The sequence below is a fragment of the Meleagris gallopavo genome, chromosome 11 (assembly GCF_905368555.1).
Source record: "Meleagris gallopavo chromosome 11, MGAL_WU_HG_1.1, whole genome shotgun sequence".
NCBI classification, from domain to species: domain Eukaryota; kingdom Metazoa; phylum Chordata; class Aves; order Galliformes; family Phasianidae; genus Meleagris; species Meleagris gallopavo.
The window spans coordinates 20,360,503-20,432,591 of NC_139414.1; the positions used below are offsets into that span (position 1 = coordinate 20,360,503).

General features: G+C 38.5%; 1 protein-coding gene across 5 annotated transcripts; it reads left to right on the forward strand.

Annotated features, from left to right (window-relative positions):
• Window positions 1–3,249: 3,249 nt before the first annotated feature.
• On the forward strand, window positions 3,250–50,730 carry BCHE (butyrylcholinesterase). 5 transcript variants are annotated; one of them, XM_085232832.1, is made up of 5 exons: window positions 21,718–21,881; window positions 24,989–26,510; window positions 44,967–45,133; window positions 46,490–46,563; window positions 50,420–50,730. In XM_085232832.1, the coding sequence occupies exons 2-4, from the start codon at window positions 24,994–24,996 to the stop codon at window positions 46,558–46,560; spliced, it is 1,755 nt and encodes a 584-aa protein (XP_085088958.1). In that variant the 5' UTR covers window positions 21,718–21,881; window positions 24,989–24,993; the 3' UTR covers window positions 46,561–46,563; window positions 50,420–50,730. The 5 variants fall into 5 exon arrangements, with proteins under 5 accessions (XP_010715269.2, XP_010715267.2, XP_085088958.1 ...); XM_085232833.1 differs by having other exon boundaries at window positions 21,720–21,881; window positions 46,486–46,563; XM_010716967.4 differs by lacking the exons at window positions 21,718–21,881; window positions 46,490–46,563 and adding an exon at window positions 3,250–3,395.
• The last annotated feature ends 21,359 nt before the right edge of the window (window positions 50,731–72,089 follow it).

Genomic DNA, 72,089 nt, shown 5'->3' on the forward strand with positions numbered 1-72,089 from the left:
ATTTAATTTCTTCAAAAACTTGTATATCAGTTCCCTTGAATTGATAGAAGTTTGAACATAAAGCATAATTTTGGTAAAAATGAAGGAAGAGACAACTTATATGTTCAATCATTTCATTTGATGCTCATTCTAGTGATTGGGAATTTGCTATTGGCTTAGACATGACTGATACATTCTGGTTCATAGAAAGCTAGCATCTCTTTAATCACAAAAAACCCAATTTGTAATGAGCACAGATCCAGAACACAATGAGTTAATGTAACCAAAACCAACCATTTCATGACGGTTGTCGGTGAATTAAGAGAGGCAACTAGATTTTAAATGATATGCAAATATTTTATTTTCCTTCTGTAGATTTAAAAGTAAAACAAACAAACAAAAATCCCAGAATTAAAATGTTTTGCATAAAGAACAACTTTTTGATATGCTTGCTTGAAGCAGTTGAAGGAATTAGCTTCAGACAGAGAGAGAGAAATGAGGTAAGACTTGACAGATGGATTTTAGTAAAACATCTGACAATGTCTCGTGAAATCCTAATTGAAAAATTAATTTTGGTCAGCTTTGCTGGAGAGAACTGTATGTGGATTTAATATTGGCCAAATGGCAGATCTAAAAAGTTATGATAAAAAAAGCTGTGTAACAAGGGGGTTGGAAATATCCAGTGGGGTAATACACCCTTTGGTAATGTGGGCTCAGTTTCTGTCTTCCATAGCAATCTAGAAAAAGGTGTAAATAGGATCTTAATAATATACGTGGTTATGTTCATTCTAGAGTCAACAAGGACAGTGAAATTAAAAGGAACTGATTAGGAACATGGATGGAATTTATCCAAAAAAAGATTCAGCAAAGGAATTAAAAAGGTTCTGCTGAAAAAGAAAAAAAATTACAAGTAAAGCGAATGCATTGCACAGGGTGAGAGATGTTTGATGTATATATCAGGAAATGCAGCATATTAAACTGCTGAATAATAGAAGAGATGGAAGTGGTACAGTTTAGGGCTCTTAAAAATCAGATTGAATGCCAGCAACTGAAATGCACGGTGTAATTATTCTTCTTTATTTCTTACATTGCTATGAAATATCAGACCTAAAAAAAGATGAGTATCTTCTTCCAGAAGTTTCCTGTGCAAGTTGCATGTGTTTTAAAGCCTAGATCAGGAGATGCAGAAATAGCATTGGTTAAATTGCTCTTAGAAATGAATACTCGTTGTATCTTTTGATCACATAATTTTCTCTTTATTTTACCACATTTTGCTTAAGATTACAGTCTTTTATCAAATCCAGTACTTATGTCAATATCTTAACAGTTTGTTGCCCAATTTAGAGGCTAATAAGGCTATAAGTTGGTAGGAAATGGGAATATTACTAGAAATAGCCCACAGATTTGGTAGCGGAGGAATTTTTTTTACCACAATTTGTCTTAAGTTACTCTATCTTCTGATAGAAAAATAATCTCCACGTGTGCTTTGTCTTCCCTGATCATAATCTTTTCTCAGTTTTTCAGTTTCTAAGGTTAGTGATAACACTGAAAATCATTAGCAGATGCAGGGCTTTTGCATATGCCCAGTCATTCACTTAGCAAAAAGGGCAACTCAAAAACATTCAGCAAAGAAAATGCGAGGAGCTGTTTTTACTCCACACCACATTTTGTGGTAGAACAGTAGCTATTTGTACTCAGCAGCTTCTGCCATTTTCCACTCTCTGTATTTTGGTCCTAATTCTAAAAAAGCTTTTTTTTCTTTCACTGTGAAAGAGGCAAATAAAAAATAAAAATAAAAATAAACAGATAAATATCTGTAACTTTAAGGAATGCAAATTCTTTTTTGATGTAAATGATCACAAGTTCAATAATTTAAAACTCAGTATGGCATTCTACACCAGTGGAGGATCAATACCATGTCATATTTCAGTATTTGTTAATGTATAGAAATTTGCTTCACTTATATTCCTTCTCATGTTGAGCAGCAGATTTAGGAAACATTAATGCACAATTTGTAGACTTTAAACACCACTATAGTTGGCCATAAAATGCAATGAAAACTGATTTTTAGTCATTTCTGACAGGAACCTGTCTTAATTTGATGAAATCATTACCAAAAAATAATGGTGGATTAAAAAGAAAATACTAGTGAAGGCTTGCCTGGAGTAAATGTAAATAAAATTGTAATATAGACAAGCTTGGTTTGTATATTGGCAGAGTTATGTACCCAAGACTAGAAAATCAGTTTATCATTCACTGCAGTCTCTGTGCTTGTAGTTTATCTTCAGGTAAATTCATATATTGCCTGAAATTAAACAGATTAAGGATTAATCTAGTCAATCTAACGATTGAAAATAAACTCAAAATGGGAGGGGAAAAAAATACATCAACACCAAACTGTGAAAAGTTCTGACACTTTTCAAAACGTAAACTCTGTATTTCTGCACACTTGTTTTATGCTTTTAAAAGGATGATGTTTTATTCCTTGCCAGATTTGTTCTTCTACTCAGAAAACATTTATTCTGGTTCTTGTAACACAGTGAATTTAGAATTAATGTAGCTGGTTGGGTTGGAAAAAAACAACCTTGACTGTAACACCCATCGTTTTATCGTACCAGAAATATCCTGTGTAAAAATGTAATGTGAACTAGGTTGACGGTACTTGGAAATTTAGTTAGTTAATGATTACTGTGCAAACAGGTCAAGGATCAAAACTGCCAGTAAAGTCTTATGGTTTGTAGGTAAATTATGTTTACAAGTTACAATACAGAAAGGCAGAGCTATCTTAATGTATATGGAATAACGAATCTAATACCCATGGGTGAAATGCCATGGTCTCAGTGAGTTATTTTCACAGGGTAATAATCAGAATGAGCAACACAAGTAGTCTATTTAAGTGAAATAATACATGGTTGCCATCAGCAAAGTGCTCCTTAGGTGCAACGATGTTTATTTACAAGTTATGTAAACCAAGCTGTGTGTTCTTACATTCTGTAGAACTAAACAGAAATACCATCTCAAGAATCCCAGCCTGCTCTCTTCATAAGTTTGTCATTCTAAGAACCATTTCTCTGCACAAGAATAAGGGGTAGCGACGAAGACCAAGCAGCACAGCATTACAATTTGAAAACAAGTTGGGAGGAGCTGGAAGACCCACACTGATATGTGCACCCCTATCTTTGAGAAGTCTTACAATCACCATTCCTCCTGCCATCTGTTAACTGTTAACCAGATTAGCTAACATAAGGCTGGTGTGGCTGTGCCTGCTTCTTCTGCAAACATACCTTTGTAGTTTGCAATGAACGATGATTATGTTTTGCTGAGTGGATTCTTGAGCATTATAGCAACCTGCTCTTTCACTGGTATGAGTGTGTGAGCCTCCCTTCGTATCAGCAGCTAAAATCTCACTGTGAGAGGTAAAGATTTTGGCAAAGTGGGAAATGCACAGATGGGTGATCAAAGTCAAGCAGCAGTGTCTTTCCTTAAGATGTTTGCCAAAGTGTTATTAATTAAGTACATTATTTACATTAAAAAAGTTGCTTATCTTGTGAGTTATGTGAAGTTCCTGGTCCTGAACCAGCTGCTTATCTGACAGCAGGCCAGGTGAAACAGCACTTGTGGATATTAGGAGCTTGGCTACTGAGCAACCCTTGATTGATCTGAGAAAGCTCTTCTGTGAAAAAAGAAAGGAGCAGCAAGGGAGGAAATCAGCTCTGGAGGTTGGTCTTTTCTGCTTCTCTTTAAAGTTAAGAAATAATGAAGTGGGAGAGGTGAAAGTTTGATTTGATCAGACAGGGAGTTTGGAGTAAAGGAAGAAATGCATGCCACTCCTCTATCCTTATTTCTTTGCCAATTGGTCAGAAACATCATCGTAGGTCTGATGTTGCTAGTGGGGGTTCGGTCCTCACCTCAAAGCCTGGGAGCTGACTGCAGTCCCTCCCACAGTGACCCCATGCATAGGTTCAGACCAGCTGAAGGGTACATGAGATGGCACCAGTCCTGCAAATACACAGTGTCACTTTGTGAAATCAACTGCCTTACACCCAAAATCAGGAAGAGCTGCGCATACCTTGTCCTATGCTTCAAGCTCTTCAAAGGCAGTGGGCAAAAGATTCTAAGTTGGAAACTGGGAATCTTCTGTTGTAGGAACAGCTAAGTAATAGCTAATGGCTTAAAGTGGTAATTTTGTGGTCCTTTCCATATATTCTCCAACAGTGGAAATGCAAAATATTCTCTAGGAGAACGAAGAGGCTGTTAATTGCATGGCATTACATCACCTGAGTAGTTTTGCAGTATTTCTGAATACAGCTGATTTTGGACAACCAAAGAGGATGTCTAGATATGTCCATGTCATACTGAGGGTACCTGTGTGACTTTGTGATGCATACAGGTATGTGGAAAGAAAGATGCCTTTCTAAAGTAGCTTGAGCCCAGATTACGTGTGGTCACCCCCACTGACTGGGGACTGAATCTGGTGTAAGAGAGAGGGATACATTTCCTAAATCTATCATGGCCCAAGAAAAAAAGATCAATCTTAAAACTGTATTGGAGTGAGAACTAGTGTTAGACCAAGTAAACCAAATGAGAGGAGAACTATTCACTAGTATGGAATGAAAATGTACGTACTCCTTTCTCTTTAAGGTGCTAGTGGGATATCAAGGCAGAATTAAAGTGGTTTAGGTGTCAGTTGCTTACATCTCTCAGTTCCCACTGGGAGTTTCCCAATCATCGAAAATCCAGCCGTAAGAAATGCACTTTCACCGCAGTTTGCAGCTATTTCTCTCTAACTGATAATGCTGTCAGGCAACCTTTGTGCAGCATAAGAAGCAGAGCAAACACTCCTCAGCTGATTTCTTGCTACTCTTATGTCGTATAACTGTTGGCAATAAGGCTGGGACTTCAGATGCGTTTTTCTTTGTGCTACAGTCACGCTATGAGATAGCAAACCCTATAACCTGAAGTTTACCAAGATAGGGCCTTTGCAAGGTGCTGTGCTAGGAAAACTCCTGTGAGAGCAGCCTGCTCAGACCTCATCCTTAGCCACAGCTCATCCAGACACTACCAATACCCCAAAGCTCTCACAGTTACAAATTATAGTGATTAATGTAACATGCCTGATACTTCACAGCTTGAAGCTGACTGCCAAGGAGTGCCTGTTCCTCCTTCTTCACCACTCACGAGCTCTGCTCTCACCTTTTCCCTTCTCCCCTCACTTTTCTCCCAGACGACTCTGATTTCGGGTGCACCTCTCCAAAAAAACAACACAAGATGAGCTCAGGTTTAGCTGTGGCAAGGTGAGGTTAATCTCCAATTAATGCAGTGCTGAGATAGGTGCCGTAGGTAATGAGGCTGATTAACACTCAGGATCCTGCAGCACTGCTTAGCTTTATCTTTGCTTTTTGCCTTCTGGGATTAATCTCGTTGTATACGTTTGGTCAGCCAGCGTTTGGATCTCAGGTACATTAGATTGGTCTGCCAGACAGCTCCAGGCTCCTCGGGCTCCCCATCTTTTAAATCTTTGCATAAACACCTCTGCAGTTGTACAGTAACAGGTGCTTTTAAACTAGCATACTTGTAGTGAGAAAAAGCTGCAAATCTCTACATATGTATGAATTCTAAGAAACAGTATTTTGGGGCTTTTTTTTTTCTTTCTTCCCCTCTGTGTACTTGTTTTTCTCTGGCAGAAGTTGGACTGCAGTTTCATTTCTGTGTTTTTCAAGTGACTGCTCCCCTGAAAATCCTTTCAGTCATTATGGAATTAAACAAAAGAGATTTCTGAACAGAAAAAGAAAGCACAGAAAACCAACTCCAAACTAAAGAAGTTTGCTCTCTACTAAGCAGAGGGGATATTTGGTACAACACTGTAGCAGGATAGAGATCAGGTGTGTGGCATAAAAGTTTGGATATCAGTTTCTACTGCCTCATTTCCATATAAAGATGGGTTATAGCAGACTGTCAAGGCGATGGTGCTGTAATGCAATATAGCACAAATTAGATTTTGGTGCTGCAGGTCCAATCCAGGTAATTCCAGCCCTACTTGGCAACACTTGTCCTGCTTTTATTTCCTTTGCTCCCTGTTCCTAGAGTTCCTCCCACGCAAGAAGTAACTTCTCATTTCTCTCACCAGAGTCATAAAACTGCAAAGAGTTATAAAGGAGCTCCAAATTTAGGTGTTAGGAGGAAATTCTTTATTCAGAGAGTGGTGAGGCACAGGCTGTCCAGAGACCTGTGGGTGCCCCATCCCTGGAGGTACTCAAGACCAGGTTAGATGGGTGGCAATCCTGCCTGCAGTGGGTGGGTGGAACTGGATGGATATGGCCCTTAACCATAAGGGAAGAAAGAGCCCTCCCAACTCAAGCCATTCTGGGATGAAAATATATGGGGCTGCTCAGCCCAGAGGAAAGACCAGTCACCAGGATCTCCGTGGGGGGGGGGGGGAAAGGAAGGAGGAATGATTTCGAGTAGTGCAGTGGCCCTACGTTTGTGTATAATGACTTTTCAAGAAGTTGGGGGTGGATTTTGTGTTTTGTTTGTGTGTGTGTTTTGGTCATTTTATGTGTGATTTCTTTGTAGTTTCTATGAGTAGTTTGTTGTTGTGTTTTTTTTTTTCTATTGGTAACATCTTGGCTCCATTGCTCTTGATGCGTTGCTATCAGCTTGGCTTCATTGAAGCTAGGTAGAGTTTTAGGATGGTGATAGACTGTAGCTGAAATTAAAATCCATACTTTTTCTTCCAAGAAAGTTATTCTGTAATGCCAGAAGCACCGTGGATTCACTTTCTTTTCAAATAGGAATATAGTAACACTGCAATACACAGCTGACTGTTGCTGGTGGCTTTGAGAGCTGCAATACTAAGCTATGATACTGAGCAGCCAAGGGAATGTGGTAGAGAAGTTAGAAAGCAAAACTTATATCTCAGAGAACTTGCCAGTATTTTTACATCCGTGTTCATCTCAAACTATTCTGTGAGTTTGTTTTGTAATGTCAAATCAAAGCAAGTCATGCATTCAAGGACGAACAGTAACATTCAATAGTTCTAGCCAGTTCAGCATAGGTTTGATGGAATAGTTGTGCAGAAAGAGGACTTGTAATATGAAAGACTACATGAATGAATTTTCTTTGTCAAGAAAGGTGCTGTTCAGTAGGGTCATAGTAGATAATTGTAGTGGAAATGCCAAGTCACGGCTTGAAGTAGTGATTGAACACCTGGCAGGAAGGCAGGGCCAACACATTGGAGCTCAGGTGTGTGCAGTGCAATACACCTGAGTGACCAGAAGGACTGGAGACAGGGTCCACCCCTTTCCAGACCTCATTTAAGGGTTGGCAGTGGAAACAAGGGTATCCTTCTGGAGATCCCTGCATACCTGAGGCCTTTCAAAGGTAAGCAGCTTGTTTCCTTTGTTCTCACAGCTATTGTCTTTGAGCAAATCCCCACTTGCTGCAGCCTAGGATCTAGGGCTGCTCTGCTGTCATTGCCACGTTTTCCATTGTGTTACAACAATCCTTGCTTGGGTCATGATGATAAAGTAAATGCTTACTATCTCCCCGAAAACAGATAGGTTAAATTAGGTTGGCTTACCTAGAAAAATAATGTGTCTTAAGCAGGTGTTTGTCTCTGAAATTTTATAGTAAATGTCCAGGAGTTGAAAGAGTAATATTAATGTAGAAGCCAATGATAACGCATGTAAGTAAACTTATAAATATATACATATAGTCTGGAATTGGAAGCAAGAGATCTAATGACAAATGACTGAGACTGTCAAATGCTCTTCCATTAGAAGCAGAATGGGCAAGAAATAACAAGATTGTACTTATTCAGGTAATTAGTAAGATAATACGTAATGATTTCTGATAACTTCAGATGCCTGGACATGGTGAGTGGGAAGTTCTGAGGATTCTAAGGATTTAAAAAAAAAAAAAAAACAGGTTCAGAAGAAGAAAAAAAGAAAAAAGGTAGAAGATATCAGCCTGCTCCAGCACATATGTGCTTTTGGGTTATTGTGCTTAGTAGGCCTTGTAGCTTGACTAAACAGTGTTCTTAACAGATGAGTAACACTGAAGAATCTAAGGCAATGGTGTTGTCAAATTTCTAACAAAATAAACCAGTGTTTTCAGTATTGCCTTCATCAATTTATTTATATATTTATTATAGATAGAAAAGTAAAAGGAGACACTGAAAAATATAGCCTTTTTTGTCAATGTAGATATGATAAAAATTTTAGACGTGCCAATCAATACCAATTAAGATCATAGATATCCTCTGAATTTCTGTCCAGGTGGAAATCAAATATTGACTTCCACCAGTTCCTCTGTGGGGAAGTGTCAAGGCTTCACAACTGCTATCTCACGTTGTGAATTAAAGGCAAATGCTTTATACTTTGAATGTGCTATGCACAACTTGAAGTAAAATGCAATGATTTACTATATTCTCAAAAGAGCAAATGTTCTGTGTGAGCTGGGAAACCTTCCAATCACATTTTTGGAACAAGAAGATATTTTTAGGTGGCCTACAACAGGCAGCATAAGGTACATGACAATATTACATATTCATATTAATTAATACACATTGGCATAAAAGAATTGATTTTTTTTTTTTATATCATTGCTTCATCAACCGACAACAGAACTGAAATGTTCGACTTTTTCTGCCAGTTCCTTCTTCTGTGATGCCTAAATATGAAATGCATCATAAAGCCAACTATTTTTGCAGAACTGAAGTTATCCAATTTATATTGTATATTGTAAGTGTTCCTTGTTTTTAGTCTGTTAGTCTTGATAGATGTGCTTTGGATAATTGAGTCAGATTTCTCTAATGGGTGGGACCGTATCAGTTCTTCAGCTTTTGAGATGCTGTAGAGTTGCAAGGCCCGTGCTGTTTGGCTGGTCAGAAATGAAGCAGTATTGGGAGTAAAACTGTTTTTAAGTTTTTAAAACACATTTTAAAGCTCCTGTTGTCTAGAAGACATTCCTGCTATGTTACTTCTGAATGTTTTTCTTGTTTTCTATGGCGTGGGTGAAAATTCAAAATTGAGGGAACGTGAAACAACAGCAAAATTTTGTATTGGATTTATCCTCTTAATAGCAGCCACCTGCAACATGCTAGCTATTTCTGGCTGCTTTTGAGGAATAGGCAAACATTTTTATTGAGTTGTTTAGACTTCTGTTTTGGGAGTGAAGCAGCCGTCACTGAGTTAATATCTGTGGTTATAGGTTCATGAGTCTTCATCTACCATTTTTCCTAATTGGTTATATTTACTGGAAAATGAACTGTATCCCATTTGTTTGCAGATTGAAAGTCTGCCTAAATCTGTAGTATGACTCTAATCTCTCAGAGTTTATTTGCAGTTTAAAGGTGGTTGTTGTGGTTTCTTTTTCATGCTAAATACCATTCATTCCGATGAAGTAGCAATGCATTATCCTCAGCTGCAGCATGGACTACATTTTTTTCAGTATAGAAGGGAAAAATATAAGTTGTATCTCCTTAACATTGGTTCAGACTCACTGAATGGTTTAAAAGAAAATTGTCTTTGTTCTAATTTATGAGCAATCAAAAATCACACTGAATCTTGCATTGGGACATCTCTACCAAAGAGCAACCACATTGAGATTAAGCATTGTTTTTGTGTGATGTGATAGCCTTGCAGGTGCTATTACCACCACTTAATGCATACAGGCTCATGGGCGTGATGTAAAGCAAGAGAGTACAAGTACTTCTTGCCTTAGAGGAGCTCAGAATATTTGCTGAGTAGGCTGGTACCACTTTTTACATTACTCCTGGGATTGAAACTGACAAAAATTAGTCCCAGCAGCAAGCTTTGGGGCACTTGATATATTAACCTCTCTGCATGTCAAGAATTAGCACTTCTTTCTTCTCCTTTGTCTTCTCTATCTCGCGAGCAGTTTTTAATCCATGACAGAAATTTACTTTTTGCCCTCTAGTTATCAAATTTCCATAGTTGGCCGTGGCCATGGGTTGTGTCATAAGCCGCCTACAAGTACCACTGAATGATCTTCTTCAGTCTTTTTATTCTCTATTAACATTTTCTTTTTATCAGCTTTATATGTCAAGACAGTTAACCTTTCAAATCTTTGGGGACTTTTACCTGCTACTTAATTTTCTGAATATTCTGTAGTTTTATACTGATGTTTATCAGTCCATCTAAAATACTGACGTCAGTGAAGTTGCTTCTCAGGTAACTTAGGAAATTTGATAACCTCTACAGTTGTCCAGCTGTACAGCATCTGCTCTTTCTGAGCAAATCCACATCAATACCAAATGGATGGAGAGAAGCAGGCTATAGCAGTGTTGCTATGATTACAACAGAAATTGTGTTGGGTTCGTTGGAAAAGTTTTAGAAGAGAAAGCAACCTCATCTGCAAATAACTTGTGATCCAAAAGCCAAGATGGTATCAATTCCTGGAGGGGAATTGAATAATGGAGTTATATCTTGTGTGAGAGCAATGCCTGCCCTGGTGTGCTACCACCATTCATTGAGAATGAAAGAAGAGGTGGTGGTGTTGCATAGGAAACACTGATACAGCCTCTTCCACATAATCAATTAGATTAGTGATATAAGCATGAAACTTAATGCTTTTTCCGTAGGGGAAAAGAGAAAACCAAAAACAAACAAACAAAAAAAAACATTTATGTGGGATATTCTTTTCTATTGTAGCCCCTGTTGCTGGTTTTTTTGAAATAACTTTGAGACACAGAAAAGGTCTGTGGATGTAGGGGGGAGTGCAATACTGGAAGTAAGCCACAGCGATGAACGTGAGGGGATGGTTTGTTGGAAGCTGCACTGAGCATAACATCAATTCACAGCTCAGCTTTGCAGTGTTTGCATCCTAAGCCTGTGCAGATGGGTTATTTATTTTCATACCTGAATTTCATGGCCAGCGAACACTGCCAGTGGTTTACAAAGCGAACCGAAGTCCTATGAAAAAAAGCTGAGCTGTAAAATCAAGAGGAAAATGAGTCTGAGGGACGAGTTTATTTCTGGTTTTTGAGGATTTGAGGGTCTTTCCAGGCAAATAACAGCTCTTGGGTGAGCGCATCAGCAGAGCTGTGGTGATGCACAGTGCTTAAGGGCAACAGCACAACCTGGTGGTTTATGGTTATCCTGATTCATCAAATCAGGCATCTGGTAGGAAAATCCAGGACTTTCCCTTCCCTGGAAGCCACCCTTGGTGTCTGTTCAGAATTGAAGCTGTTTCTCATTAATTCATTTGTAAGATGCTGTTTTACCTGAGGTTATCAGAATAAATAGACAGAACGATACTGCAAGAGGAAATACAAAAAGATAAATGAATAGATCTCTTCCTTTCCAACATCTATGAATCTGAAACTGCAAAGCACAGTCCTGGCCAGCTACTTTGTGTGATTTTTGTGCTGGATATGCCTGAATTTTTGTTCCAAGATAATAGCTAAATGCTTATTGCTAGAAAGAAAAAGCTTGCAATATGCACTCTGCAAAACAATATGACAAGAATAGTGCATGTGCAGGAAAAATAAAAGTTTGGCTTATTGGCTTTTTCTGCTACAATGGAATTAAAATAAATGATATGTTAACATAATCAGTATATTCAAACACAATAATACATATCATCTTTTCGTTATATCTCCACGATGTGTGATGTTGGTCAGGGTGTTCTGATGCACAGTGAAATGGGATGGGTAGCAAAGGTGCACAGAAAATTTTCGAGTACTGCTGGTTCCATTAGCTATTTTGCTTGATTTTGAAGAGCAGCTGTGTTGTGTCAGGAGTGCAGCTGACACTGGTTTAGTTGTTGAACAAAATTCCTGAATCTAGAAAGGCAGTGCCAGTCCAATGCTGGGGCTGAACCTGAGAGCAAATTTTTCTTTGGACACCTCAGCTTTTCTAAACTTGATAGAAAAAAAAAAATCCTGTTTCTTTCTTTTCTTTTTTTTTTTTTTTTCCTGAGAGGCTTACTGAGGCATTGAAAAGCTGAAATGCTTTTGGCTAAGAAGTAATGTTATGAGGATTCCTACAGGGTGGTCATCACTAATAAATGCTTGTGTTTCTCATTGCTCTGTCTTTGTACTGGAGTTCTGAATAGAGCTGAGTTATAGTCTTGGTCTGAGTAAGAGCTCTAGTCTGCATGGTAACATGGTTAATGCAATTAAACTTGCATTTGAGCTCATGTTTAAGTTTTATTTATTTCAGTGCAATTAAAAGTACATGAAATGTGAAGTGTGCTGGAATTTATGAAAATACTTATTGTTCTGTTTTAGTTTATTGTAGAGGTAAATGTTGAAGGATGCAGAAGAGAGGGTCTGTATTACTTTCATAGAGCCACTTGTGACACTGAACTGAATGCTGTATCAGCATTTACGATGCTTAGGGGTTGAACTGTCTTTTACTTGTTGTTGTAGCAATTTCATAGAAAGAATCCAGTGTGCTGCCATATGTGTCCACCACATTCTGTTCTTATTGCTCCAAAATTGGTATCAAATGACTTATGTCAGCTTAAATTTGGAAGGCAACTGCATAAGCACAAATTTTGGCTGATTTACATGTCTGTGATGATTGTAGAAGTGTTTGCTTCCTAAATTGCAGCAATGCAAGCGGTCTGCCAAGAAAATGAGCTATAATATTTTCTGTTACGTTTTTGAAAAGCTGGTTGTAATGCTTAGTCACTAACCTGAGGATAGATGGGTGCCTGCATTCAGATTTTTTTCACATGCAGTGGTTCTGCAGAGTCTCAGGTTTGGGATTTCAGGTTTTTTTTTTTCCTTTGAGGTAAATAGAATCACAGAATGGCCAGGGTTGGAAAGGACCTCAAGGATCATGAATCTCCAACCCCATTGCCACATGCAGGGTCATCAACCTCCACATTTAATACCAGTCCAGGCTGCCCGGGGCCCCATCCAACCTGGCCTTGAACACCTCCAGAGATGGACGGGGCATCCACAGCCTCTCTGGGCAGCTGTTCCAGCATCTCACCTCTCTCTCTGTAAAGAACTTCCCTCTGACATTCAACCTGAATCTTCCCTCCCTCAACTTAAAAATCATTTCTCCTTGTCCTGCTGTTAAATAGCATTGTGTGCGTTGGCCTACTAACTGTACAGAGCACTGTTGCAAATGTGAGTAACACCTGTTGGCATCATACCTCTATGGAGTTGTCAGTGTGGTGTATCTATACCCATGACTCAGTGATTCAGGAGCACCTAAAGCATGCATTGTCAAGATGCAGTGCATCCCATTGAAAGTCATTAATAGCTACACTCTGTGCAATGGCATGATGCAATGTAACAGCTGGCCCACAGAGAAACTCGAGGCATCCTGTCCAAGTCAGATATGCTGATAGCTGTGGTAGGTACTGGCACGCGGCGTGGGGACGTTGCCAATGTCCTGCCCACCAGTGACACTGCAGTAATGCCAGAAATATAGAATGGAGTGCTCACAATCCACACTGACATTCTCTCCTGTGTGTCCTGCCAAAGATTTATATTAAATGAGTGAAGGTGCGCCCTGATCAGGCCTGTTTCACGTGCCTTTGAGGCACTGTGGGGGCAACAGGAGCTGGCAGTCAGACACTTGAGTTCCAAATACAAGCCACTTGTCCTCAGCCTATTTCTTGTGGGTGCTGCTATTGTGATGCCACCTCCTGCCAAAAACTCCTGACTTCATTCTCTTGTGAAAAAAGGTTGAGGGAACTGGGCTTGTTTAGCTTGGAGAAGAGAGGGCTCCAGGGAGATCTCATTGTGGCCTTTCAGTACTTGAGTGGAGCGCATAAACAGGAAGGGGAATGGCTGTTTATAGTGGACAGTGATAGGACAAGGGGAAATGGTTTTAAACTGAAACAGGGGAGGTTTAGGTTAGATATTAGGAGGAAGTTTTTCACTCAGAGGCTGGTGACACATTGAAACAGGTTGCCCAAGGAAGTTGTGGATGCCTCATCCTTGGAGGCATTTAAGGCCAGGCTGGATGTGTCTCTGAGCAGCCTGGTCTGATGGGTGGCGACCCTGCACATAGCAGGGGGTTGGAACTAGATGATCATTGTGGTCCTTTTCAACCCAGGCCATTCTATGATTTTGTCATTTGTTTCTCACTGACCCTATCTCAAGCAAACACCTCTTCGTTTTTCAGTGGATGGGAAAGAGCTTCCTATAAATACTTAGCAAAACTTTGTTGCCTTACCTGTAGTTTTAGGCTGTGTATACTGACAGATGTTACTCTGTGCATGCCTCGTCTTTCTGCTTCCACCAGATGCCACTTTTATTAGATCTAAAGCTTTTTTTTTTTCACTTGGACCACTCTCACTTGATGTTTACTCATCCCACTACAATCACAATCAAAATTACAACCATGATGTGAAAGCCTAGCACTGCTTTCTGACAGAAGGATTTGTTCTGTATACATTAACAATAAAATTCCCTGTAGTTAATTTGAAGAGGCCGGGCTAAAGGTCTGCATCTTGCACAATTTTTGACAACATTGAGAACGGCTCACTTAAAAAATGGGGATGTGAATAAAAGAAGAGACAAGGCAGCAAAGGAGAGTTAGCAAATTGCCCTTCACTTTTCATGTGGTTAAATCCTAATCACCAGCAAATGCCCTTTCATTGGAGAGGACAGCTCATGTTTGATTTAAGGACAAGAGTCCTTAATCAGGAAACACCACAGGCTTCTGCATTTCTTTGTGTGACATTCCGAATGTTAGGTTGTTTTCATCAGCTGCTGACAGGATATTTTGCATGAACATGAAAGTTAAAATCACTCAAGTGCTTCCACTGAGCAACTCTCAGCCACTGTGCTTTGTTCCTCTAGTGGCTCTGGGAAATGCGCTGATGTTCTATTAAAGTCTGTCCCTGCAGGATAGGTAATGCTGGAGGCGCTGAAAGGCAAACCTTGTTAAACCTGAGCAGTGGTGATGCCTGCCTGTAGGTTGTGGGTTTTGTTTTTCTTCAACACGTGGGTTGCTGCTTTGGCAAAAATGCGGGCTTGTGGTTTGGTGCCACAGTACTCCATCTGTGCCTTATGAATCTTATTCCAGACCGAATCCTCACTACAACCCTTATTATGATTAATTACTGTGCACAGAGATTCCCAGCTGTGGTTGTAACTGCAACAACACGCTCTGGCAGCTCCTGGGCAGACTGCTCTAAGGACTGTCCTTCCTCATGGGACATCCACCAGCTGAGGAGCTGGCAGGGAATTCTTTTGATCATTGCTTTTGGCAACTCTTAGAAAATGCAGCCTTTAAATCCCGAGGGAGGATTTCTATTTACCGTGGGAAAAATGAATGGAGATGTTGTTTTCATTCAAGATTGCCATCAAAAATATCCTTGAGTTTCACTAATATATTGAATATCTCTCGAAAACTGAAGTCTTTAAACAAAACTGGGAAGGATGATGTTTTAATGCCCTGTGTGTCTTGATGCAATTCAACCTTCCTTACGATTTGGGCACATCTTTTAATTTCCTGGTATCTCTGGTCTGGTAAGGAAAATAGAAAGTCCTTCAGGTTGCAGGCTCTCTCTGTGTGGTTTGTACTGAACCTGCCTTCAGGCAGAAATGAGAGAATGAGCAGAGCATCATAATGTTCCTGTTGCTGCTCAATGTCTCTGAGCTGAGTCTGCCTGCAGTGCCGCGTTCTGCCTGTGCGTGCTGAGCTCTTCATTTTCTGTTCAGCCTGCTGCAGCCCGAGCTGAGGGAAATTACATGAACAGATTAGTTCTGATGTTAAAATCCTACTGCGTGATACGTAGGAATGGTCTGGGGAAAAAGTCAGTGTTGCTCTGGCTTTGTTGGTGCAAGCAAATGTGAGAGAGGGTAAAGAGAAGTTTATTGGTTCATCCATCAGGAAACTGTGGTAATCATGAGCGGAATATAGGTAAGGAACTAATGAAGTTGGCTAATGAATGAGTAGCTCATGCAAAATAATGTTTTGTAATAGTTGAATGTGATTAGTGTTTCAAGAACTCTGTTGGATTCAAAATTTTCCTGCAAGCATGTATTCAGCATCACACAGTATTGCATTTAAGTTAATGTTGCCTACTTAACATATAGACGTATAGCAGAAGCTGTGGGAGCGTACTGTACTTTGCCACGATGCCACCTGCTCTGATGACTGTTTTTCAAGCAGATGGCACTGTGATGAATTACCCGATATTCACAAATCATAGCATCTTCCTGAAAAATTTGCACAGATGTTTATAATGAGTTTCATGATTACAAAGCGCTTGCACATCCACAGAGCGAAGGGGCCTTCTGTTCAAAAGTCACTCAGCCTGAGAAGTTTGCTTTTCTGACAGGACTATAGCAGCACTCAACGGTGCCTGGGTTCCCATAAGAGTAATAATCTTTGGGCACTGCCCTGTGGCAAGAGGTCAGTGTGCGCCTATGCGCTTTGGGCCATGGAGTACCAAAATAAGTGCAACCTCTTCTAGGGTCATTGTTTTTCATGGGATGGTATTTCTTTCACGAATCACGTAGGCAAAGAGATCAAATCCTCTGTGAATTACAGAAAGTAAGGAAAAATAACTGGAAGATTTTAGAGTTTTGCTCTGATCGTAGCAAGGAAAAATATAACACGAGGGCTGACGCCAGCGACCATTAGCAACACCTTCCTCCTCCTTGAGCAGAACTGTTGGATAGGTATAACCTGACTGCCAGTGTCATGGGCTGCAGAAATCTCCTCTCCAATGCACTTTGGACGCATGGAGAGCAGCAACAGGGCATTGGTGAATTTGAAGTTTTATCTCGCCTAAACTATTTCTACTGCAGTCTGTAGCTGTGATACATCCAGGTGCCGTGAGCCACTTATTGAAAAGTGGACAAGGGCACACTGAACTTGTTTCCATTGTAATTTCCCACCAGCGGGTCCCACCGGGTCTTGGTGTGAGCCTCAATTCTTTCAATGTGTTGGATGAAATTGAATCTGAAATCAGCAATGACTTAAGCTAAGCCTTTGAACACCTCTATGGTTTTTTCATTAGAGAAACACATCTCTGACACCAAAACTGAAAGATGGAAAATCATATTAGTGATGAGGTCTAAAACAAAGTGTGAGGATTGGGAATTGGGAAGTTTCCACCTTCCCCATTCAAGATTAGATTGAAACTTTTTAGATATTACAGATAAAGGATGGGTTGTTACTGACTAAACTTTGTACCATCCGTGGTAGGCAATTTTGTTTTTTTCAGAACTGTCCAGGTATTAATTGGGCATTTCTGCTTTTGGTGCATTGGATAGCTAATGACTTTAGCTGACGAGTATATTCTCACAAGACAACAAATAAGATTTTTTTGTGTGTATCAGATTACCTTATTATGCTCCCACAAAAGATTTCAGCTCTTTGCTGACACTCCAGCCTGGCCTGTTTACTTGCATGCTAAACAGTGAGGCTATAATACTGTCATGCAAGACATGTTGTGCATACATTAATCATTCTTTACTTTCTTTATTGAATCTAATCCTTATATGAGACAAAATAATGGGTTATGTAAGAATACCATAGGAGATTAAGAGTAAATGAACATTCAAAAGAAATAATAACAGTAATGCCTCTGTTTTTCAACTGGATGTATTTCCTCATTGGCTCAGATTTCTCCAAGAGTTTTATAAAAATGCAGGCCATAATTGTGCTAATAAAGAGGAAATTATACCAACCTATAATTAGAGTAATAAGAATAAAGCTGAAGTAGATTATAATTGAACCAATAAGAGGAAAATATAATCATGTTTAATGGCTTATATGGATGTTATTGTCTTCTGTATATTTAATAAATTGGTATCCATTTTCATGATATGTACCCAAGACATCTTTCCTGATGTTATCAAATTTCCTTTCAGATCAGTTAGCTCTCATGACTGTTTGTTAATAGAAATATTGTTGGGAAATTCTGCTGGTCACAAACAACATCTGAGGTTGCCTGGGCAGAGCAGACCTATTCTGTGTTTGTTGTCACGGTCCAGAAAGGCTCATCATGGGTTAGGGCGATGGCAATCAGAACGTTAGAAATCAGTAGAATAGCAGTTGTCTCTGCAAATGAATTGTATAGGAGATCAACATAGGGAGGGTCCTTATCTCCCCAGCAAAAGCCTCATGTTGAGACAATCCCCTGCTCCTCACAGAAGACCAGCTGTAACACTTAGATGGCAATTACTCATCACGGATGTCCCAAGCTCTGCTTCATTACTCTTTTGGTTCTGGCAAACACCTATTCCTCCATCTGTGTGTTGCCATGTTGTTGGTTTACCCATCTTCACTCTGTAAGCTCCTCTGGAATGAGGCTTCTTCAGATAACCAGCACAAAGGCAGAACTTCATGTAGGTTTGGAGACAGCTGCATTCACCCCTAGTAACACTCAATCTCAACAGGCTTCTTTAGCGTGTCAGTGTTTCACATCAACATATACATAGAGTTGTGCAGCACCAAAACAGGTAATGGTCCTTCTCAGAGTCATTCTGTATGGACAACTACTGTACAGAGATGCTTTGCAAGAACGATAAACTCAGTTTGAAAACAAAGGTTTATATCTTCACGTGCGCAGTCACACAGTGTGAATAGAAGCTTTAAAGCTGAGCAGTAGTGGGTCCTTGCTGCCACTGAGCACCTATCTTCTGTTTTTTCACCTGAAGGTTTCATAGCTTTTGGCTTCTGTCTTTTCCCCCTTGAGTTTTTGAGCTGCTAACTGTTCAAATCTGCAGTTTCACCTTTCTTATCTTGTACAGTTTGAGTGTTTTCTCCACAGCTTTTTCTGAGGCCGTAACAGTTTTCTCAGAAGTGCAAGTCAAGGTCATCCAGCTTGCTCTGTGGGAAAACCCAGCTTGGGACTGGAGATAGCTGAGGCCCTAAGGGAGCTTACCAATGCTGGAATTTAAATAAAAACCCCTATCTCTCTCTTTTTTTTTTTTTTTTTTTTAATGTGGCATTTAATCTAGGATAGCCATATATATTTTTTTTCTTTCGACTTTCTTCTTAGCAATTAAGAAAATAAGAATGTTCCCTACTTCATGCACTATCACGTACTTCACATGCGATTGCCTTTATTTTGAAGTGATGTTTGCAAAGCATTTCAGCCCAGCTGTTCCCGTGAGAGCCCAGGTGTTCTTTCTGAGGCTGCAGATGGCTCAGAAGGGTCAAATATAGAGAAGGGGACCAAGGGGACCCTTCTCACCTGAACAGACCTTGAAAGCCCAGAGGTCATCCTGGGAGAGAGGTGTGCTTTCCATTGGGAGTATCTGAAATAAATCTCTTTCCAAATGGGACCTCTCCTGCCAAAATTCCTGCATCAGTGGGAGGTCTATATCATAGGTACGTGTTGAGTTCTTATATTTGGTGGAGATTTTGTTGAGAACCTTGCCTTAAATAAGGGTTTGCATGACCTCAGAATATAGTCTGATGGATAGATAGGTAGACTGATAGATGTAGATATTTGAAATTACTGGTGTATATCCATATCTATATATTTATGTGTGTGTTATTTTTATTTTATATATATATATTTAAATATATATGCCTCTCTCTCTATATAGAACACTGGCCATTTATCTGTCTTTCTCTCCATATATGTCTTTGGTTGTGTACTTCTTTTTATTTCATGCTCCCAAAGGAAAACTGAGAGAAATGTCCAAAGAATTACCAAAGGTGTTAAGTACATTTAATCTCTAATTCTCAGTCAGGTATTTTTAGTAAGCTAAGTAATAACTAAAATAAGTGTTTCCTCTCACTCTCACGGTGGTGGAACTTTAATTTATATGTTAATTTTTCTAATTAGAGGAGAAATCATAAAAGAGGGCTTACTTTTCTTAAGTATGGTCTCACATTGGTCTAAAGTATAGTAGTCAAGAATTATAATGATGTGCACAGTCTGCCTTGGTTAATGGCAGCCGGGTAATACCAAGGTGGAACTGACAGCATTTGCTACTGCCCCAAAACCAGCCTGAATACTCGTTTGCCATGAGGTCACCATCTCAGGGGTGCGTTTCAGTCTCCTGCTGCTGTTCTGCCACTAAGAATAGAACGGCTTGTCTTAAGCATTAGAAATAACTCATTTAAGTGGTCTCTAGCACGATTTGGGGCTTTTGATTCATTCTTCTGTGTGTCACCTGGCAGTGTTCCTGAAAGAGGTGTTAGAGAAAGTCTGTGCATGTCAGAGAACATGTGGAACTGCCTTAATTCAGATGGCAAAACATATTGCTTCATGCAGGAAACTGCCCTTAACATATTTTAATCACCTGGGGTTGCGTCTGGAATTGGTTCCAAATTAATCCCAGTTTGTTATTTATGTAACTGCGACCAAGATCCTGACCAAGAGTTCTGAATTTCAAGCTAGCAATTGTATTGGATGCTTCCACACTAAAAATTTGGGGGTTTATAATCTGAATTAGGTTTAGACTGGGACACATTCTCTCCCACAAACATGTCCCTGCAATTTACCTATTAGATATCTGATCCTGAAAGTAGACTGTAAAACTATCAGAATAAACCACATGACAGTGCTTTCTTGAGCTTTCCTGTATTAAAACACTATTTCATGTGCTAGCTTCTAAAAAAAAGAAATCATTTACAGTCTCCATGTCAAGGTCTATAAACTTCATACATTTTATTTCTGCTTTATTTCTGTTCTATGCATTGCCAAATATTGCTTTTGTGTAATTGAAACAGAGCTGTAGTTTGATTATTAAGCAGAGGGAAAGTAATTGTTTTGAGCTCTAACTGGAAGCAAACCTGGAAAAATGGGTATTTTTCTTTTTATTTTAGTGACACATTAGAGAGTACATCTGCTCAGGGCCAGGAGCCTCAAAACCAAGGGGTGGTTTCATGTGGTAGCTCAGGGGCGTGAGTTTGAGAAGACGTCTTGTTAAGTTGTATAATCTACCTTCACTTCTCCTTTCCTCTTCTCTATTCTGCCTTCTCCAGTACTTCAAAACATCTGCTATTGACATTATCTCTCTGGAATCAACTCCATTGCAGGCAGCACCCCGGGTCCTGCTCCCAGCTGGGGACAGAGCAGGCAGGGTCACAAGCACCATGGGTCCCTGCCACCTGGCCTGGGCTGTGCAGCAACCCTGACATCTCTGGCACTTACACTGGCTTGGCACCCCCAGCCATGCATTCTGATGGAAACAATACTCAACAGGCTCAGGTGAAAGGAGGGCATTACATTGAGTAAGCAGAGGATGATTTCTAATTTTAACCCTAAGAGGAGTGTGAAGGCACCGTGTGATGCCATCTGGGTGCAGTTCTTCATCGTGAAGCCAAGACCGAGCAGAGCAAATTTCAGCAGTACCCCTCAGATGGCCGTGAGTCAAGTAATGCCAGTGATGCTTGCCAGCTGTTGACATGTCTGCACAGCAGACACTCCTCTTTTGTCTGCCAACAGTTGCTTATGACCAAAAATAGTGACTTACGCTACAGCGAATACAAAAACTTAAGTACTTTCACATTGTGCTAACATTGATGTATACAACAGCAAAAAAAAAAATATATATATATATATATATATCTCGAGAGATATGGGCAGCATTCTATGCACGATGAAGAAAAGAAAGGCAGGATTCTATCGTATTCATAAATCTGTTGATCTTCCCGGATTATCAAAGCGTTGCTCTGTGCTAAAAGCAAATCGTTGCCTCTTCCCTTTCCTATAGAAGTACAGGATGGCTGATTTTCCCCAGAAGGAGTTTCCCTTTGTAGCGTTTCTCCAGCGGTACCATGTGCCTTGGAGCAGATGTCGGCTAACAGGGAATGCTGCCTGTAGATCAAGTTGCTGCTGCCAACTCTCGCGAGCTTTGTGTCAGAAACAGTTGATTATAATGTCAGTACTGTCCAATTTACGGGCTTAGAGCAGCAGCTGCACACTGCGTTTTCCCTGAAGTATTCAAAGACCCCGAATCTTTAAAACTTTGTAGTGCTTGTAATAGAAGTGAGGTAAGTGATTCTCTGTTTCCACGTCTCTGTCTGCCAGGGCTAATTTACGGTTCCGCTTGATTTGCACGGGAATTGTGATCTTTTAAACCGCTCCGCTCTGCCCATTTGTTGCTCTCTTGGGAAAACTCACTTTGCTCTGCAAATGGAACGAGTAAGCAGGCGTGTGGATCAGACCTCGGTGTTATTTAAGGGATTCTGGGCTGAGTAAATTAAAATGAGCCAGAAATCACTTATTAATTCAGCCATCTTTTCTATTTAAATAGTGACTTTATGATTTTATATAGGTTTTTTTTTGTTTTTTTTTTTTTTTTGTGGCTGGATAAAGATTTGTGGGGAGAAGAAACAATTATTGAAATAAATTTTATTCCCCTGTGGAATGAGAATATAAAAGCATGTTCTGTTTAACTTCTGCTGGAGAAAACTACCACAAAACTGGCTTTTTACTGTATGCAAATGCATTACGTGATATATCTCTGCTCGGCTGAGGTTGATGAGCTGAAGCACTCTGCTGCTGTTTTACTTTCATAGTAGTAAGTGATGTTTGTTTTTCTCATGTAACGTTTCTCGGCGTAAACTCAACTTTACTGTGTTGGGTTTGTTTTAATGCAGCGTGAGAAACGTTACTAAATGTAATATTAGTCATACATTGAAGGTGTCATAATAAGCTGCCCTTGTTACTTCTGTCAGTATAGAGAAACGTGAGAGCAGGCAAACTCTTTAATTCAGTAGTACAAAACTCCTGCATTTTTTTTAAGCTTGATCTGTTTCATACTTTTCGTTTTCTACCTATGCTATTGCAGAGATCATTGGGAAGGTGGTGCAGAACTGAATCTTTAATTCTTTTTTCTTCTAAAATTCCTGCCTTTGGGATCGAAAGTTACACTTATGTGTTTTGCAGTGCTACTACAGTGTTATATTCCTGTCCCATTCTTTTTTTAATTTACTGGAGAGGGCAGAGGAGAGTTAACTTTAATTACATTTAGATATTAAAAGCCTCGGGACCTTTAACATCTCTATTTTTTCTTATTGCCATTTGTTTTCTTGGTAATGACTTTTACTTTTTCTATTAATAACCTTTTATTATTTCCAGTTTGCTGCTATCTCTTAGTCCTGGGTTCATGCATTAGAAGTGAATACATGATGAGGAAAAAGTGTCAATGGAATGATAGACTTAATTACTTTTCCCTCCTCACAGTGCTCTGTAGTTGACTACAGTTCCTACTACCATTTCTGAGTTGACTGTGAGGTGGGGGGCAAAGAGCTTAGCCCTACCCTAATCCTTACGTAGCTTTTCTAATCCATCTCTTAGATTTTGTGATGGGAATGAATGGATGAGAAAGGACTAACACTAGTGAGGGGAGCTGTGCAGGGACTACAGGCTGTTGGAGTGCTGTAGGAGCTGCTGCAACACATGGGTCCTGATTGAGGTTCGGCATACAAAAGGAGAGATTCCTCCACACCAAACTTAAAGATGGGTGGAGTGTTAGACCAAAGCTTAAAGTTTATTATCCCTTTTCACCACCTTTTTTTTTCTTTTTTCTTACAAATAAAAAGACAAAAACATGCATGTTTATTTTTCTCAAGTTTACCTAATGCTTATCTGTCTTGATTAATAGTAAAAGTATTGACCCTGAGGGTTCTCGTCTATACATTTGATGCTATCTCAAAGTCAGGAACCTTGTACAAATTGTTCCTTCTTTATTTTATTTTCTTAGTTTATTTCTAGCAATATGCAAAGGGAGAGGAGCTCGTCTTAAGCACAAAGCTGTACTTTCCACAGAAATTAGCCACATTCCTTTTAAGGACACAAGTGCTTCTCATTAACAAAGAATGGCCTGTTTAAACTGGCTGGAGTGCGTAGGCTATGTACAATGGGGCAATAAGGAAAAAAATAGAGAAAAGCTTTGTTGAGTGTTTTCAAATATGGAAGACATAGAAATTGGTTTATATAAATACTATTTTTCTGACTTTGAGAGGATGATGCTGGGTGTTTTAAAAACAGTGTTTGAACTACTGGTAAATAGAACTACTAATGTGCTTAAATGGGATGCATAATATCTATACCCTTTGCTTTAATATGTTAGCTACTACTTGGTTCTTAGGGAGAAAAGACCAGGCTGTACTTAAACTGTGAAGCCCCACCAGTGTAAATAAAAAAACAAAACAAAAAAAAACAAAACAAAACTTGGTTTTATTAATGTTAATTTTAACTCAAAAATACACTACTTGTCATGATTATGATGGTTATGAACCTGGTTAAGTTGCTTTAGGGAAATAAGGTCTTGCAATATTTCATTAAGATCTTAGTGTACCCCTCTGTGCAGTCATCCAGATGAGTTCATGAGCTGGCACTCAGTTCAGAGGCCCTTTGCACACTTCACTTGCTTCAGCTCTGAAGATATATGGGTAAGGCAGTGAGACCACCCAGGGCTGCTTGGGGTTCACAGCAATGCCGTCCTGATGGTTTGCTTCAGCTCAGGCATGTGCTGTGATGTGGATATGGCTCAAAGCTTAGATAGACTTGGAAATTTTTGGATTGAAACTTGCTTTCTAGCTTTTTTCTTTTTCTTTTTTTTTTTTTTTCCCCTCCCCAGTGTTCATAGAATGCATGTTTATGTGTGGGAAAAGTCTGTGGCTAGTGATGTCTATTATCTGCCCTTATTGATTTGAGCATTCAACTTGATAAAGAAACTCCTAGCAGAGGAACGGTTCATCGGGCACAGCTTTCTGTGTCACAGACTGTAAGATGTTCCACTAGTTGTGCTGGTGGAAATGCAAGTAGTGAAGTCACCTGTTGCAGACAGTGTGAGTTTGCTGGTGACTTGTAAACATATGATCTATGACTACTTGATTCTCTGGTCCAACTTTCTTTCTTCTTTGTATTTTTAGCAACAAAGTTTTCTGTAGCACTATACTGAGCATTAAATCCTAACTATTGCTTTTATGAGACTGACAACAAGGTATGGCTTGCTTGATCTTTGTGCAGGAGCACCATCTTAATTTAAGCGCCCTTGGGATGATCTGCATCCTTTTTGAATGAGCAGCTTTGACTCTGGTGTTAATACATGGAAATAATAATCCTGAATTTATTTTTTCCTGTCTTTCAGGCATCATGGTTTTGACAAATGGGATGAGCACCTGTGCCAGATTTCTTATGTGGCTTCTTCTCCTGTATATATTCATCAGGAAGGTAGTGCCTGAAGACAATATAATTACAACTAAGAAAGGCAGAGTAAGAGGAACAAACCTGCAGGTACTGGGAGGGACTGTGACAGCCTTCCTTGGGATACCTTATGGAAAACCACCTGTTGGTAGACTGAGATTTCAAAAACCACAGCCTTTCGAGTCATGGTCAGGTATCTGGAATGCCACTAAACATGCAAACTCCTGTTACCAGCTTATAGATACAACTTACCCTGGGTTTCCTGGAACAGAGATGTGGAATCCGAAAACTAACTTAAGTGAAGACTGCTTATACCTTAATGTATGGATTCCTTCTCCAAAGCCCAAGAATGCAACTGTCATGGTTTGGATATATGGGGGTGCCTTTGAGACTGGGTCAACTTCCCTACCTGTCTACGATGGCAAGTTTCTAGCCAGAGTAGAAAGAGTCATTGTAGTTTCCATGAACTACAGAACTGGTGCGTTAGGATTTTTGGCTTTGCCAGGAAACAAGGAAGTTCCTGGAAATGCAGGTTTATTCGATCAAAGATTGGCACTTCAGTGGGTTCAGGAGAACATAGCATCTTTTGGAGGCAACCCAAAAAGTGTGACTATATTCGGAGAGAGCGCTGGCTCGGCTTCTGTCAGCTACCATATCCTTTCTCCTAAAAGCCATCCTTTATTCACAAGAGCCATCATGCAAAGTGGATCTGCAAATGCCCCCTGGGCTGCAATTACAGCATCTGAAGCCAGAAGGAGAACAGTGGCTTTAGCTAAACAACTCCAGTGTCCCACCAGCGATGAGACAGAACTAATTCTTTGCCTCCAAGATAAGGACCCCAAGGACATATTGGAGAATGAAGTTTATGTAGTAAATTATTTCTCTCTTTTACACATATATTTTTGTCCAACTGTGGATGGTGATTTTTTAATGGACATGCCAGAAACATTGATTGAGAATGGCATTTTCAAGCAAACACAGATTTTGGTTGGTGTTAATAAAGACGAAGGAACGAGTTTTCTAGTATATGGAGTCCCTGGCTTCAGCAAGGACAGTGATAGTTTGATTAATAAGACACAATTTGAAGTAGCTTTAACTCTGTCCTTTCCACAAGCAAGCCAACTTGCTATAGAATCTATCATTTTTCAGTACACGGATTGGGAAAATGAGCAAAAACCAGAATATTACCGTGATGCCATGGATGACGTTATTGGGGACTACCATATAATATGTCCTGTGATGGAGTTTGCCAAAAAAATTGCAGAAATAGGGAACAACTTGTTCTTTTACTTCTTTGAACATCGATCCTCAAAGCTCCCTTGGCCGGAGTGGATGGGAGTAATGCACGGTTATGAGATTGAATTTGTGTTTGGATTGCCTTTAGAAAGAAGAGTTAATTACACCAAAGCTGAAGAAATCTTGAGCCGGTCCATGTTAAGATATTGGGCAAGTTTTGCAAAAACTGGGTAAGTTTGCTGTAGAAGTCTGTTTGGTCAGATGGTTGTTATTGCATGGGCGGAAGAACTTGAACCGTGTTAATGGTGGTTTGATTCCTGATGGAATGCTGAGGCAGGATTAACTGTTCAGCTAGCCAGAATTCCTGTCTTAGTGCTTTTATCGGAGCTATCTTAGTAAAATAAACTGTTACGTAGTTCACGGTGGTGAGTGAGCTTAAGAGAATAATGTGCGTTCACCTATGAAAGCAAACGCAAAACATTTTTTACCATGGTAGCAGCCATTACAAAGGAAGTTAATGGTCTCAAGTTTTAGAAATGAAATACTTAATATTTTGAAGACCTTAAACAGTAGAAATAAGAGCAAAGCCCAAGTAGCTGTGAGATGTAATTTGTTCAGAATGCGCACGTGTAAATGTGGAGGTCTATTATGTTCACAAGATGAAATGATTCAGTTTGCTGGATGTTCTTCTCAGAAAGCTTTATGTTCCCATCTGCACTGTAAGTATAATCCTGACTTTCACTGAAGACGGTAACAAATCACTTGCTATTTCCATTAGGCTCATCCTTAAATGAAATACGTACTAGCCTGCATAAGAAGCAAATAAACATATTTCATTTGGATGTTTGAAATGGATTAAATATAGCCCCTCATTCAGTCTATTTATCTGGTGTCCAAGAGAAGAGAGAGACAACTCTTGCTCTGCACGGTGGCATCCTGGGACTCTCTCAATGTACTATTAAGTTTGGAATGAAAACATTTCAGAGCAGTAAGAAAACCAGCTGCTACCAGAGCCGCGTACAATTGGTCTCGAGGCTGCAAGCCTCGTGCAGTGGGGGAGCTATCTTGCCTACTCAGAAGTTTGATTTGCACTCTCTCCTAATTATACATGTAGAAAACTGTGCTTGTGAAAATATAGGATCAAATGCTTAATTTGTGCTTTTAAAATATCTTATTTTTCAAGTCCTGTATTGTAGTTCTTTACTGTGAGAGTGCTGAGGTGCTGGAACAGGCTGCCCAGAGGGGTTATGGGTGCCCCATCCCTGGAGGTGTTCACAGCCAGGTTGGATGGAGCCTTGGGCAGCCTGGTCTAATATTAACTGTGGAGGCTGGTGGCTCTGCCTGTGGCAGGGCAGTTGGAGATTCATGATCCTTGAGGTCTTTTCCAACCCGGGCCATTCTGTGATTCTGTATGTCATGGTGGACCTTTCTTTTTATTCATGAAGGGCGTGTAGATTTGGAAAGAGAGAATGAATTTTGGGACAGTATCTAATTATTTTTCTTATTTGACATCAGAAGAGACTGTAGTGCTCATTCAGTCCATGCAACCTTGTACGTAAAACAAAACATAGGTAGGATTTGGGCATTTCCAGTGATGGAAAATTCAGCACAAACATTGGCAGGTTCTTCTAACTTAATACAGTTACAGCTATAAAGAGAACTTGTGTGTCTGATTGGAATGTGCCTATTCCAGTTCTTCACTTCCCAGATTCTAAATTTTGTTTGGCAGTTTCTGATATTTGCATTACAGTTTGTGTTCCAAGCAGAGAGAATTCTAGGCTCTATTCAAATAACCCTTAATCCTTTTTTCTTGTTGAACAAAACAGGTTATACTCTCGTGTTTTTCATTGTTATACATTTTTTCCAAGTCTTGAATAATAACTGTGCCTCTCCTCCGGAACTGTGATTCATCAACACCTTGTTGGAACTTTCCGTGTTAGAATTAAACACTGTCATCCCCAACGAGTCCTCATTACAGGTGTCATCTGTCTTCTATTTCAACCTGATATTCCCCTGTTTACTCATCCAAGGAAAGTGTTATTTGCATTGACCATGCTGTTATGCTAGGAGCTGCTGTGTGCCTCTGCGTGATGGTTAATTGATCTGCCCCAACCCCACAGTCCTCATTTCTGTGCTGGCTCTGATTCAGCTCCAAAACCACTGCATTTCTTATCTGGCACCAGCCTGAGGGCAGCCCAGCTGCTGCAGCCCCTTGTAGCCCCTTTAGGTTACACTCTGAGGGGAACTTTTTTTACATACAAACCTTGTTTAAACAGATTCACTTATGCCATGGTGGTTTATTTGTTTTTCAGAAGACATAATTTTATGTAGAAGTATTAATTATATTAACAAGCTCTATCTCATTTCTGTATTGGATCTTGAAATATACATATATATTTAGTGTAAGTGATGAGCTTTTTAACTCAGATTAATGACTGTACAGTTAAATATACTCATCAAAAGCATAATTTTTTGACATTGATTTTGTTCTACCAAAATTAAATGAAAAATTTATCTTAGAGCTCTTCCTGCTTCCCTCTCCTTTTGGAGCCTGAAGGCACCACTCCCTGTGAATTCTGAGTGAAAGGCTAATGCAGAGAAATGCATTCAGCAGGAGCACACGTTTTGGAAATGAGCTGTGTGCTTGATTTATCAATACCAGAATGCATGTGATAGATTCCCAAGATGAAGTCTGCATGATGAGGTCAGGCAAAACTTGGTAACAACTCCCTCATCCTGGAGACATGCTATGACAGCATTGCTTTGATGCTGGTGTCACTTAGGCTCTCATTGAAGGGCAAAGACTCCTTATTATATGCTGCAACCAGGATCTGATATCAGCCATCCAGAGACCCTAGATCTTTCCATTTACCAGAATCATTTATTAGCAGAAGAGAAATTTAGTTCTGTGCAAGATATTGCAGAAGAATGTTTACATCTCTGTCAAGATCAGGCTGGGGGGGTTCTGAGTACCTGATTGAACTGTGCTTGTCTCTGTTCACTGCAACAGAATTGGATTTGGATGACCTTTAAGGGGTCCCTTCCAACTCAAATGATTCTGTGATATATGTTCGTATGTATATAAAATTCAATTGCCTGCCTACCAATAACCTGCAAAATAGAGTATACAATCCTTGTTGCTGTAGCTGGCTAAAATTGAGTTCGCTGAGGTTTAAGTTCACAGCAGGCTTTAGCCATCAGTCCAGACATCTCATCTGATTATCATTAGCGCTGTAACTAAATTAGCCTACAGGTCAAATTTCAAATGGTTTCCACAGCAAATAGCAAATAATCCCTCTCTCTGCTTCCAACGCAAGTATAAAAAACCATCAGTATTAGGGTCAACAATACACTCATGGAATTTATGTACCAGGAAGTGATCTGGTCACTTAACCTTTTATGTGCTATTTTTCCTCATCATCGAGACTGCAGATGTATTAAGCTTAATATTCCTAACGTAAAAAAGGGGATAAAAACTGTTAGTGACTCCAACAGTAATAGCTGATTGTTGTTTTCCCAGCACCTCTGAACACACAGTAAACATTTATATAGAACTGGGGAAGCCCAATTTGGCATAATGTTTATAGTCAACTCTGGCATGATCAAAGGACAAACATCTGGGGAAAAAATTACTATTCATGGCTCCAGTAGATGAGGAGAAGTTGAGCAAAAAAGATGAAAATCAGAAATATCGCATAGCACAAGTCTTAATGAGGGCGGTTGACCTAATATGCTAATACGCAGAAGTTCAAACGCATAAGCAAGGGAAGAACAGCCTGTAGAAGAAAGGAGATAAGACAAAGTTAACATGAACTCATCAAAGTCAGTTTTATCCTGGTGCTTTCTGGCTGGGAGGGCCCAGCTCAGCTCACCTCTAGCTCAGCAGCTCGCTATGGGTTGCCCCTGGCTCTGTGTTTCTCGTGAGGGGTCTACAAGCCCCCGCTTTCACCCAAATGATATCTGTTTTTCTTTCTCACTTGAACCACTTTTATTGGCTGTACTTTCAGTATCAAGCAAGTTCAGCTGATTATCCCAGCTTTTCCTTAGTGTTGTTACCATGATATCATCCAACGTTTTTTCTTGGCATATGTTTGAGCCTTGAGAGAACAACGCTGTCATTGCTCCCTTGGAAATCTCACACACAGAGAGAAGAGGGTTATTACTGGTGCTTTCTAAAAAAACCATCAAGTCTAATATATTTATATTATGGGAAAGAATGGATTCCAAAATCGATTGCTGTTATTTAAATTTGGGTTTAAGAACATTCCGTTTTCCTTCACCTAGGATCTTCTCATCTGAGTCTTGTGTTTAAGACTATCGGCAGATGAACGTCACTTAATAGCCTTAATAACATTAGATAGAAATCCAAACATCATCAAATTTGGATAGGCAAAGGAACGTGGCCAAATTGTATTCGAATGAAAACCTAAGTGTGATATTGATGCAATATGGAAAGAGGAGACTCAGGCTCGGTATAATCATGTTTTTGTATATAGGTGAAGTTCATTGTAACAGTTGGTTAGTTTATCATAGTTGGCCTTCTGAATGCTTCCCAGCATAACTGATTTTAAGTGAATTTCACAGTGATAGAAATAAATTTAAATTTTTATTTTGAGATACTTCTCAAATTCTATTCTCTGCTGCACTTTTGATGTTCTGGAGAAAGCTTTTGAAAGCAAGCAAGTGACTCTAACAGGTACTATCAATCATGACCAGCAGAATGCTCCGCTAACTCCAGTTAGAAGTAGTTTTATTTATCGTGGAAAAATATATGGCATCCCAAATCAGTGGTTGCTAGGTTATGCTTTTTGCATTATTTTATTTATTAGATTTGGTAACTGTATTTTTTAGATAGAAGTGACGTAAGCTGACAAGGAGATAGACAAATCAGATGAGCTGAGAACTCAAGACTGTAGTGGAATGTACAGAGATAATATTTTTTAAGGCTTTGTGAAAAATGTTTTGGATAAAAGGAAACTGGCAAAACTTGTCCCGCTGCCAGTTTTACAACTGCTGAAACAAATCTTTGCAGCTTTTTCTATAAAGTGAAGCCTTTGAAATATTTCCTCCTATGTTTTAAGGGAATTTGTGAGGCTTTGATTGTCCCACAAAAGCTCTGAAGCACTTTGCCCAGTTATTATTGCCTTTCCCTGATGTTCCACTGGTAGACATATAATAAATTTCAGTGCTTTTGTTACTAACTTATCACAGCATGTTTATAGATAGTAGTTTCAGAGCAGTGAGAACCAAAACAACAGCCTCATATAGAGTCCAGAAAAGAGACTGAACTGGGGATCTATATCGTCTCTGTATGGTAAGGGAAGAGTATACTGGGAAAAGAAAAGAGATAAAATAAACCTTCCAGCCACTTGAAGTTATTTCGGTAACTAAGAAAGTTTACATACCACTGAGCTATTTGGTGATAGGAAAATATTCCGTTCCTTATGTTGGTGGAAAAGCAAAGTTTTAATTTTGACCCAAAAGAGCAAGCGCATTCTCACGTTCTGTGTCATGGGAATCATGTGTGAGCCATGAAAAAATACTGTGGGAATCATGTACGTGCGTAAAAATGGTCTAATTTTCGGAAACCTATTGTCCACTATACCTATTTCTCCACATTTCATTTCTGGAGCACTGGCTCATCATCTTTCCATGGTCCATATGTATTCTTGTATTCAGAAGCTGCAATGGAAATGAGTGAAGCAATTCATTTGAAAATAGTGCATCATGAAAAAAATCAGTAACTAGAGACTCTTGGCAGTTGTCTCTGTTTCTGGCTTGCAAGCTGACAAGCTGTCATTGAATTTCAAAACTGAAAACGGGAATGTTTGACTCAGTCATCTTCTGAAAAGAGGCCTGGGATACAAGTTGTTTAGATTGGCTTAATATTGCAAATACTGCAAAATTACAAGAAGATGCCTTGTTGCTTTTCATATGTGCAGCAAATGCAATTCTATCCGTACAGATTTTGTTCTCTGCAAAAGATGAGTCAAATCATTATTTCCAAACATGAGATGAGAACATCTATTGAAGAAATGTCCAAATATTGTAGGAGTAATTGAACGAGATGTAAAACTAAAATCTAAAACTATAATGCAAAGCTTTGCCTTGAGTATAGCACTGGCAATGCTTTACAGAAGAGAGTGAGCTCTAATGCAATTGCCAGGAAAGGGACAGTGGGTAAAGAATCTCTTCCTGATGACGGAAGAACTAAAAAGCTTCATGATTAAATCAGTGGATTTAAATTAGAAAGAAAAAAAAAAAAAAAAAAAGAAAAGAGTTCTGCTATAACCTTTATCTGCTTTGCACAGAAAGCTGTATTAGTCTGGGTTTTTCTAAGCTGACTTCTTTTGGAATTAAGCACCTGAATACTTTTATCCATCTGATACTCTGTTCTTTCCTCCTAAAATGATTTCTAACTTAGCTCTCTGATTCCACGTTAAATTGTGGGGGCAATAAATCAGTTTTGGCACGTGCTCTGTTACTGCAGTGACAATCACAGCTTGAAAAGATTGCGAATATCTTTGAAATACCGTCAAAGTCTGCAGGATCAAATCCACCAGTGATAATCCACCATGCTGGAAGTGAAGAAGGTGAACTCCCTGCATCTGGAGATGTAGGCAGAGACGTGCAAACATGTATACATAGGCAGAAGAGAAGAAATAACATAGAGGATCTCTTTGAAGTGGGTTTTGTAGAGCTATGCTGCTTTTGGCTGACCATGTGTAAGAAGAGAGGGAAATGTCTTGGATGCAATTCTTTTTTACTCTCTTGACTAAGAGATATGTAGAGAAACCCTTACCAGATATGCCTACTCGTTGTACTCAAACCCTGCAGGAAGCCTACTGAGGTATGTTTTGGGAAAGAGAGAAAGGCAAAGAGATGCAACTGTTCCAAGAGTTAAGATAAAATCATGGTATGCTTTCTATCCTGAACTTGGGGATGAGAATAAGAAGCCTGGATGGCAATCATTTAGCATTTGATGTAGCACAAATAAATATAAAAGATGGGAAGACAAGAGATGGAGATGCCAACAGATGCAAGAGGCTAGGTGAACGAGATAAGATATAAAGAAGAGAGAAAGAACAAAAAACAGATGGAAAGATAAAAGAAAAAATATCTCAGATGCTTGCCATGAAATATTTTTAGGTGAAAGTATCTGTGAACAGCGAAACGCATGCATTAACCTGGTATGAATTATGTGTAAAGAGGGTTCGCATATAAGAACAATATACTTCAGAGATAATCTAGAATTAAGGATAATTTTCCCTGAATCTTAAGAACAGACATGTAAAGACACAGTAGCAAAAGTCACCTTGAAGTTCTAGTTAGTGTTTGGATGCAGTTTAATTGTCTTTTTAGGGATACTCTTCTTCCATGCAGTGTTTCTGCAGCGTAGTCCTTGTTTCATCATCAAAAGACAGAAATTGGAGTTTAAGAGGTCTGCAAACCCCATTTTTCCAGTTGATTTTGGAACATTAATCTGAAGTCCTACAGAGGAATGGAAACCATGTGGTACAAATTTTAATTTACTACCCAAGACTGGAGATTGGCTTGTTTCAGGGAAGTGGCAAAGGGGAGAAAAGAGGAAATGAGGAGCAACAGAGGTTACCTAACTGTATTTTCAAAGGTAGTTCAATATGATGTTTAATTTTTTTTTTCAATCAACTGCAAGAGAAGTCAGTTGTGAGTAAATGTAGTTAGCAATTTAGTCACAGGATTTGTGAGATTCTGTCCTCACAAGTCTAGGAGCCACATAAGTAGAAATCGGACATTTCATGCTTACATTGAGTGATGTTAAAAAATTATACTCTACTGCAGATATAAAATTAAAAGCTGCTGCTATCATCTTCTTTCCCAGACACCCAGGGTCTTGACCTGTTATCTACCTTTCCTTGAGGGAAAATAAGACAACTTCCTAATTTCACAGAGCACAAACTCTGTGGAGTGTTGCTTCAAACTTACACCAGGGAGGTCTTATATTCTATTGGAGCTGCTGTTCAAATACTGTGATTTTTATTTTAACTAATGAATTTAGAATATCTGTCTCTCATGAATGGTATTTATTCATGATGGTGCTCTCAAACAGTAGCCTCCAAGTGAATTTTCTACATAACTGGAAATGCTTAGAGATTTAAATGATTGTTTTTTCCAAGATGTGAAGTAGTGCGTGTGGTATAATTTTCACAAACGCCCTCTTAATTTTGTCAAAGAAGGACTTCAAACAGGCTCAGATATCCTCCCCTCTACACATACTCTTTCTTCTTGAGATCATGATTTTCTTGATTCTAAGTTTAAAAGTTTCTATTTAGAGATCCCTTTCTTGGTTCCAGGATTGAATTTAAATCAGATTCAGAGGACTTTGTAACGCTGGGACATCATTTTAATCTGTTTAATGTAAAAAATATATATGATTTCTACTTACAGATGTCAGACCCACAGAGAATTTATAACAGTGATAAATGGATAATTACAATTGTGGCAGTTTGGAAGTTTGTAACTTTTGATCTTCCTACCAACAGAAATAAAACTGTGGTAGTAGGAGAAAACATCAAGAAAAATGCTACTGTTATCAAGTCCATCATGACACAATGCATCTAGATGATTTTATTTGGTTCAGAGCTATGTGGAGTATCCGTCTTGAAAAGAAATCATGATTAGGGCAATTACAATTGAAAGCAAATCTCAAATATTACATCATAGTGTTGCATCCATTACTCAGCCAGTCTTGAAAATTTGGTCTTTAGAGATAAGGAAAGCATTGCATCCATTTATCTAACAATTTCCAAGTGTCTGTGAATGAACTCTATTAATGGCTGAGAAAGTGAGAATTTCAAACAGCAATCATATACATATGAGTAAAATATTTACTCTTTCTCACAACCAACAGCGTTGATAATTTTTACTAAAGCCACCGGGAATGTAAAACATTAATAGTTGCATGGAAATAAAACATTTTTCTCTCCTGTTACACACTCCCTTTAGATGTTTCCAGGGAGCAATTCTGGTTAAAATACTACGAAAGTTCAGATTTTCCCAGGCCATGAGAAAAAGTGTGGTTGTAAAGGAGATAAGCGAGTTTCAGTGGATGACTGGAAGGGAAAATGCTATGTCAGTTCCTGTCTACTTATTCTTTTACTTACATTATGTGGAAATGACTTCCTCCATCAAAGTTAAAATAGGATTCAGCACCTTGTTTCATTTCCAAATAGCCCTCCTCTTCAGCTACTACAAGACTAAAAGCTATCATTCCTTTTGATTTTCTGCTGAGTATCAAAAAATAGTATCTTTGAACAGTAGTCCTTGAAAGCTAAAATTGGTATCATATGTAAGGTCATGAGGGTCTTACAAAACACTTCGCAGGAACAATCAACAAAAAAAAAGTTTAACTCCTTTGGAATGAAAAAGTCTTAAGCCATAGTTTGACTCTCTTTTGTCTGTTCAAAAATGACTTAAATAGGAACTGTGAATGTTTGCAGTAGACCCTCGAGTCCTGGAGAAGGTGTGAAATCATCCAAGTGAATTCTGTCCAGAAGGAGAGAAGAAAGAAAAAATTCTATAAATAGCTGCAGGTATTTCTCCAGCTGGGACCTGATCCAAAGCTTTCTGAAGTCAAATAACCTGCCCCCTTTGTTTGGATTTGGATTAGCCTCTAACTTACTGATTCGCTTCAGAAAGTGTTGGACTGCTCTTCAAACATGAACCAAAATAACAAATCAGATGCAAGGTATGTTAAACAAAAAGAATAAAATACTTGTGGATATAGCACCGAGCTTTGCTGGAACATTTTCACAGTGCAGGAAACCTAAGTACAAGGGTTCTTGTACTTTGTCCAGCATGGACAAAGGAGGTTCAAAATACACTGTTGGGGTCTGAAGGGCTAATTAACTTTGGCTTGGCTGACCTGGCTCATTATTAGTCCTGATAGCAGAGTAGACTCCAACCCTGGAGCCAGAGATCTGAGGCACTGAGCTCTTAAATGCATTACAAGCATGCCCAAGTTGCTAAGACAGAACATCCTGCATCTAAATTTCTCAAACGCTGTATTAACAGCCAATACCTTAAGACCTTGCTTGTTAATCCTTTATATATAGCAGGAATTAATGAATGAGTACCAAGACGTGCACAAGCAAGAATCGTTTCAACTTGATAAACTCCTCATGAATCAGTTTACAGCAGAAAACAGACCAAAAAAGAAGCAACAGCTTGTTACTTCATTTCCTGAAGCTGATATTGTTTGCAATAACACATACCATGTTAAATTATAGTCTAAGACACTTAAACACACCACGGCTGTCACCAAGCTGGAATCTGGAAGGAATATCCTGAGCTTTATTTAGCTTGTGAAGATTTAAGAAAACCTAGTTGCAAGGTCCTTCTCCAGTTTCTGTCAGTTAAAAAGTATGCCAGCTGGATCCTCCACGTTTCTTCAAGGATCAGCACAAGAAATAATGTTTATCTTCAATATAACGTGCAAAGCAGTTTCCTTTAGCAGGGACTCAGAGGCACTTTATGGTCATTAGGTAATGAACTCATGTTTGTAATGTGAGCGAGAACAACAAAAAATAATGAACTTTCCATCAACAACTGTTTAAGAAAAGTAATTTGGAGGATTCAACTCTGCAATCTCTCTCATACTTGTAGCACTTAATCGCATGAGCCCCTCTCATTCGGTACAATGGAAATCTGAGTAAGGCTCAATGATCACAGGATCACAACCAATGATTTTTATGTCCCATTAAGGAAATAGCAAACAATTTTCTTGCAAGAATTACATTCTAATTAAAAAAATAATAATAAAAATCAGTGTTTTTAAACATGCTCAGTATTTATTTTCTAAACTCCACTATTCTTCTTAGTGCCAGAGGAGTACAGGCCAGATATCTTGAGAATGCCAGTTCCATAAGGCTTCAGAGAAGCTTAGTATATAAATCACAGATAATTGTGAATGCTTTCAAATCACTCAGTAAACTGCAGGCTGACAATATCCCTGTCTGAGTTGTCACCTTTCAGTATGGAAGTTTTTAGAGCTTGGTTATTATAAACGACACCACTCAGACTTTTCAGTTGATAGCTTGGATAGTTGTTGTCTTTTCCACTAGTCTGAGAGGATAAAGACCTTAAGAGGATATTTAAAAATAAAATATTAAGCATGTCAGGACATTTGCACAGAGAATCCATCAGGATAGATAGGATGGTTAGTGATTAACTCTTATCAAGGAATACCCTGAAGAGCTGTCTCAATTAAATAAAAAACAGCAAGGTAACTTGTTATGTGGTATTATGTACCAAGAGTACCAAGTGACATCAAAGCTAATATATGTATTTGTGAATGTCAGCTTTCCAACTCGCTTACTTAGGAGTGGCACTTCCCCTTGTCTTTGTTATTCTAAATGAGCCAATCCACAAACCTTAGGTAATGTACAGGAAAACGTCTCTGTCATCTTGTCTTTGCTTTTACAGTTTTTAACAACAGAAAGCCTCAAAGAGTATATTTCAGTGTGAAATATTTTGGCATATTATAGAGATTTTGCACAGGGAGTCCTTCTGATCCTTTCAGCATATAGTAGATGATAAGCTGACTTGGGAAAGTGTTCTGAAAGTTAACAATTTTTCTTATAGGTGGTACACGTGCTTGTTGAAATTTTCCCTTACTGAGTTCTCTAAGGATAGGCTCCAGAACAGGTTTGTGGTCTCTTGTGGTTACAAGAACATGAGGTCTGACCTCAGATAAAGGATTTTGAGTCTTCCACACCATGGCCTTCTCCAGTGTCTAGTTGAGCTAGAAACTCAACTTAGACTCTGAAACTAACAGCAAGGTAGGAAGACTCCAGAACAAATCCAAATTGTCTGGGAGCTGGAGAAGATTCAACAAGTACTTGATCTTCTTTTTGGTAGGATTTGTCTGGGAAATGTCTGTTAAACTCCCAGTCGTACCTTGGGAGCAAAGCTGTACACAGGCCCACACCGTCCCTGCAGAGACCACCAGAGCTGTGGTTAGCCTGGCAGGGGTTGCTTTGTGACAAGAAGATGAATACAAGTGTAAATATTATGGCCTTTGGAAATTACATGAGATATCTGGAGATGTTTGCCTGACTAATGCTGGAAATACTTCTGGCTCCTTGGTTGCACAGGCAGCCTGGTATATGGGGTGCTCCTTACCAGCAAACCACTGCTCCATGCCCAGATGGAGAAGAGAAAACGTGTTCTCTTCCAGGCTGGGGAAAAAAAAAAAAAAAAGAAAAGATTCATCCATTTGGCTCAAATGCTAAGTGAAGTACTTAAAGATATTTGTTTGGCTGTTTTATTTAGTACCATCATGATTAATGGAAATGTCCTACACAACAGAGCAATTACTAAGTCAGTTAGAAAACTGAGATCTATTTTTAGGCTACAGATCTCATGGCCTTTCCTCAAAATGTACGATACCCTCAGTGGGATTGCTTACTGATTGAGGCATGGACAGGAGGGAGTCAGGCTTTGTACTGCAGAAAGAGTAAAGCACTGTCATAACCTGCCCCTCTGAGGAGCAATGAGTTGGAGGCCAGAGCTTTGGTGGGGACCTGTCGCATGACACTATTATTCATTAGCTCTTATCATCCTATAATTTTTCATTTGTCTACATACTGCTTTAATAAAGTAAGTGGCTATGTTTACTCATGGCAGCATTACAATTTAGTCCGTGGTATCACTTGTGAGTTTGGCATTTCTTTTTCTGCCAGCATGACTCTGCTTCCCGCCTCTTATAGATATCAACAGTTGATCCTATAGCCCAGGTGATGTTTTCTCATCCTCTTATTCTTTTGTATGCCCTGTGCTCCTAGTCTCTTTTACCCTTCTGAAAACACATTAGAAGAAAACACAACCAAAGTTTATAACATAGAAAAAATATTTTTGTTCTGCATTTCTACAAGTGCAAACTCAAACTACACTATTAATTGCATTCATTAGGTTTCACATTTTAACAGTTAGGTATTGTTAGGTTTCCCATCTGCACTGAGTTGCTGTATGAGAAACCGTAGGGGTGGAACCTGTGCTGCTGCCCTGGTTGTGCTGCTGGGATGTACCTTGGGTACATCTGTGCAGGCTTCAGCAGCTCCTGCAATGACAGTGTAGTTCTTATTTGATGCTGAAATTACCATTTCCATAATTCTTAAATGCTTTGTTAGGCAGCTGCAGAAAACATGCAAGAGGCAGCATTATTGCTGCTGTTGCATTCCCAGGTAGCTGGGAGGCACTTCCCCCTCCCTGTTACCCTGTGCCCATGGTAACACGGAGTAAAATGGCATCCCATGAAAAACAGCTGATTGCCAGCACTGCCTGATAGCTGCAAGGAATCATGGAAGCTAATAAAAATGATTCGCATTCATTCTCTCCTCCCTCTAAACCAACTGTTTAAAAGAAAAGGGGGCAAAATTGAGAGTGAGCATCAACAGATACAACTCTGGTGAAGTCAATAAAGTTGCACCTAGCAGGAGCAGGTCCCCATTTAATTTCAATTCTTACTGCACAGGGGAAGAAGAGGGTGCAGCAGCATTATCATAACCTTTCATTAATCTCAGCAGGCACCTCGTTCAGCTAACGAGACACATGCCAGCAGAATGCCAGTGTGGTGATAACCTGCAGAAGGCAGCGAGAAACAAATTGCCTTTCTGTGCATTGTGTTGTTGACTGGTGCTGCTCTGATGAGAGCAGCAGAGGTAAGCTGTGCACAGAGGGGCCACCTTTCTACTGCTCTGCAGATCAGAGAGGAATGGGATATCCTCTTCAGGGTGAGCTGCAGGCAGTGAGCTTGCTGAGCTGCTTTCAGAGAGGGTCAAAGGAAAGCCAGCAGCTACTGAAGAGACAATTAAGAGCAATAACATGCTGCTCAGGGGAAATTAGTATGTGCTTCTTCTCAGGGAGTATATCTCTACGAGCAGCTGTAGCTAGGCAGAAGCAAGTGTGTGTTTGTGGCCTTCCAGGCAGGTCTGGCTGGAGCAAGGGGCTGCCAGGTGCTGGAGGCAGAGTTCTTTCAGCCTCTGAATCTCTTAGCAAGTTTGGATTTGTATAATTAATCTGTGTTAGACGGATGAAATAATGGATGAACATTGTTGCAGTTTCCTCTACAGAAGCGCGTGAGGTGCTGACTAGATCCTGTTATAAACAGAGCAGCTAAATAGGAATAGAATGAAGGTATGGGACAATCTAAACCAGCATGTGGTACAGTGTTTGCAATACTCTTTACAAAGGTAAATTATGTCTAAACTGTTTTCCAAGAGAACTATCACAAAAGATTTTTCTTTGTGGTTGACAAAGTAGAACGTAAGAGTACAAAAGAAGCTCTCTGTTAAATGGAGGCACCACAGCAAAGTGAAAACTGTTAAAAGTTCACTCACAAAAATAAAGTGAAATAGAAAACTAAAGAAAAAAAATCGATGATTAATTAAATTTTTGTGAATTTGTTTGATAAACCATCAAATTAATGCTATAAATATTAATAAATATGCAGCGAGCTAGTGTTGTTTTCCAGGTTATATTGATCATATTAAGAATGGTAACGTTGGCATTTTGATTATGATAAACAGAACTGTGTTCAGGTAGTTGCATTTTCCATCTGAAACAAATTAGCTTTCTTTTTTTTCTGAAGCTTTGGAAGAAGAACACTAAATATGCAGAAATGATCATAGAATCACAGAGTGGCTTTGGTTGGTTGGAAGGGATCTTAAAGCCCACCCAGCCCCAACCCCTGCTGTGGTCTGACTGCCCAGAGCTCATCCAGCACGGCCTTGGGTACCTCCTGTGAATTATCTCCTCTGAAGCCCTATTCTCTCCTGCTGTCAAATCTGGAATTCTTCCTATGAATGAGCCCTGAAGATAAAATTCTATTGACAATTACAGTTATGCAACATCCAAAAAGGGAAAGTTTGACCTGTGGAACAGTAAATTTAAAAGTAAAATAAAATAAAATTCCACAGATCAAAGGATTACAGTACAGCTTATGAACTTTAGTGGTAGCATATATACGTAAAGGTGGTGCATGAGAGCAGCTTTAGTAGAGATGAACTGCTAAAAACTCTTTTTCAAATTATTGAGAAAATGTTTGGCTGCCTTAAACACTTATCTTTATAAACTAAATGAGAAAATATCAGTGAGCTGCTGCCAATATTGAAGAGCCCAGCCTGAAACCTCATGGCATATGAAAAGCAAAAAATAGGAGAAATATAGAAATAACTTCTGTGCATTCCAAAGTGTAAGCACAAGTTCGGGTTCTTTTCTTCTTCTCTTACATTTCTTCTCTGGGAGCAATTCAAATAATTGCACTTCTTAATTGCCCTAAGACTCCTGCACACATTAAAAAGTGTATAGAAAATAAGCGTATAGAAAATACACTCAAATTATTCAGTGAAGAACCTTGCATTTTCAGTGAACAAAAGGAAGATATTTCCTGGCTAGAGCTTAAGGATAAGGACAGAGATCTAAGGAATGTTTTTAGAATTCAGCAAAGTTGATGCACAATAGAAATGTGGTCCAAGCTCTAACGGGTATCCTTTCAAGTCCTACTGACAGCACAGAGGTAGCTACAAGTGAAATGTAATGAAGAAGACATGAATGAATGGTATCAGAAGATGAAATAGCCTCAAAATGTTAAGAGGTCTGAGAAGCTGATAAAGCCCACAAGATGGAGGTTTCCATAGAAATTCTGAGCATTGTTTCAGTAGCTTCAAGTTCTAATCTGTCAGCCAAGATCACCCATCCAACCACAGACGGATGCAGGTAGGCCTGTACAGTGTTGTATGGGAACTGTTGAGTCATGGCCTGAACCACTAATTGAACACCTGGGAAAAGGACCCAGGCAGCCCTGGGAGCACAGGTGAAGGCAATTCACCTGTGTGACTGGAAGGGGTGGAGCCTGGCTGCAGCTCTCTTAGACCTCATTGAAGGGCTAACAGACAGTGTGGAAGGATCTCTTTTTGAAGACCTCTTCTTGCTGAAGCTTTCCCTTTTGAACTTTGAATTTTCTGATGTGGGTGAGCAATCTTTTTCCCTTCCTTTATATCACCCTTCTATCATGGTAGTTTTTCTGTCATTGCACCTTTGTTGCAATGCCTTTCTCATCATATTGATCTGTTCAATTGTTACAAGTGTATCAAGTTCCTCTTTGGTTGGTAAGGATATTGTCACAAAACTTTTAATTTTTTATGTAAATATTATTAGACTTGGAGTTTGGTCTGGACACTATGTGATTTTGTAGCTTTTTCTGTGCACTGCAATTCTCGTCATGAAGTTATTAGTGAGGAGGAATGAAATGTAATTGTAATAGGACAGTGAGGTCATAGTCATAACTTGTTCTTACCAGTTAAACATTGCACTCTTGTGATCTCTGTATTTTGCTTTAACTTGGAACTCCTTTTTAACTTCAGAAATTTTCAGTAGTGAAGCTAAGGTGGGAATTACTGGACATGTCTTTGAACAGTAAGCATTCTGGAAATTAGAGAGAATGTAATGATCAGCATGCTCACGTATTTCAAAGTGCTGCACTCTTCTGACAGTTCTTTCAATAATTTTTAGTAAAATACATCTGTAGCCATTCTATAATCCCCCCTACACCTGCAAATTATAATGTGGAGTGTCATGATTTATTTCACAGGATAAAAGCTGTTAAATGAATACTGACAGCACTATTAGTGTTCTGATCTTGAAATGAAGTGCAAGTCAGCTCTGCTTAAGTTGTTGTTCTCTCGAGTCACAAATAAATGTGCAGTTAAAAGGGTGCCATAAGTTAATCAGAGCAAAATTAGTAGAGAAATATCAGTAAGGAAGTGAGCCAACGAGGAAATGGCACGTTGAATCTCTTACTCTGTAAGAGTTTCTGTAAGTGAATGATACCCAGTGCTATGAACTCTAGAATGAAGCAGAATGGGGCAAACGTTTCACTCTTTCTGCATGAACTAAGAGATGTCAGTACTATTTCAGTGGCTGAATCTTGTGCTCCGATTGCTCCCACCTGTGCCCAATGCCTTGTTCTCACTTGTGGCAAGCAACACTCAAGCAGGCTCCATATGTGATGAACTCCTCTCTGACCGCTGCCTTCTGGGAAGTCTTGGTGAAAAGTGAAGTGGAGAAAAGCAAATTAACTAAGCTTCTAGTGCTCCTTAATTTATCCTGCCAAGGATCATCAGCTACCATCATTCTGCCCTAAAAACTATTCCTTGATGTCGTCTTCTAGCAAAGAAAATGAGTCCTCTTGCTTGCACAGAAATAAGATATTTAATTTGTCTTCTAACCTCTTCAGAACTAATTCAAATTTGTATTTTAAACAGTCACAGATCATCCACTGTTTTTCTAAAATATCATATTCTGTCTCATTTGTTCCCTAATGCAATGTTTCACATTTTGTTCTTTTTAAACACCCTCAAATTTATGTTTTCTCTAATCATAGAGATCCATCCAATAGATACTATGTGTTGTCCTTTTTGGAGGGGAAAGCTGGATCTGTCTGTCCTTTTGAATGTTAATGTTTGTCAGTAGAGCCCTATGAATACCATTGTATTATAAATATTTATTACAACTATTTTAATACTAGCAGCTGTGATCCTTTAATGTGCAGAGTCTGTGTTGTAAAGATCCAAATGCTCTGTAGCTCTTCCAATTTCCAGAAGATTTGAAATTGTTCATATTTGGCACTCCTCTAGTGAAGCTCAGCATAGCCCAAGGAGGAACTTTTCCTCGTTCATGAGAAATAATTCTTTTCTCTCCTGCTATAGCTCCAATGCAAAATTTAGACAATTTTGAACCTTTCCTTGCATTTTTTCAGAGCCATTTCATCCAGTCAGTTTGTCTATCTGAAATGGTCTACAATGTTAAAACTAAAACATGAATCATGAAACCTTCCAAACTAGTTTATTTGTTCTTTTAAGGCACTGGTAATAATATACAGCTTCTGTGAGAATCTCCATATTCAACACATGTATCTTATGCATAGCAGTTAATCAAGTATTTTTATCATAAAGTATCTGTACAAAGACTGCTCTGAAAGTAATGCCTCCTATTTTGTTATATTGGCCCAGACAGTCAGTTGTTGGTGGAATGGCAGTAATGGCTGAACCTTTCCACCAATCATAGGATCTTAGAATGGTTTTGGGTTGGAAGGAACATTTAAGATGATCTAGTTCCAACACCCTGCTATAGGTAGGGACACCTCCCTCTAGACCAGGTTGCTCAAAGTCCCATCCAGCCTGGCCTGGCTGATCTGTTACATTTTGTTGCCTTATGACAGATGGCAGCAGAGGGGCAATCTGACAAAATGGCAGCAGACATAGAAGTGCATATGAAGCAAAGGTGTGGGGGGGAAAAAATGACACCCGCTGACGTTCATTGACATCTGCTGACCAACCAGTGGATATGAGCACAGTGAGGTGATGAGTGGTACATTTCAGCAGTGGTGACAGCAATAGTGGTCACAGATTGTGACCATTGGTGCAGATGTGCGCACGTGCTGCAGGCACTTGTTTATCACTGGCAGAAGTGCATTGGTAAAGGAGGTCTCTGTGTTGGAAAACAGTGTTTTGTAGCTGAGAATTTGCTCTATCAAATAGTCTTATTTTGCTCTTTACTGTTGAGTAAAAACAACCGAGCAGAAAAGCTTATGTGATATGATGAAATGAATCCTCATTCAAAATGAAATATTTCTCTTGATCTTTTAGAAATCCAAATGGGACCGTGATTAATGGAACAAGATGGCCAGTCTTCACCAGTACTGAACAAAAATATTTAACATTAAATACTGATGCTTCGGAGGTACTTACAAAACTACGTGCTCAGCAGTGTCGGTTCTGGAATATTTTTTTCCCTAAAGTACTGGAAATGACAGGTAAAAATGCTTTTTAGATACTTTTATCTAAATTGTTTCATGCAAGGCTTGTTTGCTTGGTATTAATGCGATAATTCAATTTAAGCTTTTATGTTTCCATTTGTAACTCTATTTCCATGAGATGTTCAGATGTTGGATAAAATTTCCCATGCTGTGATGATGGGCATCATACTCTATGGAAAGGAAAAAGAAAGAATCGTTGTTCCTGGATCCTAATCTAGCAGTGAGACAAGAATGTTGTGCTGCTTTGTCATGTATCTACATCTATCAGTCCCTGAAATGCTGTAACAGAAATACTGCTTTTGTATTTATGTTCCCTACACAATCTTGCACAGTTCTGACAAAGAAACATTTAAGTTTCTACTTACAACCATGGCATAATACTTTGTATTTTAACAATTCTCTTTGCTGAATTTGCATTTCCTATCTCCATTCATGCCCAGAAGAACTCATGGGACGGTACATTCCATATATATATATAAATATATATATATATATATATATATATAAAAGTATTTCTTCATCAATCAATGCCTCTTCCATCATTTCTTCTACTGAAATAGCCAAGGAGGGTTACTTTAATATGATATAAGATGATAGAAAACAAAGTATAAGGAAATGTTATGTCATTGTTGCTGTAAGTTGTAGTTCAAGCTTAGTTCAGATAGAAAAGTAGGATTGCGTCAGTTAGGACAAGAAAACAATCAAGCTGAATTATTTTCCAGACATTGCGCTCCAAATGGTCAGTTTGACATGGAAGTGCTTGTCAATGAACCACACAGTGATCACTGCATAAGCTGTGCTACACATTTGACATCTTCTCCATATCTTCTCCCAGCCATTGCTGGGTCCGTGTGTGTTCCAGCACCTGAGCAAGCAGGTTTCCATGGCAGATCGAGGCAGGCTCTCTGAGGCAGTTCTAGTCCCTGCTATCTTTGTGCATCTTTGCTCAGGCAAAAAGATCTGATATGTTCAAAAATATGTATAAATAAATCTTGTGGTTTAGGGTTGAGAAAACTAAGAAGAAAAAATAATAATAACTCGCTAATGTAACACCCCCATAGATAATTCTGACCTTTCTATCTCTAGAGTATTTTGTATGATTTTTGGAAGATTTCTTAAGGTCTCCCCCTTCAATTTCGATATGTAAGATTATAACTGAAGAAGTGAGTTTAAGTTGGTAGGTAGATACACCAGACTTAGATATGTGGGCTCTCGATCCCAACTTGACACAATTACTACACATGTACATAGGTAGCTCTATTGCAAAGGGCTAACTGCACCCAGAGTACTCTCCCTTCACAGTCACCCAAAGATAAAGCAGGAGCATTCATTTAATGTTTCATTCGAAGACAGAAGCACCAGGACTACCACCAGAACATTTTCTGATGACGGCTTCTAAAAGAAACACACTGGAGGGACAATAAACAGTAAGTGACTCTTAAGAAGCTTTTAGAGCAATCATATGTTAATTATAAAAGCATCTCTGTACGACTCTACCTCCTCAATACAATCTTTAACGCATCCTGAGCCCTAGCTATTTACATCTCTGTTTCCTCTAGATGATAGAAAGCTCCAGGTAGCCAAGATTTCCATTTATGTCTCATTACTATTTTAGTGTCCAGTATATATAGTGCATACATTTCTGTTTCACTTGATATTATTGCATCATACATCATCTATAAGGAAATCAAACTTCAAAGTGGCCACTGTAAATATATTGTATTAAAAAGTAAATATATAAGCTCTGAAAAGATATTAACTACAGAGACAGAGGGGAGTTCAAACTCTTGAGTAGTAATAACCAAAATCACTGTGTTTGCTATGAACCTCTCAAAAGCATCTGGACTTCATAAAACAATACTGAAAGTACTCAGACTATTAAAAATGTGATGACTTAGAAAAGTCACCATCAGAATTAGTTGCCTATTTCCATAGAGCTGTGTACTGCAGTCCTTATGCATGCAAAAAGGTGGATTAGCCAAAACTAACCTAACTTGCAGATGACAAAGAAAATTCTACTCTGTACCTATGACAGCCATCTGTGGACCTTTATAATCTTAATTCTTCCCAGCTCCAGCATTTTGCATACTGGATGGTAAGAGGGAGAATAGTTCTTAAAATTATTCACCCCCAAGATAGGGCAATTTCCATTTGAAAGGTGATAATAATAACCTGAAGTCCTGAAAAATATATTAAAAAAAACCTACACTGTTTGATTTTTTTATTTTTTTTTATTTTTTTAAAGCATTGATATTCAAAGCATGTGATTAAAAAGCACTGAATACAGAGATACTGAAGTAGATATTCTCCTTTCTGGAATATTGTGTGGAAACTATCACCGTGAGAGAAACAGCAGCATAAAGCTGTAGTGTTTGTGATACTGATGAACCAAGAAGTTTTGCTGGTACCATCATTTATGAGCTGTTGAGGAGGACAGGAAAAAAAAAATAATTCCAACTTGTCATCCCTTATTAATTATACTGTGTCATAACAGCTACTTGGCCTTTGTCTCAATCTTAATGTTAATATTACAAAAATAAATTCAAGATTAGCACTTTATTGGCACATGTAGCAGAGCAACAAATGATGTTATGGAGATAAATATAACTTTGCTATAATGCCAGTGAATTGAGGGCTGTATGCCTATGTGGAAAGAAAAGAAAGTGCCAGCTGTCTGTGCTGACACTGCTGAAGAATCAAAACAACCTTTTTTTTTTTTTTTTTTCTCTCTGTTAAACTGGGACCTTTCTGAGCGTTAAGGTATGATTCACCACCTCCTGAAATTTCCCCCCTTCTCCTTGTAAACTTCTCTGTGCTTTGCATTGGACTAATTAGTATCTTTATAGAGTCGGACTATCTAGAAGATGGCATATAGCAAAATAACCTCACTGTATTATCAGCTCACTACCAGAGAATTGCAGCAACCAGTAATCTGAGCTGTAATTATCAGTCAGGTCGAATTCTCTAATCTTTTATCCTTTTTTTTTTTATCTTTTTTTTTCCTGCTTTCTAGCTGTCAGCTCATCCAAGTCATAGGTGGTTGTTTCAAAGAGATTGATGATGTTGGTGATAATGGGATGCATTGACTTGTGACTTCAAGTTGAATCTTATCTCTGAAAAAGCAAACAAACAGGAATCCAAGTTCTTACTTCAGTGTTTTCCTTTCTCCCTCTTGTCTTTTAGATTCATAATGGTGGCAAGTCTGAATTTCTCATTGTCTGTTTTCTCCAACTGAACTGTCTCACAATTTATACTCTCAACCACTGACTTTTAATTGAAGCTGTGTGTATTATAAAGCTATTTCACTTTCCAATGTCTTTGAGCACAAATGTTTTCTGCGCATTAAGACTTCAAACACATCTAAACCTGAATAATTAAAGTAAGAACAGTTTTTTGAATTCATAAATGGAATCTGTGCCTGGATAAACAAAACTGAAAACTAGAATAAGATAAGAAATGAGGTTTAAGTTTTCTTTCTTTTAATAATGCCAGTGATGGTTCACGTCAAATGACCAATCCATCTGACACATGTGGAAAATCTGGCTCTGAAATCCTGAATAATTCCTTAAATTAGAAATGTGCAGAGATGAGTTCCTAGGGTCGGGAAAGTCAAACAATGTGTGTGTCTTCTCCCTCTAGTTCTGTGTATTATATCAGCACAGCTTAGTAATCAAAACATGCTGTTATTGTTATCAGCATTTACAAATGTTCTCAGGGTTAATCACAGCAATGGCCAGCAGGAGAAAAAAAAAAAATATTAAAATTATCTGAACTTTTCTTTGAACTCTGATGTAACCAAGCTTATTTACTTATTTTAACTGAGAGCAATTTGGTTAACTTTTTAATATTTCTTCCTATATTTGTACACAATTTCACTTTTGATTACAAGAAGCACAGAACCTCCCCAAGAAAAAGTATCTTGGTTTTATTTCTGGTCTCACTGGAACAAAGTAATGTAAATCTCATTTCAAAGTCTCATTAAATTGCCATCTGGATTTCCAGACCAAAGAGGTTTGGATGTGTTGAGCTGAACTGCAGATAAGCAACCAAATTACTGGATGCTTCTCCAAACTAAATCTCTGAATCTGTTAACTCTCTTTCCAGAATATTTTCCCTACTGATGTGTAAAACACAAAAGTATTTCATTTTCACATAACCAGTTAAACTTGCAGTGCTGGCAGATCATAAAAAATGGGGAGAAAAGAGTGTTTTTATAGAGGGAAAGGGCCTATGCTCTATTGCAGCAGAAGAACATAAAGTCAGAACAGCATAAAGAACTCATGGAGCTGTTATCTAGTGAACACAATTACTGCATTTTTTGGAAGCAAGCTACATCAATATGGGACGCTGAGATAATTAGGTGCAAAATGAGTAAAGACATTCATAGATCATCAATGGTTTCTGAACTTTAACAGAAATTCTGAAGCTGACCCACAGTATGCAATGAGCCCTGTATGCTTTATCTTTCATTTTGTGGTTGTATGTGTTGTTCCTGCAAGGTCACTGCATCCCTCTCTAGGGTTAATTATCTTTTGGGACTGGAGGAAGTGATCCCTGTCCTTAAGATACTCCGGGAACCTTGTAAAGTGATATATTTTTATTACTCTTCTCATCTTCACCCTCTGCTCTGATGCCTACAACGAATTTGGCAATAAATATTACCTTGGGATACAGGATTAGTCAGCAAATGCTTTATAGGCTAGAAAGAAAGAGAAAAAAGAAATTGATTTTACGTTGACATTATGCACATTTTACGGTATCCTTCTCCAAACTTGTGTCACTTATACATTAAGCATGCAGATTTATTTTGAAGCAGGGTGAAATCCTGGTCATCCATTGTAATCTATTGAAACTATAGGCAGGACTGTTGTGGCCTTCAACAAAGCTGTGATTTCATTGTAACTTTACAAGTTATCTATCTCAGAGTGCGTATCATATTCTTTGGGGTATGTAGGCTTTGCTGTGGAATATACTGAACTAATATTTCAAGGGTTTCACAAAAAGATGGCTCTAAAATGGCATGTTTGATGGACGGAATATTATGCAAAGCAACAGTCCCATACATAAACATCTTTATTTCCCTGAAGTGTGCCTGAATGTTATCTTTGCAGTTGTTCCTGATCTGTCACTGAATTTCCAGTCATTCCAAGTTTGAGAAAAAGATACAAAAGAACATGCTAAAATGTATTTAGAGCAAATGACGTTGATAATCAGAATTATTTTTCAATTAGCATGTAAAGAGATTCAAATTTAGATTAATGTAACCCATTTCATGTTTTACAGGAAATATTGATGAAGCAGAACGAGAGTGGAAAGCAGGATTCCATCGCTGGAACAATTACATGTCAGACTGGAAAAATCAATTTAATGATTACACCAGCAAGAAGGAAAGATGTGCAGGCACTAATTAATATGTTTACCCTATCCAGTATGTTTGTATTACTGATCATCAAAGCAAGTATAGTGGTAGTTATCTGACGTGGCTAGCATTGAATACGTTAAGCAGATTAAAAAAATATTATGGATATAATTTTGATTCCCCAGATCTTTCATTTATATTTTACCTCATATCTCAATAAACAATATAAAACATCCGTACTCTTTGAAGCTTCACTGCTTCATTGTGTTAAATAGGACTACAGAGATTAAAGTCTGAAGATTAATGGTGTACATATTATAAACACTAGCTGCTTAAATTCTCACTTCAAAGATACAGTGTAATCTGTTATAGAAAAAAATGGATTTTTTTTAGCAGAAATGGCAGTGTTTTATAGTATTGCTTTGCAAAACACAATTGTTTTTAACTGCGATGCCACAGCACTTAGGCTTTGCTTCAGACATAATTTAATTGACATAAATATAAAGAGATTACAACTTTGCTGGACACGCCAAACGATATTTGCTTGTTAGACCAAAAAGTTATAAGACAGACATTAAAGCCCGAATCGTTGCTTTTTGTATGGCAAAATCTGTAGTACAAGGCCATAGTAGGAGAATATTCAGACTATCTGCTAAAAGCTTAAATCACTCTGTGCAAGTCCAATGGTGAAAGCAGCCAGATAATCTGAGGTCTGTGCTTCTTCTAGCCTCATTTTTTCAAGGAGTAAGAAAGGTCTAGTTTCTTTAAGTCACAGCTTTTGTCGTTCAGGTGCCCAATGTCTTTGTCCTGTACAAGTCTCTGCAATTAAGGTGAGCTCTATGAAAATCTAGCTATGAAAATCTTGTACACTGAGTTATCTTGCAGTTGAAGGAGTGGCCCACATGTACTGGATCACAGTGGACACATTTTTAAACCTGTAGAACACTGATCTATGTATTTTCAAGCTCATCAGATGTCAGCCACTGAAGGTCTACTAAGGAAGGCCAGGAAGGACCTCACTGCAGAAGGACATGGGGATGTGGTGGGAAAGACCCAGTTCTTTGGCATGGTCAAATGAGCTCCATTTGTCATGCACGTAGGCATCTCCTCAACTGCTTTCTACCCACTCGAGATGAATCTATTAGATGGGACTAAAAATACCCCTTGGATTGCTCTTCCTCCTACTTTTCTGCTTCTGGGTGAGTTGGAAGTTCTATGCCTCAATAACACCTTAAATAGCTGCCTTTTACTGGTCCATCTGGGAAGAATAAATGTCAAAAATTTGATAAACATGAAGAGTATGTAAAATCAACAGCCCATCTCGTAAATAAATTATTCTGAAGCTTTCTGTAGAAGTAATAGCTTTTCAGTGCATCTATTTTCTGTTCTAGTGATTATGAGCTCTTGGAAAATTCCTTCTCAAATTTAATATACTGAAGAGATCTAGATAAGTAACAGAGGCTAGTCTCTTTGTGGCTGTCAGTCTGACCATATGGGATCCCCATTACATGAATAAAAAAAAGTGCAGAAAATCCATCCTCTGCTACTGAAGATGGCTTGCCTTTTCACACTTATTTCTAGGCTATTTTATAGAAAACTATCTTTAATGCAGGATTTCAAAAGGCTTCATCCTAAACAGTCAAAAAACTGGTCATTTTTGGGCAGGCTGATTAAAATTTGCTTCTATCTAGGATTAAAAAACCTTCTTCACACAGCACGTTACCTTTGTACCACAAGTAATTAGCTCACTACATACATTAGGATAGCTACTGCCATGAATAGTAGCATGGAGAGCTATATCACTTTGTGGCTATTTACTGGATATTCTTTATACCATTGAAATGCTCTTAAGGGTAAACTTTCTTTCATCGCTGCGGTGGCACTGGATCTCCCCATTTTACTTACACTATATGCTTCATAAATATGCTGGATGCTAATCTGCCACAAAGAGCCTTGAAATAGCACACAAGCATATTTAGAAGCATCATTTGTCTGTCTTGATATCCTGTTTTTGATTGTGTTTCACTATCTGTCTAATCACTCGTCTTTTGGGGATAAAAGAAAGCTAATTAAAATGCTTAAATAACCTTTGGGAAGGGCAGTCTATAAAATATTTTGCTGTGAAGGTGTCCTCTGTATGTGCTGTGAGTGAGTCTGGATAAGGTCTCCTTGAAGACTAATACTCTTTCTGGAGTATTTCTACCATGTCTGTGACATGTTCTTAAATAAAGGGAGGGAAGAAAGAAAAACAGAGTAAAATAAATCTTAAATCACTTTGAAGAGTTGTTTTATGAGTTGCTTTACTGTTTTTCTTTGCGTGAATGTATCGCTAGCTTTGTGTTTTTCATATGCTGGGAAATGATTAATATCTCCACTTGTCATTCATGTGAAATCAATGTATTTAGCCCTATGCTTATATCCCACACTTTGGCAAATAAAGCCTTAAGCACTTGTACAAAAGTGGCTAAGGGAACAAAGGCTTCAGACAAACATTGTGGATGGCTTTAAACTAAAGGTCAAATGAACTTTTATTTTGAGGAAATTGAGGATACTGTGTCATTGCTTTGGAAAATTATATATTAGACATCTTAATCTGACCTCACTGAAGATGCAGAGTTAATTTATGTTTATCCTTGGATTAAATGAGACAAGAAATCAAGGTTTTCATGTGAAACTAGAAAATGTGTTGATCCTTTCTTCCTGTTCCTGATATCTGAAGAAATGATTCCGAATTTAGTCCCAGAGTTGCTGAAAAATTATAAGAAAATGAAAAGCAGTGCCAACAAAAATGTTGGCGTTAAATCAGTTGTCATTGGATTTATAAGCGAACAGCATGCTGATTGAATTACAGACATTTCACACCTGTTTTGCAGATAGTCATAAGAGGTCTGAACTGAAAAAATTTCCCACAAAAAAATCTCTTTAATTAAAACCACTATCTTTTGCATTTAAAATGTTTTGTCTGGAGGAATTTGGGTTACATAAGCTTTCGGTGAAGTTAAGTGTTATCTGAGTGAAATTGCATAAGAGCTGCCCCTGGAATATCAAATCCAAAGGATTTGGGGTGCTCAGATTACGTGGCAGGGGCTCTGCAGAGCAGAACCAGGCAACATTAAAGCTTTCTGGCTTCAGACAGTGGTCCTTAGACATGGATGGCTTTCTCTAGCAGAATTAAGACCCTCACAAAGTTTCCAGGCTTCCTAACACAGATTTTACACTTATGAACTGGATTTTTGGGTGGACGTTCAGGTCTCGGTGTCCTAAGACCTGGTCATTGCTTTAGGTTTATCTACTGATAAGGCCAAATTTCCATTTAAGCAGAAGCTTGGATTTTGGGCCCATTTTGATCCATCTATATATAGAGTAGAGTTTACTGCTCTGTAAATGCATGCAAATAGACAACTCAAATGTGTCTGCTAATAGCAAGGGAAATCTCGATCAGCTCAGAAGTATCTTTGCAACATAAGGGATTTAAGCCCATTCTTTATTTCAAGGAGGGTGCTGGGGAGAAAATTATCTCAGATTATGGAAAACTGATGGAACTGTCAGAAAAATGTAGATGTATTTCATGATACACAAGCTTAAGATGACCTCTGGCCTCTCTAATGTTCTTATCACAATGGATCGTCAGCAAGAAATACAGCTCGTTGCCAGATACCACATAGATTAGTCTGAAAGGAACACTAACCTTGCAGATAAATATATTTGTCTCTGTCAACATCATAATGCTGTCTTCTTCTCAGACGCGATTATGGCTCATGTGTTTCTACTGGCTCAGCACCAGTTCTGCAACATCAGCGGCAGCTATTTAGAGGGACATAATAAACATCACCGTGCTTCAGCTACACCTGCAGCGTGTCTGGCTAGCAAAGAACAACCACTGCTAAGTGCCAACCTGTATGCATAGGGCTGCTGCCCTTCTATTCCCACACAGTGGAAAAAACACGAGTGTTTTTTGCACCAGAATGATCAATAATGGAAGGGCTTTGCAGTGAACTTCACAGCGGTACTATGTATCGCAACATCTCTGTTCTGATAACTCCAGCCAAAAAAAGCCTTCCCCTGGAGTGCAAAATGGGTATAGGAATTTGACAGTGATTCAGAATATGGGGTGAAGAATGAGAGTGCAGCTTTGGCTCCGGCCCGGGGGCTGATCTGGAAAGTGCTATTGCCAGCTGACTACTTTCTCACTAGCTTTTCCAGTCAGTGGAACCATGGGCATTTGCCAAAAATTTTGACTGCTCTTGGGCAGCCAGCAAGTCTAAAACCAAGCACCTGTGTAACAGATATGTGCATCTATATAAGTTTACTATGGCCGAGCCGTCTGTAGTACACACACTGCGTGCCAGTTGAGTTACTTCGGGTGGACTGGGAAGAAGAGTGCATTAGAAAAAGCTCCTGGTAGAATTACAAGTACTACTTAAAGCTTTGTTTTTATTTACCCTCAACTATCTAAGGTTCTGGGTGGGTTTTCTATTGCTAGCTGCCCACAGCTGTATGAAGGTGAAGAAACTTTTTTTTTTTTTTAATCTCTAGCAAAATGTAAAATTCTAGATTATTTCAAGACTGTATTTTAGGGGTCTACAAGAGGTATTTGGAAATGGTATGTGAACACAGTTTATATTTAACAACCTTGACTCTGTGTGGTGAACTGAGAAGACCATTCCTATGAAACCATATGAATGGAAACTGTTGAATCATAGCCTGAACCGCTCACTGATTGAGCACCTGGGGAAAGGACCCAGGCAGCCCTGGGAGCACAGGTGAAGGCAGTTCATCTGTGTGACTGGAAGCCGTGGAGCCTGGCTGCGCCTCTCTTAGACCTCATTGAAGGGGATGGCTGCCACTGGGGAAGGATCTCAGTTTGGAGATTCTTTTCTCGTGGAGTCTTCCATGCTAGCCCAGATCTTCAGAGACAGGTGAGCACCTTTCTATCACACTAGTCCCTTTGTCATTACATCTCCTGTATTGCCATTCCACTGCATGGATCTTTCTGGTTGTTACAGCATGTGTCGCAGTTTTCAGGTTCTATTCATTTGTGAACACACGGCGTACTGATATAAATCCACTAGAAATTGCCTCTTAGCAGTGCGTTTCCAATCTTTGAGAGAAAAGTAGGCTGGAAGATGAAGGCTTATGTATTATGGGGTTTGTATTTCTGAAATGTACCTTTTTTAGTCTTTACTGAAGAATAAAACAATCACAGGACTTTTTGCTATAAATTAACACCTCAGCCAAATTAAGTATTCACCTTTGAAAGTTTAAAAGCTTTTATTCTGATTTCAGTTGCTTCAGGACTAAATTTTATGAACAAACATAATTAGCCATTTTTAAATGCTTCATAAGACAAGATAATTCCTTCCTGATCCCTGCTGAAATCTTTAAGCATGAATACTGATTATCTTGTTTTAGCATGTAAACGTTCTGGCATTTTGTTGATAAACTACATTAGTTGCACTCATAGAAACTTTAACTCATAGACTTAATGACTACAAAGCAGTGATGTGAATCTACAATTAGCACAGGTGTGAATTTGAGAGGCTTTTAATTGGATTGCAGGTGAGATTAAGTAAGGTTTCCAGGCACATTGCAAGCAGGGGTGCTGGGATGGGAAGCTGGGTGAGTTGTATAATGATTTTTGGTTAGTTTGGGACAGGAGGAGAGGAAGAAGGGCTTAATTAGAGTACACTGACTTTTGCGTAACAGGTTCTGATGAGAAGTTTCCATCTTGATAGCATCACAGAAGTATGAGGATCCTTATGCTGGCTCTGGGGCTTTGTCTTCTGGGTTTTATTGACCTAAATCATTACGTTCATTGCTTTCTTTTTTAAAATGCTATGATTCTGGGCAGAGATCTGGGAATTACTGTTGTTTGAAAGGTCTGTAGTCTCTGCAAAGTCATGTATGTACCTGGAGAAGAGTATCAGCTTTTGATCTTTTCAATTCTGTTTCATTTTAATGTATGCTATGACTGTAGGAGCGAATGTTTTAGCCACTATTAATAGAACAATGTACAAACGGTGTAGGTGGTTCTTGCAGTTTGGGAATGCTGTGGTTAATTTCTTTAATTTATAAAGTATTTATAAGTCTTCAGTTATACTGAGTAGTGGTAGAAGTGTGTAGGCAGAAAGTAGTTATCTCCATACCTCTCAATCTTCCAAATTAAATTCGCTCCTGCAGCATGTCTAATCACTTCAGGGTACCTCATCATCCTCTCTCTGTTACAGGCTAGGCAGCACCATTTCTTCCAAAATAGACACGTTGCAATGGAGTTTTCAGATTGATATTATTATCTCATATGTGAGACAATTAGGGTTTTTTTAACCCAGAGAAAACGGGGAGATGTGACCAGCTGTTTATCGAGGACTGTTTAGAAAGTAATTTGTATGGACTTGATTTAGGATTGTGAAAGTCAGCCAGAATTGTGCATCTGAAGTGATACTTCTGAAATACTGAGCTTTTCCTGCTCACAAATTACAAAGCTGCAAATTTTATAGGTGCTGCTAACTCAAGTTCCATCGGTCATTAAATAACGTGTTTAAAAATATTTGTTTTACACCAGGATAAATGAAGCATAGTTTAAAAAAAAAATAATTCAGAATTAGAATTGCAGAGTAATATTGCTATGTTGCTTTTCAACATGTATACATATTTAATCCGAGCATTCATCCCATTTCATGTCTATTTTCAATACAGTGGTCATTTGGATTCTTCTGGTTTTCCTCTTTTTGGCTCTATAGAAGGGTTTTGTTCTTGCAGCTCTTGCTGCAGGTGTAATTTTAGTTTCAAGAATGATTGTTAGAAATCAAAACTGCAACATATGCTTGTATACAGCTGGCTGCCTCAGTTCAGTGGTACTTCCATTTTGTAGTTCTCTTCAGGAATGACCTCAACGTTCTTATTAGTTTTGGACTATTGAGTGACTTTCAGTTAATTTAAGTTTTGTTGTTGCCTTCAGCAGAAGTGCCTTTGACTGACACTTTCAATCTTCTTTATCACTTAATAATCTGGGAGATGCTTGCTATTTAAGAGGAAAAAATCCAAAGCTCAAAAACTACTTTTTCAGAGTTGTCTTAATGACACACTAAATGGGAGAGTGAAGCTATAGACAGACTGTACTTGTGCTCATCTTTGCAGAGGAAGTTTCATTGGATATTAACTAAAAACTCCAATGATTAATTTGCTTAACATTTTGTGCATGTTCTTCAGCTAAGCATCCTCTGTTGCCCCCAGCAGACTATTTCAGTTGTACTATAGATCTGATACCTTTTAGCAGTTCCTATCTTTGTCCGTGCTCAAATACAGTGTCTGATTATTAAAAATATCAAGATCAGTATATCCAAGAACACCTTTCTAGGGAGGGACGCTGCCAAACAGCTGCTGCAGGAGCTCTAAGGATGTCACAATTGCTTCTGGGTCCACAGCTGCAGAGTGATCTTGGTAAAAAGTCAGCCTACAAGGTTCTACTTTTGCTCCAAGAAGCATTTTGACTGGGTCTGACCAGTGTTATTTGACAGCACTTCAAAGTGAAGGAAACAATGAAAGTGGCTTCATTGTGTTATTCTCCGTTAACTCTGGGCACAAAACACTGGATTATCTGGACTTTAGCTACCTGAAACCGTGGTAAGACAGCAACTGGGTGAGATTCTGAAAGCGTTTGCGCTGAAGTCAGTCAGTATCAAGTACAAGGAGGACATGAGGACCATAGTCCTCTGGACCAAAGGAAACAAGGCTGAAATCCCCTCTTGTGCATAATGATCCTTTGGCAAGATGTGACATCTGAGAGCTCTTGGAAGCCTCTGGACCTCCGTTAGCTTTTCACTTGTTTAATCTTGCCCTTGTTACCGGTGAGCCAGGTGTGCTGTAGCATAGAAAAGGAGGTTTTGTTGTTGCAGACATTTTAACTCTTTGAATAACAGGGGGAATAAAACCCATTCAGCAATGGAAAGGATTCAGGGAGGATATAGTCCAGGCTGTCACCAACTCCAGAATAAGCTCTGCAACTTCTGTTGATGTAACAACAGTTCTTATGTCAAATCCTTGAAAATAACACACGTCTTGTTTTTGTGTTCATAGAAATCTGCCTTAAGCATGTAATCCTTCTGCATCTCTTTAGTGTTGGAGTTAGTACCCTAGTTTTTAGGGGTTTCTGTGGCTGTATCATGAATTCACTGCATTTAACGTTCATAACACCACATCTATAAAAGTAGATTAGTCCATTAAAGATCTTGTTAATAATGGTTCTAGCAAAGCATACATTGCCTCCAGCAATACAATTATTGGTCAATAATTCCTCTTTAGCTCTCTGTATTACTACTGCTTTATTTCAGCACTTGGCTTCTTACCCTTTGATCTGCTCATTATCTTTATACCCTCTGATCCTCTTTGTAATTCTTTGGCAGTTTGATCTGTTAGTATCCATTTTCCCTAATTTCAGTAGAACGTGCATTTCTTCTGACCCTCCTCACGTTTCCTTGTATGAAGACTTACTGTCTTTCTGTAGGCTCTATCTTCTCTAAGTATGCATTGACATAAAACATTATAAAGTATCTTCAGACTTTCATTGCAATCCTTTGGACTTCATGAAAATATCTCAATATTTTGGCTTTGACGAACTTTAATGGATGTGGGCACTCAACCCTCGTAAATTCTTTGGCACTGTGTCTATTGTAAGATTTTCTTCGATATAAATCTACAATTGTTGGTTGCATTTGCATCTTAGAGACTATTACAAACACAGTTTCTGCTGTGTTTTGAGTATGTAATATCAGAAAATACATTTTTTTTTTTAATATAAGTGTTTTCCTGTTTTATGAGCACACAGCTCATGAATAACTGAATTTTCCGCATTGCCAGATTCCCAGTTCCTTCTAAGACAGATGTAGACTTTGAGTGTAACCTAAGCATGTTTTGGAGCATTAGAGGTTTAGTTAGTTAAGCTCAAGTTTTATCTTTATGGAACAGAAATGATGGTACTAGTGAATGGGAAGGCTTCTGGGACTGGGAATTGACAACTGGGATGTCACCTCAGCATTTGAAAGCCAGATTTTATTTCTTTGCTGTGGTTAAAGATATCCTATAAGAGTAAAAAAACAGTCACTCTTGCAGGCTTTCTGATGTTGCTCCTAAGGTGGGGATGGATAATGGATGGTTTCCTGTTGGGCAGGTTGGGTGATGGGGCAGATTGTGGGTCTGGGAACAGAAAGAATCAGGCTCATGTTGGGGTCCTTTCTCCTCCTGGATGACCCAGGCATGCTCTTCCTATGGGGACACATCTGTCCAAAAGCCATATTACATGTGCCTCATCCAGTGCTGTCATTCTCCTGTGAAGGTGGTTGTTTGTTGTTTTCCTATTCTCAGTTAAATCATCCATTTTGGAGCTTTGCAAAATAAAAGCCCACTCAAAAGTCATGCGAAAGAAGGACAGGCTTCTTTTAAACTTCCTTGCTTTGCCCATCTGTGCTCTGGGAGTTCAATTGTTAATATTTCCCTACCGTTTTCCCCTCTGAGGGGGCAGACTTAGTTCAGCACTGAGACTTTGAGAAATATTTATCAATAAAATGCTGCAAAACACAGTCAGTTCATTCTCCATGTGGTGCATGCAAATGCTTGCTTAGTCCATCAGCCGAAGCTAGCAGCTATTCAAAGGAATGGTTTTATGGTGTATCCTTGCAAATGAACTCAAACTGCTCTTTCCAAAGAAAGCTCTATGGGGCTGCCAAATGACAATCATTTATGCAACATTTTTCTTTTGCCTCATTTCTGCTGTAAAAAAGATGGATTGAATGTTTCTTTTTTATATAATCTGTGAATTTTTAATACAGAGGATTCATTTTTTTTACTTCTCCAGTGTAAAATAAATGAAAAAACATTTCATTTTGTGTGCATCCAAATCTTTTTGATCAGATTACTCTTATGAACTGTGGAGAGTGCAAGGGCAAAATGTGTGTTACAGAGATATCTCCCTCTAAAATCCTAAGAGACATCTCCCAAGAAATAACAATATTCCTCCATAATTTTCAAGCAAACATGCATATTAAGTCCAAAAAAAAAAAAAAAATCTAGTAGATTTTTCTTCCTTTTTACCTTTTAGACTTCCCTTGATATTGCGTAATTTGCCATTTTTTCACATTAGTTCTCAAGTAGTTCACACTTTGTTGCATCACAAGGCATTTAACAGCTTTTCAGTAATGTGATTGTTCAATTGTCTGCATGTTCCTTGACATGGAAAAGCAAAGCATAAAATCAGCCTGAAATATCTTAAAATACGGTAGTCCATTTCACCGTAACTGGAGCAAATAATGGAGAATTGGTAAAATAAAATTTGAGGAAATGAATTGTGGTTTGCAATAAATACACGTGCTGCTCCAAGGGTATTTCTATTTGAATTATGGCATTTCTCATTTATTGTTTGGGAACCAGGGCTTATCTGCTTGACTTCACTTTATAGTCCCTTAGCCAGGTATCTTAGCTGCTTCTGAGACACACTATAATTCAGTACTCTGTAGAGAAGCTCAGTTCATTGGCTGTAGGTCTCAGGTTTGCCAAACATAACCAGAAAGGTGGTCAGAAGTGCTGATGCTGCTGTTTTGCTTTACTACCAAACGATGATGTGAAGGAAAACTTTTTGCTCTCTCTTGGTGAAATTCTCTCTTGTCAAATATTCCAAACAGAGCAGCAACCCCAACTGTGACCTGCTTAAACAACTACTGAACCTCAGCTGAGTCATACCTGGCTTTGTGCCTAACTTTAATGTAAAATAGCATTTCTTAATTTTCTTCTGTGTTGCTTATATTATTAGTATTATGCGTTCTTGAGAAACTTGCAGGATTTCTGCTATTTGGCATTTGTATTAAAAAAAAAAAAGGTAACTTTCTATGAGGGTTGCCAACCAGGATGTTTTTTAACACAGTTCAGCTGCAGTTCGTCCATTTCCTAACAAATATTATTTTGCCTTTCATAACACTCCCATGTGTTTACAACTATTAAAGCTCTAACCTGGCAGAGTTTTCCCCATCGCCTGTGTTTGCTCTGTAGCTCTGAACAGCAATTAAAAACCAAGATTTAAAGAAAACTTTGTGATTTTATTTTCAAACGCATTTGGTATCCGTTCTCCGTTTGCTGCAAATAGGTTCAATATTTTGCACTAGAAACCTTATCTAAAAGAGAATGAAGTCAATGAAAGCTTCTCCGCTGAAATTTGCAAGCTCTAAACTGAACACAAATTCAGCAGCTGAGCCAACCCTCTGTCTTTTAATAGAAGTCAATAACTCTTTCAACAGAAGTCAATGTTCAGGTTATGCCATGACATACATGCAGCAAAAAAAAAATAATCCATCAACAATGTATTTATAACTGAGATGAATGGACAATTGATAGCATGTCACACACACAGGAATTGCAAGGTATTGTTGACTCTAATCTTAACCACAGGAAGATTTAGAAAAGACTGAGATGCCAGTTCTGCCTTGTAATCAGCGTGCATGATTACTCTGTTACTGCTGGGAGGGGCATGGCTTTAAATGGGCTTTAGTGAGAACTATTGGCGATAGGTGGATGGTTGGACAGGATGATCTTCTAGGTCTTTTCCAATCTTGGTGTTTCTGTGATTCTGTGAAATACTGTTTATCTCTGAACTATTCAGATAACTTCTCTCTTTTTTTTTTTTTTTCTTCCTGTGTTGTTTCAGCAAACTTTAATTGAATTAGAGAAGTTCTTTAACTTTGTCATAGTTGTGGCCGCCTTATTCATGAATTTAAGCTCTCACATTCCTGCTGTTTCTGCTTCAGTATCTGTTGATATGTTTGTTTGTTTGTTTGTTTTTTGTCTTTTGCTCAAGTCACTTGAGAAGGAAGCAGCTTCCAAATATGCCTGTAGGGCTTGGAATGTATCCTATAGAGATTGCCTGCTTTGCAGCAGTGCCTCAGTGTGGAGTGTACTGCACCTGAAGGATATGTAATCAAAGTGCCTTTAAGGTCGCACTAGAGAGGTTGTATATCCAAGGCAAATAAAAAGGGGTGTGTGTTAGATTCAACTAGGTTCCCCATATTCAGTGGGAGTCAAAAATTGTTTTACACTCTACACATAACCAGATTTTGGTCAGTTTTAAAAATCTCTTTGCTCTGTAATCGAAACTCTGGTTGTCGTCTTCTTTTTTTTTTCTGATTACTGTAGTAAGATGTAAACATAATAAACAACTTCTGTCATCTGAAAAATAAACCTATAACTTGGGACATACTTGGAAGTGTTTACAGATGTTCAGTAACTCCATGAAGACTCTTGCGTCCCTTTGAATTTAATGGAAGTTGACACTGAATTCAATGAACTGTGAATTTTCCTCTCAATTCCACTAGCGCTTTTTCTGGACTTAGTATGCCTGTAATTTCAAACAATGTCTGTAAACAGTGTTATAATACAACCACCAACTCAACCATAGCATATCAATTGAGAAGTCAGGGGACAAAATCTGCTGTTAGCTGCCTCCAGTTTGCATCTGAAATGGATTCTTTGGACCGAATGCACTTGAAATTCATATTCTTCTACTAATTGGTTTAATTTATGTTTAAAAGCTTTTATTTATTTTATTTTAAGTAAATTACTATCAGCAGGGCTACTGCAATCCTGAATTGTATGTGGGACACACATTTTGGACTGTAAGTTCCCCCGCTTCCTTCATAACCAACCTTGCAGATCAGGAAGGAGAAGGTTTTAGCTTGTTATCCTTCTAATCCTATTGCAGTGCTTGCTGCCCTTGATAGTTTTCAGGCAAGCAGGTGCCTGGAAGGAAGTGGAGTCAGATATCTAATTACTGTATCTGCCACGCTCTGGAGAGTGATGAGAAGTTATGTTGGGATAAATGCAAGTGGGAAACGGAAGGCAATAGTAGAAATGCCACTGCACTGGGCTACATACCAGAGTGAAGCTGCTCTGCCAGAATCGTCTCCTCCCCTTCTGGCACGCTGACCTGTCCTTTGGCTAGCAGACAAGCTCAGGGGTCAGAGAAAGGAAAGGTGCTGTGCTGGCAGGCAGCAAAATCCCGGCTTGTGCTGCAGGGTCTTAAGAGACAGAAGGCAATGCAGGACCTAATTCCTGGCCTCTGTTAGGAAAACTTGGTGATCTTCATTATGCTGTTTTCCTGTTTCTTAGATTCAACAAGCAGCAAAGCCCTATTAAAATCATCTGACTTACGTTAGTACTTAAGACACTTTTTTTATTATTATTATTATTGGTAGCTTTGCTGAAAAAGAATGGGCTTAAGCTGAGGCACTTTGCTGCATAAAGTTCCCAGTCAGTATTTTAACTGGGCTATAATTTCCTGTTGTTTAATGTGAAGCACCTCCTCATGTCTTCAGAATAGTCTTATACATATAATCAGGAAGACTGTGCTCATCCTATGCCTCACTACATCTTATTATGAAATTATAATGCTAGTCTATAACCTTGCTGGAGGGAGAGTTTCAAGCTAATGCAAGAAAACTTGCCTCCCATACCAATGAACAAGTATTTTAAAAAAGGTATCTTAATATCCATCCAGCACCACGATGCAGCAGCCCTGAGTGGATTTCTGTTGCTTATCTTGAAAAATCTGCAGTTTTACTGTTTAACTATTACCACCCAGCCCCAATGGGTGCTCAAAATTATAGAAACTTAGTTCTGTCTGTTTTATCTTATATGGCAATCATCATGCTGCCTAAACATGTTGCTTACAAATTTCAAACCTGATGTCTCTGGGAAATATTGTGCATGTTTGCTTTCTGGTTACAAAATGTACAGAAACTTCAGACCCGCTCTTCGTCAAAAAGCATTAGAATGTAGAATTAACAAGTCAGCGCTTTTTAAAAGCTCAGTCTGCTCTGTGCTCTTCAAAGCATGAGAACTTCTTCAAAAGTGCAGTAAACAGTCAGATGTTCCCTCTGAGCCTGATAAAACCTACTGACGTCTGCAGGGAGCTATGTTACTGCAGGAAAACTGTACCTACTCCATCACTGCTAGCATTGCATATATAGTCCTAGAGCCAGCTTGAAGATGTTCAAGCAAGATAATATCAGTCTGTTTGACAATAACCACTTCTCTCATGTAAAATATCTACGTAGACTGCATTATGTGCTCATAACTGTACAGGCATGGCAGTTTTTTCCTACTCTGAAATAGTCACTTTGTCTTATTATCTAAGTGTCTGCCAAATACGTGCAAGGATAGGGAGAAGAAAAAAACAAGGAAAGTTGTAAAAACACTATGTGCGGTCTCTGAAGAGACAGAAATAATTCCGTGAATATTATTCTGCCTTTCTTTGTGCAGTCCCAACCTTTGTATTTTGATGACAAAAAGTGCATTTGAAAAGCAAACTGGCATAATTACAGTACAGAGGAACCTGTAAGAAATGGCAAAATGGCACTATAAAGAGAGCCACTGGGAATAATGTGAGCAAAAGCAGAAATAAAATAATGGTATTTGTACAAAGAAGAATTTGTTTGTAACAAATGCTGAAAGAAAACCTCTGCTAATTTAATTCACCATAGAACTTTTCTGCTGCCCCATGCTGTATATTTGGAATTTAGCTGGGACACTCATGATGTGATCCATATTGTTTGCTCTGTAACAGCTCTCTGGGTATGCAGAATTTATGCAAGACTTTAGATTTTGCTTAGAACTTCGCTAAAAAGCCTGCATCATTTTAAAGGATGAGCACTATGGTAATGTGAAGCTTTGCCTTTGCAGCAATTGTTTGAAGGGCACTCTCCAGAGCAGGTGAAGAGAAGCAAGCAGGCTCATAAAAACACTGAAACGTTCTTGGATTTGTATAGCTCCAACTTTCATTCCATGCTACTTCTTGCCTAAGAGATTGAAAACGCTAAAGAGGAGAAGAGGTGTTCTGAGGAAAGAATGCTGATGTTGGTAACATATACTGTGAAAGCAGCCCATCAGGTTTGCCAGAGTCAGGCTGGTCCCACTGATCCCAGTAACTTGAGATGCTTCGTGTCTTCGAGTCCTTTCAATCAGAGATCATTTACTTCCCCATCTACTTTCTGGAGGGTTTTCTGTCTCCTCCACAGGCACATGGAAGCCAGCTGCAGCATTTCTGCTTTGACTCTTCTGGGGACAGCCTCGGGTGCCCTTCCTCCAGGCTGTTGTTCTTACAGAGAACACTGAGGCATGGCACGTCTCAAAATGAGAAAGGACAACTAGGGACTCCAGAGCTCCATCTTGAGTTGTCACTCCATCCCCACACACATTCCCCCTGTGTCAGTCTGAGCAGCAGGAGCAGAAGAAATAAAAGCATGATTTAGCATTCCTGCAGCGAGGAGTGCTGTATGCATGGTGTGAATACCACGGGTGAAGTTGCACAGGCCTTTTATTTTAGAAGTGCTAAGCTGGGCCTTCCTACGAGGCCTGGTGCTGCTCCCCCCACCAAGGCCTAGCACTATATAAAGATAAAACCAATGAGGAAAAAAAGATGGGGGTGAGCACCCAGCCTCCTTTTGGCTTTCTGCTGTCTGCCAGGTGATAGGATAAAGGCTGACCAAGCAGAGGAAAACAGAAGCAAGGAAGTTTGCCTGTCAGAGTATGCATCAAATGGAACCTTTTGCAGAATTTTCCAGATGGGCAGAATCTTTGTCATTCACAAACTGTCCGTATGCAGCCTGGGCTCCGATACTCATGAATTCCTGCTTCTGTTTGTCTTGATGGATCTATTTCTCTCTGTTTTTCATACATTTCAATTTCCATAACGTTTTTACATTATATGTAAGCTATTCATAGTCTGCAGCGGGATAGCTAGATCAAGAAAGAACAAGATTATCCTTGTTACTCCTCAAAAACAACAGAAATAGCATTTCTCTGCTTTTGTTGTAGGCTGACAGTGTAATATAAAAACTGAAACACAGCAAGTATATTAATTTACTGTCTCTTAAAGGTAGACTTCATTCTTATGAAAAGTCCTCAATGCCTCCTACCTGGTGGAACAGTTTCATATAAAATATATTGGTGACACTTGTTACTATTAAAAGGAAAAAGAAAAAACAATGGCAGCAATAAAATTGCTGACAATAACATAGTGTCTTTGTCCACTGAGATTTGGCTATAATCAATATGTAGTGCCTTCTCTAAAAATACTTTGGCTTTTGGCAGCTTTAAAATTTTTACCTCTTGTACCTTTAGAATGTGTAAGAATGTGTAAGATTTAGGGAAGTTGAAAAAGTAAAACAAACAAAAATAAATAAATAAACTTTGAGAAATCACTGAAAGGATGATGAATATTTAAATTTCAGAAGTTTACCTCCAGCTGGACAGGAGCAGACAATATTTCAGATATGCAATAGCATAGAAAATCAATAGGATAGAGGCCATGGTTATTTCTGCTGCAAATGTAATTCTGGTTACTTTATCTTAAGGCAATAATCAAAGTTTATTGCAAACACTATGGACCTTTCTTTTTCACAGCTATGTGAACAAGGAGTATCTCTACTGACACTTGGGAAATTATCTCAGTGAGCAGAAAATCAACTCCTGATTTTACAGAAATGAGGTTTCTAGAACATATGTGTTAAACTTCAGTAACTGTTGAAGCACAACATTGCAACATGTTTTTTTTTTTTTCTTGTTTGGTACAAAGGGTCAGAGATCATCATCATCATCATAGATGTCTAGCACTCTTGATTAAGGAAAACTAACTACGAAGAGAAACTAAACAGTGCTGATTTGAATTACATATTGTAATTTAATCATTGTTTATAAAACAGATGTTTGAAGTTTTTACACTAATTTATCAGTTCTGGTACAAACACTTCATCCTTTAAGCCTCCGTATAATCTTCACTTTTGGTACACAGAAACTCTGTATTGCCCTCACAGTATTCTTGGTATGGTTCTGCACTCCAGGCATCCAGCTTGGACCTGCAATAGAAATTGCCAGTTTTCAAAAGGAGGCCTGTCATCGTAATATGTCCTATTTAAAGTCAAGTCATGTACTCCAGGGTAGAGCCTCAGATAAAGTCCAACTCTGAGTCCTAACCACTCTGGACTAAATTTTCTTCAGAAAGAGTGTCCTCAATTACTGTGGCCACTCATGCTTGTTATGGCATGTATTTGATAACTACAGATACAATGACATCCTACCATTTTAGTCGTCTCTTATGAAACATAACCCGTGGCTCAGGGAATCATCAGACCTATGGGATCTTTCTTCCTTTTAAGAACACTTAATGAGTAGCTTTACAAGTTCTCTCTGTCCTTACAGTGCTTCTTTTAGATGTGAAGGCTGATTTTTTGCAGTGGAGCTGCAAAACCACTAAAGGAGCACTTGAATAGAAAAAGAGTTTAAAATACTACAGGCTGTTGACATCTGAACGAAAAGTTTAAAATCATCATAGCTCTATACCAGATTGGGAGAGAAAGGAGATATATTTGTTTGAGTCTGTTAGATTATTTTAAAACTTTGTTAAAATTATGTTTAATCTAGACAAAGAAGAAGACATGATAAAAGATTTTCTTTTGTGAAGTCTCCAGTGCTGAGTCTCTAGAATTCGCTATCTGTCCCTTTATATTTTCATACTTTTCTTTGTAATTAGTTATAAAATTTACTTAAGTAAGGTGGTTACAAACAACATCTGATGCTGTTGTGCTGCATCGCCTCATTCGGGCCCTAGGTGAGCTCCAGAATTGCTCAAGCGGAGTTTATTGCAGGGACTGCAGGCTGAAAGGTAGTTTCTTCTTGTTCATTAGTGCAAAATGTCATTTACATTTAAATGATGATCGAACTTTATTTGATTAATGCAGAGTAAGAAACTTAGGTGATCCAAAGTTCACAAATGAAGCGTCTGTGTACAGTTCTTCAGTGCACCGTTAATCACAAAGATACAGAAATACTATGGGAAAACTGAATACGTAAGCCATAACTTTATTTGATGTTAATGCTTCAATTGTATGCCAGGATACTGATACTTTTACTTTAGAATATGTTGTTTTACACGTATAGTAAATCTGTTTTCATCAGATAAATTTAAGTAACGTAGTTGCGAGGCAATGAAAGCGGTCAATTGGTACATTCTGTGTTTTTTAACACAGCAGTTTTTTTACTCTCTTTACTGTCTAAGACAATCCACATGAGAATTCTTAATGTGAGGGATTTATTTATTTTTTTTTTTTTCATGACTAGTGGTACTGGTGATTAATGAAGCGATGATCCGAGATGCCAAAATATCTTCTATTTTTTCACCTATCTTTTATTCGTTATTTCTTGTGCACATAAAAGAGAACAAAGGCAGGAAAAAAAGCCACCAAAATGCAGATGGACAAAGAAATAATCTGTAATATCTTTAAAAAGATTGTTGAGGTAATAGAGAACATTTTTTGATGGTAAGAGTGGAAGGTAAAGAAACACGAGACCTTTGGGAAAATGAAGTTCCCTTTAAACCTTTTCCCACCACTTCTCCTATCACAGTGATCTTCTTTTGGCTATAACATTGTTTAGCTGTAGCGTAACTTATTTTGGCAGTTACGCCAGTTCAGTTGTCTCAAGGGCCGCATACTTCCTAAGATGCTGCATACAATAAATACTTTAGTCCAAGTATAGGTTAGAGCAAGCACAGAAAAGCTACCACATGTGTACCCTGAAATTGCCTCTAGCTGGCAGAATTCTAAGAAAATATGTCCTTTCTAATAAGTTGATACGTCATCTATTTCCAAAGTCAACCTGGCAACACTGGGCAATAATACAGTATTAAATCCGGTACGTTAAAAATAATGTTACTGAGCTTCCATTTCAAACGTGAGTGCAGTGCAAGAATTCATCTTCATGGCTCAATCCCAGAATATTTAGGAGAAATTCTGGAATGCAACCTCCTATCTAGACCAACTCTCCTACACTGTAATGGAGGTTTACAATTAAAGCAGGCATTTAAAGTGACACTTTGGTCATTTGGGAAAGAAAATGAAAGGTAGAATTAGAAAAGTATTGCTCAGTTGTGGACTGTGTGTTCATCTGTAGATAAATTATTTTAACAAAAATTAATTGGTGTAGAGTTGCACAAAACGAGTAATAACAAGGTTTATGAAGCCAACAAACATCAAGTGGCAACTACTGTTTATTGGTATTTTTCCGATCTCAGGTGTTTTATTGTGAGATAAAATGCTGAGGATACCGTAATTGCTATTTTTGAAACAGATATGAGAAGCACTATGCTGACAATTTTTCAGAAGTGTGAGCTATTTAACTATATAGATACAATTACAATGGTTGCCATCTTTACTGTGGGTATTCTTGCACTGCAGTAAGCAGAAAAGGGACAAATTGCTCATGGTAAAAAAATAAAAATAAAAATAAAAAATCCCTCCGATTAGGAAACAAAGCTCCAAGCAGCTGTGATGGAGTGGGCACATCCTCATCCGTATAGGTGCGAGTGGTGGTGAAGGGACAGCGCCAGAGGGCTCACGATGCCCATAGCTAGTTGAGAAGAAGCAGTGTGGTTGCACATCTCATGCAAGTTCCTTGGAAACGCTTTTTCAACTTGACTGTACTCTTTCCACAATTTGGATGATCTGAGTCTGTCTGTTTTCATGTTCACACACAGACGTAGTGAGTTTCTCGGGTCTCATTGCATTCTACTTGATGTTTTGAATTTTTTACATTCTTATAAATTTGCTAACCAAAAAATGACCTTACTCAAGTCCTATCCCCAAGACACTGCAAATTGTAACGTTGTCTACTTGCTAACTTTAATTTCTCCTGTTCCTGAATTCAGCTGTAGGTGTGCACCCATAGACCTGGGCTGCCATGCCACACATTTAAGAAAATATGAAATAAATCACAAAGAACTGCCATAAATATAATCCTTTCATCCCATCTCTTTTGGAAGAAATGACGAGATTGAATACAGTGGGGGAAAAAATGGCTCTGCAACCAACCCAGAGCACGAGAAAATAAATTAGGGCATAATCTTATCTTGAATTTGAATATTCAATAAGGGGAATTAGTACCAGATGTAGAAAAGGAGTAGGAGGAGTAGAAGTAGGTCTCATTTAAAAGTACATTCTAGTCAAAAATATCTCTGAAGTTTCATGTCAGTCTTGTAGTTTCCTTCTATAAAAGAAAGAAATCAAGTGAGCAATATTAATTTAATAACAAAGAGTGACCTATTTTAGAAATAAAATTAATACGAAACCGTTCTTCTGAGATTAGGAACAACTTTTATGGACCTTTACTCACCATGTAATGTACTGATTAGATGATGAGCCCTTTAATAAATCTTATTTTGATTCTCTGAATAACTCACCAAATCCAAAATAAATTTCTGTTTCGATGCCTTTCAGGGCTGAGATCTTGATTGTGTACTGTTAACAAGTATTTAACATCATATAGATATTATTTTTCAGAACAAATTTCTGCACATTATTTCTTTAAACAAGGTGTAGACACAGAACCTCAGAACTCCTGAAATGTTTGCATTAAATAATGGACGGTGTAACACCAGTGAAGTTATAGAGATAGGCCTGGGAGAGATCCTGATTTAGGATGCCAAGATATTGAACAGTGACTCCCGAAAAGCCATTTGGAAGAAACCAGTAAAAAATTATGTAATAGATTTATAAAATCCACAATGTGATTAATAAGACCAATTGACTTTGTCAACTACATTGTGGTATATGAAAAAAATATTTGTAAGCTTTGTGGAAAATAGGCTAAAGCCAGTTGTTTTTCTAATCCATTTCTGGAGGTAGGATGTCTTCCAAAATAGAAGTACTATTAATCATTATTAGCATAGAGAAGCTGCTGATATTGCACATTAAAAATATATTAATGTTAATAAACAGTCAGTGTAGTGTTAATCTATTGAATGAAACATGGTGAAATATACTGTGTGTTATTTAAGCAGGGAAAATGACTTACCCATTCATGCATACAGTACGTGATTTGGGGATAACACTAACTCTATTAGAGAATGGAGAATGTCTCTCTGAGATGAGATTTCCAGCATTGTCCTTTATCTTCTTTCAGGAAAAAAAAAGAAAGAAAAAAAAAAACACAAAACAACCAACCCAAAAGTGAGAGCCCAACATTCAGCTTTGGAAGAGATTTTACTGCATAATTAGCAGTGAGGAACTGTGCATCAGTATCACGTATCTTTACTGCTCAAAAATAAAAAGTTTCTCATAATAAATTTAACAGTTAACAGAGAACTGTTTTTTAAAACGATCCTGAAGAAAATGGTTTTTTGTGGTTGTTTACCTTTATCTCTGTCTTTCCCTAGCAGCTGTATCTTTCTGCCTGATTAGCCTGAGCATACAAATGCTTCTAGTCCCTGCACAATCACTCTTTTTGTCTATGAAAAGTTTTCTTAACACCAATAATTTCAGAATTATTTCTACACACATTTGTCTCAGTAAAGTATTACTTGAATTGCCCCAGTCCAAAAAAATGAGTGCCAAGGCACAAGCGGTACCAAACCACATTTATTTGAATACAACACTTGCAAGAATATTTGCCATTCATTTAACACTATTTTCTAAGGTCTTCCATCCAAGATAGGGCCATGAGTCATCATTATTACACCTGTGATGTAATGATATTAAATGATGCTGAAGCTTTAAGTTAGCACGA

What these genes read in the sequence shown, in the direction of transcription:
- BCHE (XM_010716967.4), top strand. Translation starts at nt 24,994, where the DNA reads ATGGTTTTGACAAATGGGATGAGCACCTGTGCCAGATTTCTTATGTGG. An exon ending in GCAAGTTTTGCAAAAACTGG is followed by an intron (nt 26,511 to 44,966) that starts GTAAGTTTGCTG and finishes TTGATCTTTTAG; the next exon opens with AAATCCAAATGGGACCGTGA. An exon ending in TAAAGTACTGGAAATGACAG is followed by an intron (nt 45,134 to 50,419) that starts GTAAAAATGCTT and finishes CATGTTTTACAG; the next exon opens with GAAATATTGATGAAGCAGAA.